The sequence below is a fragment of the Hordeum vulgare genome, chromosome 6H (genome assembly GCF_904849725.1).
Source record: "Hordeum vulgare subsp. vulgare chromosome 6H, MorexV3_pseudomolecules_assembly, whole genome shotgun sequence".
Classification (NCBI taxonomy): domain Eukaryota; kingdom Viridiplantae; phylum Streptophyta; class Magnoliopsida; order Poales; family Poaceae; genus Hordeum; species Hordeum vulgare.
This window is the reverse complement of record NC_058523.1, coordinates 405,222,190-405,294,278: the sequence shown is the minus strand read 5'-3', so window position 1 is coordinate 405,294,278 and position 72,089 is coordinate 405,222,190. Positions and strand designations below refer to the sequence as shown.

The 72,089-nt window shown below is 43.7% G+C and overlaps 3 protein-coding genes across 3 annotated transcripts; 2 read left to right on the top strand and 1 right to left on the bottom strand.

The window, feature by feature from the left end:
• Window positions 1-18,443: 18,443 nt before the first annotated feature.
• LOC123405537 (probable uridine nucleosidase 2) lies at window positions 18,444-20,906 on the bottom strand. Its single transcript, XM_045099191.1, has 7 exons — window positions 20,846-20,906; window positions 20,617-20,732; window positions 20,455-20,514; window positions 20,010-20,300; window positions 19,743-19,876; window positions 18,903-18,972; window positions 18,444-18,560 (listed from the first exon to the last, which is right to left on the bottom strand). Exons 1-7 carry the CDS (start codon window positions 20,904-20,906, stop codon window positions 18,444-18,446), a joined length of 849 nt encoding a protein of 282 aa, XP_044955126.1.
• A 23,032-nt stretch (window positions 20,907-43,938) lies between these two features.
• On the top strand, window positions 43,939-46,499 carry LOC123403248 (50S ribosomal protein L19-2, chloroplastic-like). The gene is made up of 4 exons (XM_045097189.1): window positions 43,939-44,414; window positions 44,967-45,053; window positions 45,138-45,268; window positions 46,248-46,499. Exons 1-4 carry the CDS (start codon window positions 44,073-44,075, stop codon window positions 46,354-46,356), a joined length of 669 nt encoding a protein of 222 aa, XP_044953124.1. The 5' UTR covers window positions 43,939-44,072; the 3' UTR covers window positions 46,357-46,499.
• Window positions 46,500-47,788: 1,289 nt separating this feature from the next.
• On the top strand, window positions 47,789-51,116 carry LOC123403578 (vesicle-associated protein 2-1). Its single transcript, XM_045097502.1, has 9 exons — window positions 47,789-47,968; window positions 48,082-48,147; window positions 48,263-48,333; window positions 48,445-48,526; window positions 48,623-48,738; window positions 48,856-48,993; window positions 49,104-49,130; window positions 49,884-49,958; window positions 50,684-51,116. The coding sequence occupies exons 2-9, from the start codon at window positions 48,096-48,098 to the stop codon at window positions 50,819-50,821; spliced, it is 699 nt and encodes a 232-aa protein (XP_044953437.1). The 5' UTR covers window positions 47,789-47,968; window positions 48,082-48,095; the 3' UTR covers window positions 50,822-51,116.
• Window positions 51,117-72,089: the final 20,973 nt, after the last annotated feature.

Sequence of the window (72,089 nt, the reverse complement as noted above, 5' to 3'; positions counted from 1 at the left end):
GACCGAGGCAGTCCTTGGAGAAGGTTAAGTAGAAATTTGCATATCACCGTTGTGGCTTTGCATAAGTAAGATGCGATCATACTAGATACCCATAGCTGCCACGTAAAATTTGCAACAACAAATTATAGGACGTCTAACTTGTTTCTGTAGGGTATGGATGTGATGTGATATGGCCAAAGACATGATATGATATATTGGATGTATGAGACGATCATGTTGTAATATTTAAATATCGACTTGCACGGCGATGCTACGGCAACCAGTAGGAGCCATAGGGTTGTCTTTAAACTAACGTTTGTGCTTGCAGATGCTTTTACTATATCACTAGGTTGTAGCTTTAGTAGTGATAGCATAGATAGTGCGACAACTTCAATGGCGGCACGATGATGGAGATCATGATGATGCAGATCATGGTGCGACGCTAGTGACGATGGAGATTATGCCGGTGCTTTGGTGATGGAGATCAAGAAGCACAAGTTCATGGCCATATCATGTCACTTATGATTTGCATGTGATGTTAATCCTTTTATGCACCTTATTTTGCTTAGGACGACGGTAGCATTATCAGGTGATCCCTCACTAAAATTTCAAGATGAAATTGTGTTATCCCCGACTATGCAACGTTGTGACGGTTCTTCATTTCGAGACACCACGTGATGATCGGGTGTGATAGACTCAACGTTCACATACAACGGGTTGCACACGCGGAACACTCGGGTTAAACTTGACGAACCTAGCATGTACAGACATGGACTCGGAACACAAGAGACAGAAAGGTCGAGCATGAATCATATAGTTGATATGATCAACATGGAGATGTTCACCATTGAAACTAATATCAACTCACGTGATGATCGAACTTGAGTTAGTAGATTTGGATCATGTGCCACTCGAATGACTAGAGGAATGTCTATTTGAGTGGGAGTTCTTAAGTAATATGATTAATTGAACTCATTATCATGAACATAGTCAAAATGTCTTTGCAAATTATGTTGTAGCTTGCGCTGTAGCTCTACTGTTTTGATATGTTCCTAGAGAAAATTTAGTTGAAAGATGATAGTAGCAATTATGTGGACTGGGTCCGTAAACTGAGGATTGTCCTCATTGCTGCATAGAAGGCTTATGTCCTTAATCCACCGCTCAGTGTGCTAAATTCCGAGCGTCGTCTATAGATGTTGCGAACATCTGACATACACGTTTTTGATGACTAAATGATAGTTCAGTGCGTAATGCTTAAACGACTTAGAAGTAAGGTGCCAAAGACGTTATGAACGTCACGGGACATAAGAGATGTCCCAAGATATGAAATTAAGATTTCAGGCTCTTGCCCGTGTTGAGAGGTATGAGACCTTTGACATGATTCTTTGCCTACAAAAGTAAGGGAGAAAAGCTCAATCGTTGAGCATGTGTTCAGATTGTCTGGGTGCTACAATCGCTTGAATCGAGTGGGAGTTGATCTTCTAGATAAGATAGTGATTGACATAGTTCTCCAAAGTCACTACCACCAAGCTATAGAGCTTCGTGATGAACTATAACATATCAGCGATAAAGTTGATGATCCTTGAGCTATTTGCGATGTTTGACACCGCAAAGGTAGAAATCAAGTAGGAGCATCAAGTGATGATGGTTAGTAGAACCACTAGTTTCGAGAAGGGTAAGGGTTAAAAGGGATGCTTTATGAAATGGCAAAACAGTTGCCACTCTAGTAAAGAAACCCATGGTTGAACCCAAACCCGAGACTAAGTGCTTCTATTATGAGGGGAACGGTCACTCAAGCGGAACTACCCTAGTTACTTGGTAGATGAGAAGGCTGGCAAAGTCAACAAAATTATATTGGATATACATGATTTTGATGTGTACTTTACTAGTACTCCTAGTAGCACCGGGGTATTAGATATCAGTTCAGGTTGCTAAGTGTTAGTAACTTGAAATAAAAGCTATGGAATAAACGGATACTAGCTAAAGGCGAGGTGACGATGTGTTGGAAGTGTTTCCAAGGTTGATGTGATCAACATCGCACGCTCCCTCTACCATCGGGGTTAGTGTTGAACCTAAATAAATGTTATTTGGTGTTTTCGTTAAGCATGAACATGATTGGATCATGTTTATTTCAATATGGTTATTCATTGAAGTCGGAGAATAAAAGGTTGTTCTGTTTACATGAATAATACCTTCAATGGTCATGCACCAAAGTGAATGGTTCATTGAATCTCGATCGTAGTAATACACATGTTCATAATATTGATGCCAAAATATGCAAAAGTAGTAATGATAGTACCACTTACTTGTGGCACTGACACTTGAGTCATATTGGTGTAAAACGCATGAATAAGCTCCATACTGATGGATGTTTGGACTCACTCGTTTTTGAATCATTTGAGACATGCGAACCATGCCTATTGGTGTAAACGCATGAAGAAACTCCATGCAGATGGATCGTTTGGAATCACTTGATTTTGAATCACTTGAGAAATGCAAATCATGCCACATGGGCAAGATGACTGAAGGCCTCGTTTTCCATTGAGACGGAATAAGAAAGTAACTTGTTGGAAGTAATACATTTTGATGTATGCGGTCCAATGAGTGTTGAGGCACGCAGTGGATATTGTTATGTTCTTACTTCACAAATGATTCAAGTAGATATTAGTATATTTACTTGATGAAACACAAGTCTGAATTATTGAAAGGTTCAAGTAATTTCATAGTGAAGTTGAAGATCGTCGTGACAAGAGGATGAAATGTCTACGATATGATCTTAGAGATGATTATCTGCGTTGCGAGTTTGGTACACAATTTAAGACAATATGGAAATTGTTTCACAACTAATGCCACTTGGAACACCATAGTGTGATGGTGTGTTCGAATATCATAGTTGCGCCCTATTAGATATGGTGCATATTATGATGTCTCTTACCGAATTACCACTATAGTTTTGGGGTTACGCATTAGAGACAACCGCATTCACTTTAAATAGGGCACCATGTAATTCCGTTGAGATGACATCGTATGAACTATGGTTTGGAGAAACCTAAGCTGTCGTTTCTTAAAAGTTTGGGGCTGCAACGCTTATGTGAAAATTTTCAGTCTGATAAGCTCGAACCCAAAGCGGATAAATGCATCTTCATAGGATACTCAAAACAGTTGGGTATATCTCCTATCTCAGATCCGGAAGCAAAATGTTTGGTTCTAGAAATGGGTCCTTTCTCGAGGAAAAGTTTCTCTCGAAAGAATTGAGTGAGAGGATGGTGGAAACTTGATAAGGTTACTGAACCGACGCTTCAACCAGTGCGTAGAAGGGCGGAGGAAGTTGTTCCTGTGGCGCCTACACCAACTGAAGTGGAAGCCGATGATAGTGATCATGAAGCTTCAGATCAATTTAGTACAAACCTAGTAGGTCAACAAGGTCACGTACTGCTCTAGGGTGGTAAGGTAACCCTGTCTTGGAGGTCATGTTCTTAGACAACAATGAACGTACGAACTATGGAGAAGCGATGGTGGGCCCGGATTCCGACAAATGGCTGGAGGCCATGAAATCCGAGAGAGGATCCATGTATGAAAACAAAGTGTAGACTTTGGAAGAAACTACTTGATGTTCATAAGACTGTTAAGTACAAATGGATTTTTAAAAGGAAGACAGACGATGATGGTGAAAAGTCACCATTAAGAAAGCTCGACTTGTCGCAAAGATGTTTCCGACAAGTTCAAAGACTTGACTATGATGAGACTTTCTCACTCGTAGCGATGCTAAAAGTCTGTTGGAATTATGTTAGCAGTTGTTGCATTATTTATGAAATCTTGCAAATAGGATGTCAAAACATTGTTTCCTCGATGGTTTCCTTGAGGAAAGGTTGCATGTGATACAACCAGAAGGTTTTGTCGATCCCAAGGATGCTAACAAGTATGCAAGCTCCAGCGATCCTTCTATGGACTGGATCAAGCATCTCGGAGTTGGAATATACACTTTGATGAGATGATCAAAGTTTTTGGTTTTATACAAAGTTTATGAGAAGCTTGTATTACCAAAGAAGTGAGTGGGAGCACTATAGAATTTCTGATTAGAATATATGATTGACATATTGTTGATCGGAAATAATGTAGAATTCATGGAAAGAATAAAAGGTTGTTTGAAAGGAGTTTTTTAAAGGAAAACTTGGATAGAGCTGCTTGAACATTGAGCATCAAGATCTATAAAGATAGATCGAAACGCTTAATAGAACTTCCAATAAAATGCATGCCTTGACAAGTTTATGAAGGAGTTCAAAATAGATCAGCAAAGAAGGAGTTCTTAGTTGTGTTGTAAGGTGTGAATTTGAGTAAGTCTCAAAGCCCGACCACGGCAGAAGAAAGAGAAAGGACGAAGGTCGTCCCTATGCTTTAGTCGTATGCTCTATAGTATGCTATGATGTGTACCACACCTGATGTGTGCCTTGCCATGAATCTGTCAAGGGGTACGAAAGTGATCCAGGAGTGGATTGTTGGACATCAGTCAAAAGTTATCCTTAGTAACTAGTGGACTAGGGATTTTTTTTCTCGATTATGGATGTGATAAAAGAGTTCGTCGTAAAGGGTTACGCCAACACAAACTTTTCACTAATCCGAATGACTTTGCATAGCAAACCAGATTCATATAGTGGAGTAGTCATTTAGAATAGTTCCAAATGGCACGTTCTACACGATAACATAACAATTTGTAAAGCACACACATGTCTGAAAGGTTCAGACCCGTTGACTAAAAACCTCTTTCACATGCAAAGGCGGTTGAGTATCATAAGCAAAAGTCAATTCTTAACTTCCCCCATTGTCGTGAGTACGCGCGGTTCCTCACGCCGGAGAACATAAGGATATGCACTAGGGCTGAGGAGAAGGAGAACCTCCAGACTGAGCAAGATTTGTTCGAACCATTAGTGACAGAGCTTGCCAGAGATGGGAAACTCTTAGATTCCAACAAGATGATGCTTCTTCAGTATGCGGCGCGGAAGTAGTGATGGGGTTGCAAGAGATTAGAAACTCTTAGCTACCAACAAAATGACACGCCTTCAGTATGCTGCGAGGAAGAGCACAAGGGAGGATCCCGTAGATTGGGATAACCTGGGGCACGAGAGGAGGAAGAAAGGAGGAGGAGGTGCAGCTGCTCCAGCGTCGTCATAGGGACGACCACGAGACCGACCCCTTTGGCCAGTTGCTTACTAGATGATGGACGTAGCACTATATTGTTGGAAATATTGCCCTAGAGGCAATAATAAATTGGTTATTATTATATTTCCTTGTTCATGATAATCGTTTATTATCCATGCTATAATTGTATTGATTGGAAACTCAAATACATGTGTGGATACATAGACAAAATACTGTCCCTAGTGAGCCTCTAGTTGACTAGCTTGTTGATCAAAGATGGTTAAGGTTTCCTAGCCATAGACAAGTGTTGTCGCTTGATAACAGGATCAGATCATTAGGAGAATGGTGTGATGGACAAGACCAAACTATAAACGTAGCATGTGACCGTGTCAGTTTATTCCTACTGTTTTCTGCATGTCAATGTATCTGTTCCTATGACCATGAGATCATGCAAACTCCTGGACACCGGAGGAATACCTTGTGTGTATCAAACGTCGCAAAATTATTGGGTGACTATAAAGGTTCTCTACAGGTATCTCCGAAGGTGTCTGTTGGGTTAGCATGGATCAAGACTGGGACTTGTCATTCCGTGTGACGGAGAGGTACCTCGGGGCCCACTCGGTAATACAACATCACAACAAGCCTTGCAAGCAATATGACTAAGGAGTTAGTCACAAGATCTTGTATTATGGAACGAGTAAAGAGACTTGCCGGTAACGGGATTGAACTAGGTATGGAGATATAGATGATTGAATCTCGGGCAAGTAACTTACCAAAGGACAAAGGGAACAACATACAGGCTTAACTGAATCCTTGACATAAAGGTTCAACCGATAGAGATCTTCGTAAAATATGCAGGAGCCAATATGGGCATCCAGGTCCCGCTATTGGTCATTGACCAGATTGAAAGGACGTGGATGTTGCCTAGAGGGGGGGTGAATAGGCGCTTTAAAATAATTACGGTTTAGGCTTGAACAAATGCGGAATAAAACTAACGTTTAATTTGTCAAGCACAAAACCTAAAACAACTAGGCTCAACTATGTGCACCAACAACTTATGCTAAGCAAGATAAACAACTAAGTGATAGCAAGATATATGACAAGAAACAATATGGTATCACAAAGTAAAGTGCATAAGTAAAGGGTTCGGGTAAGAGATAACCGAGGCACGTGGAGACGATGATGTATCCCGAAGTTCACACCCTTGCGGATGCTAATCTCCGTTGGAGCGGTGTGGAGGCACAATGCTCCCCAAGATGCCACTAAGGACACCGTAATCTCCTCGCGCCCTCGCACAATGCAAGATGCCGTGATTCCACTAAGGGACCCTTGAGGGCGGTCACCGAAACAGTACAAACAAGGTTGGGGCAATCTCCACAACTTAATTGGAGGCTCCCAACAACACCACGAAGCTTCACCAGAATGGCATATGGCTTCGAGGTGACCACAAATGCTCGAGGCATTCTCCACAACTTAATTGGAGACCCCGCCTCTCGCCCGGAGCTTTACACCACAATGATTGAGCTCCGAGGCACCACTAAGCTTCTAGGGGTACCAAGTACCCAAAGGTAATAAGCTTCTCAACTTCTCACTTCCACGTATCACCGTGGAGAACTCAAACCGATGCACCAAATGAAATGGCAAGGGCACACGGAGAGCCCAAATCCTTCTCTCCCAAATCCCACCAAAGCAACTAATGCTAGGGAGGAAAACGAGAGGAATAACGAAGAAGAACATGAAGAACTCCAAGATCTAGACCCAATGGGTTCCCCTCACTTAGAGGAGAAAGTGATTGGTGGAAATGTGGATCTAGATCTCCTCTCTCTTTTACCTCAAGAACTAGCAAGAATCATTGGAGGGATTGAGAGTTAGCAAGCTCGAAGAAGGTCAACAATGGGGAAAGAACACGAGCTAAAGAGATGAGGTTCAATGGGGAAGAAGACCCCCTTTTATAGGTGGGGAAAAATCCAACCGTTATGCTTCACAACCTGCACAAAGCGGTACTATCGCTCATGGGAGCAGTACTACCGCTCGGTAGGTTCACCAACCATGCAAGGATGTGAAAAACAGTCCGACGGAGCGGTACTACCGCTAGGGAGCGGTAGTAAAAAATTACCACCGCTCCGGGGCGGTACTACTCGATAGTGAAACATCTCTAACTTTCGCATACGGACTCCGAATTCAACGAAACCAAGTTTGTTGGAAAGATAACGACATGGACTAACAGAATCTTGATAGAAATATCAATAAGAAGCAAGTGAGAAAAGTCCCATAAGAAAATGGTGAGAACCCTTCTTCGAATAAGACCGGTAAAAACTCCCAACATCAAAAACATCATAGAAGATGCATATGGACTCCGTTTTCGATGAACTCGAGCTTGTCCTGAAGATGAACACAAGCTCTAAAACTCAGAAAGAAACACCAAACAAGAACCAAGAAGTATGATGCAAGGATGCAAATGGTTTGAGCTCTCAACGAACGATACGATCAAGCTACTCACTTGAGAGCCCCCCTTGACAGTACGACAATCTATCCTAATAGAGAAAACCTATCAAGGGAAAACCTATACCTTGCACCTCGTCCTCTTGAGATAGATGAAGATGATCTTGCCTTCCTCAAGATGGACCACCTTTCTTGATTATGTTTGCTTGATGAAGACTAGTTGATTGCTCCCCCATACACACTATGGGTGAGCCGCTCTTCAGCATATCTTCACAAGTCCATTGCCACCATCCTCCACCACTTGACGTCATCCTCCATGGGTTGTATGAGGTCTTCCTCTTGACGCAATCCCATGGAAACACACCTAACCACACATAGAACTCTCACGAAGACCATGGGTTACTACACAAATACATAATGGACAATGCTTACCATACCATGGGACTACTTGATCCCTCTCGGTACATCTTGTACGCTTTGTGTGTTTATCATCTTGATTTACTCTTTGTGTGACGATCTTGATCAACCTTGTGTCTCTATGACCATTCTTTGGATAATACCTTGAATACCACCTTGGTCATAATATAAACTCCTTGAACCCTACAGATGGACTTCAAGAAGTGCCTATGGACAGATCCTATAAATATAACTTAAGGCAACCATTAGTCCATAGGAATTTTCATCAATTACCAAAACCACGTATGGAGATATATGCTTTAACAATCTCCCCCATTTTGGTAATTGATGACAACCACTTCAAGGAAGTTTATATAAGGAAATAAGCATAACCAAGCGCATACATACAAAGCAATAATGCATGTGTGCAAGATGTAAATGCTTACGCAATAAAAGCAAAACCCTCTAAACATATCCAAAGTAAACTCTCTAAACTTCTCCCCCATTGGCATCGATTGCCAAAATGGACGAAAAGTTTAGAAAACCAATATAGTAGGTGGTTCTCCAAAAAGTGTGTACTTCTCAGCAAATGAGTGCAAAGAAATACACAAATACAATGATAAGTAGTTGGAGGAAAACAAACTATATTGAGGACCCAAAGATTGCAAAAAGAAGGACCGTATGTCACAAAGACATACAAAATAGAAGCAAGCAATCAAAAGATACCATATGGAACAAACAATCACATGGTCCTTCAAACCACATGAATAAAAGATACCATGATAAAGGCACAGGAGTGTTTTATCAAAACTAGAGAAGCTCCCCATGATTTGTGCACTAATAAGAGATTTTTGTATTTGATACAAGTGCACAAAATAGGATCGTTGCTCCCCAAAAATTAATAAAACACACAACAAGTGCAAGAAGATAGATGAGACAATAATCATATCACTTGCGCAAAACAAATGGTTGAGCAACATGTAAAAGAAGCAACTTAAGATAGGCTCAACCAAAATAATGTGTGTGAGTCATGGCAAAGAACTTGAGAAGACTAAGATAAGGATGAGCATTACTCATCAACATAGTCTTGATGAAATGAGAAACAAAGTGCAAGACATATGCTTCCCACACACACACTATTAGAAAATGGGTTCACAAGCTTACTAAAAAACAAATTGAGAACCAACGCTTGTGACAACCCATGGTGAAGATAGGAAATAATAACCTTGTCAAGAGGAGGGATACCAATCGAAATCGCAAAACCCTCATCAAGACAAGCATGAGGAAAAATAATCTTCACCACCAAAGAGTGCATCAAGATGCAAGAATATAAGATACGCACTCAAGACAAATCCTTTCGCGAAACCACCAAAAACAGAAAAAGGAAATGCAACGGTGGACGTGAAAGAAAAGAGGATATCAATTAGAGATGTAACTTTTCTCATGTGTAAAAGATTCTAGGTAGAAGACAACCATGATGATATATATCCACAAAGAAGGATGTGCATACGAAATGGTTACAAAGAAGATATCAAAAAGGAAGTCATAAATATATCAATAAGGTCTTTGCTTGGAAGCATAGCACATGGCCTAATATTTTCTTATTGTACAATATGAACTTCCAACATACGAATATCAAAGACATCCGAACTAGCAATAAGACATCATTGTTTGGATGATTTGAGAAAGGAATCAAGTACCACAACAACGAATCAAGAGATTCATGCCAAGATGCAACCTGGAGAGAGAGACAGAACCACGAGAAGAGGGTATAACCCCTCGCGGTCCCGACGGCGCGGTAGTACCGCACATCATCACGGTAGTACCACCTGGCCATCAGTTGTAAAATTTTACTACCGCTCGCTGGGCGGTAGTACCGTTCGTCCAGTGGCAACAGAAATACTGACATGCTGGATGCGATAGTACCGTGTCGGTGCTGCTACTACATGAGTGCGGCAGTAACACATCTCCAGCGGTAGTATCGTGGCTACCCATGGTAGTACCGCTCAGCCAAGAGAAGACATGTTCGAGCCTTGCAAGGAATGTATGCATGAAGTAGATACTTGTTACTGAGACATCATTGGATTGATGTAGTAGATGGTTGTTCGTTGATCATCCTAACTTGGCTTCATTAAGAACACGGTGTCAACACCTTCCTTGTAGGTGAGCCGAGCATCCAATGCATCTCCAATTGTTCCTAGAACAACAAACAAACAAAATGATGGCCAAACTCATTGGGACCAAAGAGTTAGAAAACAACAATACATAGGACAAACTCCACATAAATATGTGCATATAGATATGAAATTGAATTCCATGCACGGTTTAGCCAATTTATGACAAGGTGGAGTTTCTCCTATATATCGGGTCAAGGAAAGAAAGCAAGCAAAAGAAGCTATGAATAGTAAATATGCATGCTCAAGGCTCTCAAGAATCAACTCAACACAAAGTTGATAAGTCACCAAAAGACAAGGTATCAAGTGATAATAAGATCCCAAACGAAAAACTATCACTTGAAGGATATCAATTAAAAGATACCTCAAGGAATGAGATATCCATTGACACATGCCAAATAAAAGGAAATAAGATACCAATTGAAGGAAAACAAACATGACGTATCTAGTTTCCAAGAGAGAGCTAGGTTCCAAACAAACCAAACCCTCGACAAATTTTCATGATGGCACAAAGCATCATAAAGATCAAGACTTGCCTCACATCAACACACTTGATGGGGATCAAAAGATTTTATGATGGACGAATAAAGAGAGTGTTCTAAAGAAAATAGGATAACTCCCCAAGGGATGTTCATTATATAGAATTCACATTTAAATACAAAATGCACAATATGGGATCATCACTTTCTCTATATCTATAAAACACTAGACATGTTAAAATATATCCACAAGAGGCAAGGAAGACAAACGAAACACAAAATCCAATGTAAAGACGATTAGCAATTCCTACCACATGATGGGAATACCAATTGTCAAGGACACGAAGTTTTTTGGAAATAATACTCGTTGGTAGATCGCAAATATATCCAACATCATCTTTACCCATAAAAAGCAAGCAAATGACACTTGTAGAGCTAACATGCCACCTAGGAACAAGATAGTTCACAATATCAACACTAAGTGGCAATACCTCAAATGTACACATTTTCTAGGCTTGTAATATGCACATAGCATATTACTCCCCCATAATGTGATAACCCAACAATATTAACAAGTGGCAAATTAACACCAAAAAGAGATAATTAATGGACGATATAGAATTTGAATTTATCATGAGTAAGACATACCACATAGAAACTAGATAATCTTGAAATATCAATACTAAGTGGTATTCCCCATGTATACACATTTATAGTATTGTTAGGTGTGCAAAGCACATCACTCCCCCACAATGGGATAATCCATTAATCTCTCACAAGAGCCAACAAAGATACAAACAATATGCAAAAAGGCTCAATACAAGACTCACATGTACATGATGTGCAAACCAACATACACATACTATATTACTCAAGATAAGCAAGTTGGAAGCACAACATATACAAACACATGCAAGGTACAAAACCACAACATGCAAAGGGGCAAGTAACTAACAATGTAAACAGTTTAAGTACAAGTTACCGTAAGGAGGCACATTGGATATAAGATAAAACTCGATAATCCAAATGACTTGGCTTGAGATAATATGAATGACGAAGACCCCTTAATTCTTCATTATGTATCAAAGTCTCCAATGTCCTCCACATTCACCTATTGACCAAGTTTGAGCTTGTTGGTTCCCAACCACGTTGGGTCCTAAGAGGTTAGTCACAATAGGCTTGACAACCCAAATGGTACTTTTCTTGACACCACTTTGAGTACCAACAAACTTGGCAAACACATTGCCAACCTTATCCTTCCCAAGAGAATAGATATCATCAATAGTGATTGGGTTGGATAAATTACCTCTCGTGCAAGAATAAGTGAAGTGACCCTTCTCACGACATAAGTAGCAACATCTACCCTTTAATTTCTTCCCTATTGATTTCTCAACATGAGGAGTGTTGGATTGGGTCTTCTTGGGAAGGGGCCTTTCTTCAACTTGGAGTTGAGTATGTGATTGAACTTGTGGCTGCTTCCCTTGTTGCTTGTGACTTTGGGGCTTCTTCTTTAGTGGGCAAGATCTAACATGGTGCCCTTCAATTTTGCACTTGAAGAAAATAATCTTGGCCGAATTCTTGACTTGTTCTCGACCCTTCTTCTTGAAGCTTTTGGACTTATTCTTCTTGTTGGAGTTGAATCCAAGTCCATCTTTGTCATTTGGGGATTTTTGCCCACACAAGACATTGTTGAGTGTGGACATTCCTTCATGACTCTTTTCCAAGTCTTTCTTCAAGGAAGTGACTTGGGCCTTGAGCTTTTTGATTTCCTCTACATGGTTAGTATCAACACAAGTACTAGAGGAAGTATAAGCTTCATTGTTAGAGCAACAAGGCATGGAAAGTAATTCATCACAAGATGTAGCAACATTATGAGTAGATGAATTACGAGGACTAGCACATGGCAATATAGCTTTTCGAATAGAAGTAGTGCTAATGTCCACGTGAGGCTCACTCGATGTTACCTTGGTAGTAATAGCCCCATGAGCTAAGTTTAGCACATTATGGGATACTAGAAGATCATCATGAGAGCTTGTGAGCATTACATGACTTTCTTCCAATTTCCCATAATTGCTAGATAGCAACTCAAGTTGAGCCCTTAGCTCAACATTCTCCTTTAAAATGGATGCTTCACAAGAAGTAGAGTTAGTAGCACAAGCATCATTATTAACAATAAGAGGAGAAGGCAACTTGGCAAGCTCTTTAGCATATGAATCTTCAAGTTGAGCATGAGACTCGGTGGGTTCGATGAGCGAACTCTTAATAGTCCTTGAGCCATTTTCGAGGTGCTCATAGTCCTCAACGAGTTTAGCATGTGCAACTTCAAGATTATCGTTTTTAGTTCTAAAATCATTAGCCACCTCGAGAGCTCTATCATGGGATTCCTTTAATCTAGATAATTCTATAGCAAAGGTTTCCTCAAGAGATTCCTTGGTGGTTTGTTCATTTTCAAGAGCTTGAGATAGCTCGGCTATATCGTTAGCGTAATCACGCTCATGACCTTCCATTGTCTCAATGGTGGCCTCATGCTCCTCGAGATGAGCTTCCAACTCCTCAATGTATTTCTTGCCCTCGGTGGCAATAGACATGATTTCCAAGAAGTTGGAACAAGCAAGTTTATTCTTATAAAGAGATTTAAAAATCATCTCACCCTTAATTTTTATGGATGCAATAATATCACTCTCTTCATCATTATTATCATCCTCATTATCATCAATATCATCATCATGAGATACATTGGGATTCAAAGTAGGAGATACCTTTGAAGCCTTAGCCATAAGGCAAAAGTGAGTAACAATAGATGATGATGTAGGATCCCTTGAAGCATCATTAAAGGTCACATCTTGTTCCATGGAGTGATGAATTTCCTCTACATTGTTAGCACAACAACTCGAGGAAATATATACATTTTTATCATGGCAACAAGATATAGGAAGCATATCATCATGAGATTTAGTCAAGCAGTTTTTACATGATATGCAAGGACTATCAACACCAGCATGTAAAACATTTCGAGTGCTCGAAGTGTTAATGCCCAAAGATGAAGCATTACAATAATATAGTGATGAAGGATGATCAACAATAAACCCACTATCATCATTGCAATGATCACCACTACTCAACATATCATTACCTTGTGGCAATCCACATGTAGGTGAAGTAGATGAAGTTGAGAAGACCGCACTACCGGAGGTGGAGGGAGAACAATCATTCCCACAAATCTTGGACGTACCGTATTTATCTTGAAGCTTTGTCCACAACTCATGAGCATCCCAGAATGGCATGAGTTGAAATATAACTACATTGCTCAAAGCATCAAAAAGCACATTAGAAGCTTGAGCATCGAGATAAGAGTTTTTCTCATCCTCTAAGGATATATTTTGAGAATCCTTTGGAGGAGAAAAACCCATATCTACAATTTGCTCTAAATTTGGGTCCAAGACCCGAAAGTGATTAAGCATGCGAATTACCCAAACATCAAATTTTTTGCCATCGAAACTAAGAGTGTCAGTGAACCCTAAACCCCTAGTCGACATCCTTACTATCTAGGTGGTTAAACCTAATAAAGAGAGACCTAGCTCTGATACCAATTGAAAGGACGTAGATGTCGCCTAGAGGGGGGGTGAACATGCGCTTTAAAATAATTACGGTTTAGGCTTGAACAAATGCGGAATAAAACTGACATTTAATTTGTCAAGCACAAAACCTAAAACAACTAGGCTCAACTATGTGCACCAACAACTTATGCTAAGCAAGATAAACAACTAAGTGATAGCAAGATATATGACAAGAAACAATATGGCTATCACAAAGTAAAGTGCATAAGTAAAGGGTTCGGGTAAGAGATAACCGAGGCACGTGGAGACGATGATGTATCCTGAAGTTCACACCCTTGCGGATGCTAATCTCCGTTGGAGAGGTGTGGTGGTACAATGCTCCCCAAGATGCCACTAAGGCCACCGTAATCTCCTCACGCCCTCGCACAATGCAAGATGTCGTGATTCCACTAAGGGACCCTTGAGGGCGGTCACCGAACCAGTACAAACAAGGTTGGGGCAATCTCCACAACTTAATTGGAGGCTCCCAACAACACCACGAAGCTTCACCACAATGGCATATGGCTTCGAGGTGACCACAAAAGGCTCGGGGCAATCTCCACAACTTAATTGGAGACCCCGACGCTTTCCCGGAGCTTTACACCACAATGATTGAGCTCCGAGGCACCCCAAGCTTCTAGGGGTATCAAGTACCCAAAGGTAATAAGCTTCTCAAATTCTCACTTCCATGTATCACCGTGGAGAACTCAAACCGATGCACCAAATGCAATGGCAAGGGCAGACGGAGTGCCCAAATCCTTCTCTCCCAAATCCCACCAAAGCAACTAATGCTAGGGAGGAAAATAAGAGGAAGAACAAAGAAGAACACGAAGAACTCCAAGATCTAGACCCAATGGGTTCCCCTCACTTAGAGGAGAAAGTAATTGGTGGAAATGTGGATCTAGATCTCCTCTCTCTTTTCCCTCAAGAACTACCAATAATCATTGGAGGGATTGAGAGTTAGCAAGCTCGAAGAAGGTCAACAATGGGGGAAGAACACGAGCTAAAGAGATGAGGTTCAATGGGGAAGAAGACCCCTTTTATAGGTCGGGAAAAATCCAACCGTTATGCTTCACAGCCTGCATAGAGCGGTACTACCGCTCATGGGAGCGGTACTACCGCTCGGTAGGTTCACCAACCATGCAAGGATGTGAAAAACAGTCCGACGGAGCGGTAGTAAAAAATTACTACCGCTCCGGGGCGGTACTACTCGATAGTGAAACATCTCTAACTTTCGCATACGGACTCCGAATTCAACGAAACCAAGTTTGTTGGAAAGATAACGACATGGACTAACACAATCTTGATATAAATATAAATAAGAAGCAAGTGAGAAAAGTCCCATAAGAAAATGGTGAGAACCCTTCTTCGAATAAGACCGGTAAAAACTCCCAACATCAAAAACATCATAGAAGATGCATATGGACTCCGTTTTCGATGAAATCGAGCTTGTCCTGAAGATGAACACAAGCTCTAAAGCTCAGAAAGAAACACCAAACAAGAACCAAGAAGTATGATGCAAGTATGCAAATGGTTTGAGCTCTCAACGAACGATACGATCAAGCTACTCACTTGAGAGCCCCCCTTGACAGTACGACAATCTATACTAATAGAGAAAACCTATCAAGGGAAAACCTATACCTTGCACCTCGTCCTCTTGAGATAGATGAAGCTGATCTTGGCTTCCTCAAGATGGACCACATTTCTTGATTACGTTGGCTTGATGAAGACTAGTTGATTGCTCCCCCATACACACTATGGGTGAGCCGCTCTTCAGCATATCTTCACAAGTCCATTGCCACCATCCTCCACCACTTGACGTCATCCTCCATGGGTTGTATAAGATCTTCCTCTTGACGCAAGCCCATGGAAACACACCTAACCCCACATAGAACTCTCACGAAGACCATGGGTTAGTACACAAATACGTAATGGACAATGCTTACCATACCATGGGACTACTTGATCCCTCTCGGTACATCTTGTACGCTTTGTGTATTTATCATCTTGATTTACTCTTTGTCTGACGATCTTGATCAACCTTGTGTCTCTATGACCATTCTTTGGATAATACCTTGAATACCACCTTGGTCATCATATAAACTCCTTGAACCCAACAGATGGACTTCAAGAAGTGCCTATGGACAAATCCTATAAATATAACTTAAGGAAACCATTAGTCCATAGGAATTGTCATCAATTACCAAAACCACATATGGAGATAAATGCTCTAACACGAATAATGTCTCAGGTCATGTCTGCATAGTTCTCGAACCCGCAGGGTCTGCACACTTAAGGTTCGGTGACGTTTTCGGTATAGTTGAGTTATAGGTGTTCGTGACCGAAGGTTGTTTGGAGTACCGGATGAGATCTAGGATGTCACGAGGAGATCCAGAATGGTCCAGAGGTAAAGGTTGATATATAGGAAGTCATGTTTTGGTCACCGGAAAAGTTTCGGGCTCATCGGTAGTGTACCGAGAGTGTCGTGAGGGTACCGAGGGACCACCGGGAGGCATGTGACGACCCAAAAGACCTCACGGGCTGTGGGAGGAGTCAAACCAGCCCCTAGTGGGCAGGCCGAACCAACCACTAAGGCCCATGCGGTTAGGGGTGGGAAAACCCAAAGGTGGGAAAGGTTTCCAAAGGGAGAGGGGGAATATTCCAAGTGGGAGGAGTCCTACTTGGAGTAGGATTGGAGTAGGACTCCTCCACCTCCAATTTCGGCCAAACCTTGAGGGTTTGAGGATGCCTCCTCCCCTCCCTCCCTCCTATATATACTAGAGTATTTAGAGGGGAGAGCTAACCCTAATTGCCACGTGCTCCCTCTACTTCTCTCTAGATCTGTTTCTCTAGTCTATTTCAGCGGTGCTTAGGCCAAGCCCTGCTGAAATAGTTCCACCACCATCACCACCACGCCGTCGTGCTGGAGAACTCATCTATCTCTCCGCCCCTCTTGCTGGATCAAGAAGGCGGTGATCGTCATCGAGTTGTACGTGTGCTTAACGCGGAGGTGTCGTCTGTTTGGCACTAGATCGGGATGGATCGTGATGGGAACGCGGGACGGATCGTGATGATATTGCGGGACGGGCTGCGATTTGGATCGCGAAGATGTTCCACTACATCAACTGCATTATATACTCTTCCGCTTAGCGATCTACAATGGTATGTAGATTCACTCTCCCCACTCGTACACGATCATCACCATGGATAGGTATTGCGTGTGCCTAGGATTTTTTTTGTTTCCCATGCTATGTTCTCCAACATATACGACTAGCTATTTCATATATGAATGATTGTTTAACTTTATGCATGTTATTACATATTTGAACCATGCACCATTTGTAGAATTGCTTAATTACTAGTACTAGCTAAATACCCGTGTGTTGCCATGGAACAACATAACAGTGTTGAAAATTCTCGACACACATCTTATTTATCTTACCCGACAAAACCAATTTGCTCTTCCTCCGCTTTTATCTTAGTATATATTCCTTGCTCTAGCTTCAGTGTCATTACACTATTTTTATTCCATGTAGTTTCATTATGACATGATAAGGTCGCTCTTATTTGTCATTTGTTATTTTTATGGATCGGTAAGGTTCATATGTAGGTGCATGTTTTTCAAGTATCTGTCTTTTGGACTACCACACCATTCAAAAAATGCTTCCTATGATTTTCTTGAGCTGAACATATTGTCATTGTCTGGTCAAAGCAAGCGTTGCATAAAGTCATAAACATACTGGTTTTGGAAGATGAAAACAAAAAATGCATGAATTCTTACAGGAATCTTGTAAGGATATATAGAAACTTTAGAGAGTTTCATTGGTACATGCTTGCCCATCAGATGGAACCAGAGACATGTGAGAAATAATCTAAGTGCGTATTGAATGCCATATCATTTATTTTCAAAGTCACTGAGTGAAATTTTAGGACCATGTATTGATTTAATTGGTCTTCTTTCAAAAACCGTTCACAAACTGGAATATTTTTCTTCCACTTCCCTCCATTATTGGCGATGATCATGTCTCTTAATCCACATGTAAGTCCATCCAAAACACAAATAGGTAAAGTTTGATGATGGTCTTCATGTTCCTTCATTGCTTCTCTGTGCGGTCTTCATATGTGCCTCTGGCTTGCATTACCTTCTTTCATATGTGTGCACTTCTTCCAACTCCAAAGAATTCTAATAAAGAATTCAGAAACTTTAATCTAACCTTGCTCAATATGGTATATTTCCTCGATCAGCCCGCACGAGTGCCTCCTCCCTTCTTTTTGGACTCCTCGATTGTGCGAACAGGCTCTCCATGGGAGAACATGAGCTCCCACCCATAACCAGCTACAAGCTCTCTCCTCCTCAACTAAAAAAATGTACAGAATGACTTACATTCCAAGAACTGAATTTTACCCAAGAACTGAAATCATGTCACAGGAACCATCAAAGTGTATGCATGAGGTTTATACCAAAGAGTACGGTTTAAAATGCCACTGTCCAGCTTGTCGGCCAACCAGTCATCCACGGGCTTGGGCGCCACGCCACGCCGTCGTAGCCATCATTGTCCCCCGACACCAGTTCCTTATGTAGCCACATTTGTATGCCAGTGGAAGCTGCACAAGTTGTCATCGGAACTCATATTTTTTGCCGACTCCATGTGATTTCTAAGCGTGCACGGTAAGAATCCAAGTTGGAGTTGGTTGGTTACCCTGTGCAGGTTGAAGCTGCTCTCCCCAAATTGGATGGTAATATCACTTGGGAATTCTTGTAAAGGGATCCTGCACCAACCAGTTCAAAAAGCTATAAATACCATTATATAATATAACACACTCCATTGGTAATCAAACTAAGCTTCACCGTGTAGGAGCAAATTAATAGCAGAGAATTAGAAATGATCAAATGAAGCTAGTAATTAGAAGTACTAAAGTTTATAGTACCTTTGCCTTCTTTAAATCAAATTGTTCCATTCTTATGCAACTTGTATCTGCGTTAGCCGAGCAACCCCCTGACTGGAATCTGTCACTAGCCTCGTCGCTCGGTCCCCAACCCACAGTGTTGCAAAAGCATTCTACACCGGCAACATCCGTCTAGGGGGTCCAAGTCGATGGATGGCTGGGCGGCGCGGCCGCGGGAGGGAAAGCTCCAATAATTAGGCGCCCGCCACAAAGGATCATGGTTGGCGCCAGCGACTCCCTATCTCATCCCTTCGGACAGGGACTTAGTCCCAATCGATGTGATTTGGTTTGAGCGCTTGCCTTGCATGCTCCACCGTCGACCATGACGTACACATAGTAGCGAGGGCTAAGGGGGGTCTAGGCCATGGGGGATTGGTGGAGGCAACAAGGTGAGGGCTCTGGCGTTTGTTGCTGTTAATCAAGTGTACGCACTATTGCTGTTAAGCACTGTATGATTAACTGTAGCAAAATGCAGGCATGTCAATACATGTAATCACGAGGAAAGAAGAATATATACTGCTATGTGTGAAAACCACAAATAGCATCATGTTGTTGTTTTCAGCTCTGATACATAACAAGGTTTCAAAAGTAACAAGGTATAATAACAGCTCTGGACAGCAAGAGAGTTACCAGAAAGGATTACTTGATGCGTAATGTTAATTCCGATGGCCAAAATATCAGCGCCGCATGTAAAAACTACATCAGCCGCATCAGGATCGCCAAATATCTATTAATAAAGAAAGCCAATTAACCAGTGAAGTCAATGTGATGAATTATCGGAGTTGCAACTTTGAATATGTAAACCGATGCTCTAAAACACGAAGCTGCACTCTTCTCCAAATTCAACAGGACTGACTCACATTTTCCTCAGCTGCAGGGTTGACATTTCCATTAACTGAATAAGCACCACCCAGGATAATGATCTGCCCAATCTTCTTGGGGAAAGAAGGGTCAAGCTCGACGGCCGGCGCGAGGTTGGTGAGGGGGCCGAGGGCGACGACGGTTACTTGTCCGGGGTAGAGGTTCGCCTGCTCGACAAGGAAGGCGGCGGCAGACTGCTCCACCGCCTTGCCGGCCGGCGGATGGAAGTTCTGGTTGTTGAGGCCATCCAAACCATGGACGAAGCTGGCAATCCGTAGCTTGGTGGCTTTATGAATTTTATTCACGGAGAAGCGCACAGACATTCAGTCTAAGTCAGCAAACACTTGATCGATCGAGATGTCACAAATTTTGACTAAATGAGATGCCATACAGACAAACACACACATACATTGATACATACATGATGTAATGGATTGAGGGTACCTTGATTGTTACATGGGAACCCTCCGCGACGGGGATGTCGGTCCTCCCAGCGGTCTCCAGCTGAAATCAAGCTAGAGATCTGTTCGATTATCATCGGAAAGACCCATTCGTGAGAACGGAGAGTCGAGCACGGGGGAGGGGAGTGGAGTGGAGTGGACCGACGAGGTGCAGCACGTCACGGGTGGCAAGGGCAGTGTAGACGTTGCCGAAGATGGTGGTGAGGCCAACCACCTCCAGCTCCGGCGACCTCAGCGCCACGAAGATGGCCATGGCATCATCTGCGGTTCATCCACCCCACCGCAAGTTTGCGAACAATGCGAGATTGGTTAGGGGGTGGGATAGGATAGATCGATAAGACAGGGGGAGGAACGAGGGACAGGTGGATACGGACCGATCCGTGGGTCGGTGTCGATGATGACCTTGTTCTTCTTGGTGACGACGACCATGGACATGGATCCCGGGATCGATCACGGCGGCGTCGGTTGCGCTGGCGGATCGAGTGAGGTGGAGAAGAAGATGTGTACACGTCTCAACTTAACTACTTGAGAGAGACAGAGAGAGGGGGGGGCATCCAGGATGCTCAGTTGGGAGCATCGCAGGAGGGGATCGTGCGTTCGTGGGTGCGTTATTTTTTTTATGTGCAGGGTCGTACAAGGAGGTGGATCGTGCGAGGAGGAGGTCGAACTATCGAGGAAAGTCGAACCATCACGACGTTCGATCCTCCTTTAATAGTAGAGATATGTTCTATTTTGATGTGTTAGTTATTTAGTTTAAGGATCTATGTTTACTTTGATCAACGATATTGACAGCAGTATGGATGCCACGTGTAAGAACTATGGTGCTTTGTTATGCCAGAAGGATAGGAAGTTCTTCATCGATCTTTTGAAAGACTTCACCACTAAGACGGTATATATATGATTTAGTTCAACATGTTCTAATTGAGTTTCATATGGTACGGTTGTGGCCAAAATTGTCGAACTAGTTATTTTTCCAATTTTACTCACGTCATCCCTTGCGAGGCAAGGCGTGACTTCTTAGATAAGTTTCAGTTCCGCTTGATGCAACCATCATATTTCAATGCACCCTCATGAAGATGTTGACGACCCAACGATTCAATTGTCTTGTCACCAATGAGCCAACTCACACCTATTTCGGTTGCCCTGGTTCGACAACTCTTGCAACTGCTTACAAGATCGAAGCTAGGGTGAGAGCCACATTCTACTTTGACTACGATCGTGACAATATCATGGTCTACTACAGGCCTGCTGGCAGGGATGATGATGGTCCACTTACTCCAGACTATGATCGTGACTCCGCCCGCCGTAATGTCGAGTTAGCTAGATAGTAGGCTTACAGTTGCCATGTCCCGTTTCATTGAACTTGTGTACTTGTGTTATTTTCCTACTTTTGATACTTTTTGAATAATGTCAAATAAATGGGTACTGTTGAACTTAGATTCTAGTATTTGAATTGTACTATTTAATTACTATTCTAAACTTTGATTATGTTGTCATTCTCGTTTGATCGTGCTGTTGTACAGATTTAGTTTAAATCTGAAAATGAAATTGCTTGCATCACACTAACATGCAATGCCACTACTAACATATATTAGTGCTGGCGTTGGCCACGTGGCATGTCATAAACATGTCAAATGTTGCTCACCAATGCCAACACTATTTTTTAATAGTGGCTCGATATTGTGGCGTCGGGTGCCTATGCCACCAAGGCCATTTTTGCCACGCCATAGCTAGGCTTTTATACACTAGTGCGCTATTGGTTATTGATAGGGGAGGTTATTGGGTTATGTATGTTGGTGACTGGATGTTGTTCGGAGTCCGGGATGAGATCCTAAACATGACGAGGAGCACCGGAATGGTCCATATGTAAAGATTCATATATAGAAAGTTGGTATTCGGGTTCCAGAAAGGTTCCGAGTTTTGCGGTTTTTGACGAGGATGATGTAAAGGGTTTCATGGGTCCACTGGGGAGGTCCACCTGCCCTGGAGGGGCTTATGGGGTGCGAGAGGGGGCGCACCAGCCCCTGGTGGGCTTGGAGTCACCCCCTTCCAAGGCCCATGCGGCCAGGGTTTGGGGAAACCCTAGGGGTGGCCGCCACCCCTTGCCTTGGGGGCCAATGCAGCCTCTAGGGTGCCACCCACTTCGGGAAACCCTAAGGGGGCTGGCCAACCTCCCTTTGGCTCTATATAGAGAGGATAGGAGGAAGATCTTCCCTCGCACCTTTCCCATGCCCTGATGGCAGCCCTCCCTCTCTCCCGTTGCTCCTCCGTCCTTGTTCTCATAGCACTTGGCCAAGCCCCGCTGGAGTAGCTCCACCACCACCTCCATCACGCCGTCGTGCTGCCGGAGAACCCGTCTTCTACTCCACCCTCGCTCGCTAATTTGTGGAGTAACCAGACGTCCTCGAGCTGCACGTGTGCTGAACGCAGATGTGTCGTCCGTTTGACGCTTGATCAAGACGGACCGTGATTGGATCATGAAGATGTACGACTACATCAACGGTGTTTTAATGCTTTCGTTTAGCGGTCTACAAGGGTACGTAGACACACTCTCCCTCTCTTAGCTATGCATCTCCATGTATAGATCTTGCGTGTGCATAGGAATTTTTTTGTTTCCCATGCAACGTTCCCCAACACTCTCAACATCATTTCTAACTGCTTCTTGTTTTGGGGCAAAGTGAGACTTTTTATGGACAACGGGGTTAATTATAATCTTCAAAAGCTGGCCCACAAAGGATATATGCCATCAACTAGATAATAGCCCATTGGCAGTATAGTGGCAAGGAGGAGCTTTCCCTTCAGTCAGCCAGGCAAACCATGGTGATCGCTCTAGCACATTCATGTCATTGTGAGATCCAAGCATGACAAAGAGAGTATGCCAAATCCAAAGATCATGTGATGCAACTACTTCAAGAATGATGGTGGGCTTTTTACCATGACTCTGATATTGCCCTTGTAGAGGCATGGGAAGCTTTTCCATCTCCAATGCAAGCAGTTAACATATTGGGGCAAACATGGCCGCCCTCTTACCTCACACATTGGCAAGATCCTCTATTTGTATGTGACAGTTGGTTCTCTCAGGTACTGAGGTCCAAACATCGAGAGCACGATAGTAGCAAGTCTTAACAAGGCATATTCACATGTGCTCTCAAACAACCGTAGGTATTCGTCCCATGAATTAGGGATCGTGTACTTGTGGTAACCAGAGAACACCGTCCTTCCCACGACATCCTTCTTCAAGATGAAGTAGTCATCAAAGCACCGAACACCATGGTAAATATGACCGAAGACATTTTATGCATGCGAAAGCGGCGGTGAAAATTGCCAGCAAATAGGGCATCCAGGGCAAAGTAGTCGTCCATCAATGTCAAATGATTGCACGCACTATTGCGGTGAGCACTCAATGACCCTTGATCCAATCCTTGAAATTTAGAACATGCCCTTCCACAGGCTTTGCTTCTGCAAGGACCGCCTACATCATCATCATCTCATGTGTGTAGTCCTCCTTGTCAGAGGATCCGTCCGACTACTCAACATAGTGATCGTATATATAGTTCATACCTGAATCCATTGCTTCAAAGAAGAAGGGCCAAACTCACAAAAAATTTAACATGAGCAATTCATCAAACACTTGCCAGTACCGTAGGGGAGGATGGTACCTGAGCGGCAAATAGAGGAAATGTCTGGAATGGCGGTGGAGGAGAAGTGACATCGAGCCCGGGTGTAGCTTCAGAGGAGGTGGAGTCGTCGAGTTCCGGTAACAATGTGGCTAGGTGGCCGGTGTGGTGGACTAGCTACGGAGGCAAGAGAGAAAACGAATGATAGAAAGATGGGAGGATGGACGCGCGGGGTTCACGAGAAGTTTTGGGTGGGGCTTTTGGGCGGCCAGGGTGTCAAAGTTCTACGTGGCTGTTGTCCGGACTCCCACAAAGCCCCCCAAGTTTGTTTTGAATTTACGAAAAAGTGCGTCTGGACCAGTTGGTAGACCGACACATGCATGCATTAGATGGCAAAACACGTTGACCACGTGGTCCGGACGGTTGTGAGTGGTTTCATGGTCCGCTTTGGAGATGCCCTAAGTTCCTATCCCGACCATACATGGCACCTAATTCAACCAGCTTGTCAACTTCATCCATTTACAATCTACTTCTACTTTTCGTCTCTATGCTCACTAACCACATTTTTGCTCTTCCCACCTTTCTCCTTAAAGTTTCTAGTATGTAGTTCCATTCATCCATGACATTTCTATTGCCATATAAGAGTTCTAATCAGACTAAAAATGTCAATAGGTTCATGTTGGGGAACGTCGCATGGGAAACAAAAATTTTCCTACGCGCACGAAGACCTATCATGGTGATGTCCATCTACGAGAGGGGATGAGTGATCTACGTACCCTTGTAGATCGTACAGCAGAAGCGATAAGAGATCGCGGTTGATGTAGTGGAACGTCCTCACGTCCCTCGATCCGCCCCGCGAACAATCCCGCGATCAGTCCCACGATCTAGCACCGAACGGACGGCACCTCCGCGTTCAGCACACGTACAGCTCGACGATGATCTCGGCCTTCTTGATCCAGCAAGAGAGACGGAGAGGTAGAAGAGTTCTCCGGCAGCGTGACGGCGCTCCGGAGGTTGGTGATGATCTTGTCTCAGCAGGGCTCCGCCCGAGCTCCGCAGAAACACGATCTGGAGGAAAAACTATGGAGGTATGTGGTCGGGCAGCCGTGAGAAAGTCGTCTCAAATCTGCCCTAAAAGCCCCATATATATAGGAGGAGGGAGGGGGACCTTGCCTTGGGGTCCAAGGGATCCCCAAGGGGTCGGCCGAGCCAGGGGGGAGGACTCTCCCCCCCCCCCCAAACCGAGTCCTACTTGGTTTGGTGGGAGGGAGTCCTTCCCCCTTCCCACCTCTCCCCCTTTTTTTTCTTTCCTTTGATATTTTCTTTCTTGGCGCATAGGGGATTGGTGGGCTGTCCCACCAGCCCACTAAGGGCTGGTGTGACCCCCCCCCAAATACCTATGGGCTTCCCCGGAGTGGGTTGCCCCCCTCCGGTGAACTCCCGGAACCCATTCGTCATTCCCGGTACATTCCCGGTAACTCCGAAAACCTTCCGGTAATCAAATGAGGTCATCCTATATATCAATCTTCGTTTCCGCACCATTCCGGAAACCCTCGTGACGTCCGTGATCTCATCCGGGACTCCGAACAACATTCGGTAACCAACCATATAACTCAAATACGCATAAAACAACGTCGAACCTTAAGTGTGCAGACCCTGCGGGTTCGAGAACTATGTAGACATGACCCGAGAGACTCCTCGGTCAATATCCAATAGCGGGACCTGGATGCCCATATTGGATCCTACATATTCTACGAAGATCTTATCGTTTGAACCTCAGTGCCAAGGATTCGTATAATCCCGTATGTCATTCCCATTGTCCTTCGGTATGTTACTTGCCCGAGATACGATCGTCAATATCCGCATACCTATTTCAATCTCGTTTACCGGCAAGTCTCTTTACTCGTTCCGTAATACAAGATCCCGCAACTTACACTAAGTTACATTGCTTGCAAGGCTTGTGTGTGATGTTGTATTACCGAGTGGGCCCCGAGATACCTCTCCGTCACACGGAGTGACAAATCCCAGTCTTGATCCATACTAACTCAACTAACACCTTCGGAGATACCTGTAGAGCATCTTTATAGTCACCCAGTTACGTTGTGACGTTTGATACACACAAAGCATTCCTCCGGTGTCAGTGAGTTATATGAGCTCATGGTCATAGGAATAAATACTTGACACGCAGAAAACAGTAGCAACAAAATGACACGATCAACATGCTACGTCTATTAGTTTGGGTCTAGTCCATCACGTGATTCTCCCAATGACGTGATCCAGTTATCAAGCAACAACACCTTGTTCATAATCAGAAGACACTGACTATCATTGATCAACTGGCTAGCCAACTAGAGGCATGCTAGGGACGGTGTTTTGTCTATGTATCCACACATGTAAATGAGTCTTCATTCAATACAGTTATAGCATGGACAATAAACTATTATCTTGATACAGGAATTATAATAATAACTATACATTTATTATTGCCTCTAGGGCATAATTCCAACAGTCTCCCACTTGCACTAGAGTCAATAATCTAGCCCTCACATCACCATGTGAATTACATTGTAATAAATCTAACACCCATACAGTTCTGGTGTCGATCATGTTTTGGCCGTGGAAGAGGTTTAGTCAGCGGGTCTGCTACATTCAGATCCGTGTGCACTTTGCATATATTTACGTCCTCCTCCTCGACGTAGTCGCGGATGAGGTTGAAGCGTCGTTTGATGTGTCTGGTCTTCTTGTGAAACCTTGGTTCCTTTGCTAAGGCAATGGCACCAGTGTTGTCACAGAACAAGGTTATTGGATCCAGTGCACTTGGCACCACTCCAAGATCCGTCATGAACTGCTTCATCCAGACACCCTCCTTAGCCGCCTCCGAGGCATCCATGTACTCCGCTTCACATGTAGAATCTGCTACGACGCTTTGCTTGGAACTGCACCAGCTTACTGCACCCCCATTAAGAATAAATACGTATCCGGTTTGTGACTTAGAGTCGTCCGGATCTGTGTCAAAGCTTGCATCAACGTAACCTTTTACGGCGAGCTCTTCGTCACCTCCATACACGAGAAACATCTCCTTAGTCCTTTTCAGGTACTTCAGGATATCCTTGACCGCCGTCCAGTGATCCACTCCTGGATTACTCTGGAACCTGCCTGCCATACTTATGGCCAGGCTAACATCCGGTCTAGTGCACAGCATCGCATACATGATAGAGCCTATGGCTGAAGCATTGGGGACGGAGCGCATATGCTCTCTATCTTCATCAGTTGCTGGGCACTGAGTCTTACTCAATCTCGTACCTTGTAACACTGGCAAGAACCCTTTCTTGGACTGTTCCATTTTGAACCTCTTCAAAACTTTATCAAGGTATGTGCTTTGTGAAAGTCCTATCAGGCGTTTTGATCTATCCCTATAGATCTTAATGCCTAGAATGTAAGCAGCTTCTCCTAGGTCCTTCATAGAGAAAATTTTATTCAAGTAACCTTTTATGCTCTCCAAAAGCTCTACGTTGTTTCCAATCAGCAATATGTCATCCACATATAATATTAGAAACGCCACAGAGCTCCCACTCACTTTCTTGTAAATACAAGATTCTCCAACCACTTGTATAAACCCAAATGCTTTGATCACCTCATCAAAGCGTTTGTTCCAACTCCGAGATGCTTGCACCAGTCCATAAATGGATCGCTGGAGCTTGCACACCTTGTCAGCATTTTTAGGATCGACAAAACCTTCGGGTTGCATCATATACAACTCTTCCTTAAGGAAACCGTTAAGGAACGCCGTTTTGACATCCATCTGCCAGATTTCATAATTGAAAAATGCAGCTATTGCTAACATGATTCTGACGGACTTAAGCATCGCTACGGGAGAGAAAGTCTCATCGTAGTCAATTCCTGAAACTTGTGAAAAACCCTTTGCCACAAGTCGAGCTTTATAAACGGTCACATTACCGTCAGCGTCCGTCTTCTTCTTAAAGATCCATTTGTTCTGAATAGCCTTGCGGCCCTCAGGCAGTATCTCCAAAGTCCACACTTTGTTCTCATACATGGATCCTATCTCGGATTTCATGGCTTCTAGCCATTTGTTGGAATCTGGGCCCACCATTGCTTCTTCATAATTTGCAGGTTCATTGTTGTCTAACAACATGATTGATAAGACGGGATTACCGTACCACTCTGGAGCAGCGCGTGATCTCGTCGACCTGCGTGGTTCAACAGAAACTTGAAATGGAGTTTCATGATCATCATCATTAACTTCCTCCTCAACCGGCGTCGCAATGACAGAGGTTTCCCCTTGCCCTGCGCCACCATCCAGAGGGATGAGAGGTTCGACAACCTCGTCAAGTTCTATCTTCCTCCCACTCAATTCTCTCGAGAGAAACTCCTTCTCGAGAAAAGTTCCGTTCTTAGCAACAAACACTTTGCCCTCGGATTTGAGATAGAAGGTGTACCCAACTGTCTCTTTTGGGTAACCTATGAAGACGCATTTTTCCGCTTTGGGTTCCAGCTTTTCAGGCTAAAGCTTTTTGACATAAGCATCACATCCCCAAACTTTAAGAAACGACAATTTTGGTCTTTTTCCATACCACAGTTCGTATGGTGTCGTCTCAACGGTTTTTGATGGTGCCCTATTTAAAGTGAATGCGGCTGTTTCTAATGCATAGCCCCAAAATGATAACGGCAAATCAGTAAGAGACATCATAGATCGCACCATCTCTAACAAAGTACGATTACGACGTTCGGACACACCATTACGCTGTGGTGTTCCAGGCGGTGTTAACTGCGAAACAATTCCACATTGTCTTAAGTGAGTACCAAACTCGAAACTCAGATATTCACCCCCACGATCAGACCGTAGGAACTTGATCTTCTTGTTACGATGATTTTCCACTTCACTCTGAAATTGCTTGAACTTTTCAAATGTTTCAGACTTGTGCTTCATCAAGTAGACATAACCATATCTGCTTAAATCGTCAGTGAAGGTGAGAAAATAACGATATCCGTCGCGTGCCTCCACGCTCATCGGACCACAGACATCGGTATGTATGATTTCCAACAAGTCACTTGCACGCTCCATTGTTCCGGAGAACGGAGTTTTAGTCATCTTGCCCATGAGGCATGGTTCGCACGTGTCAAGTGAATCAAAGTCAAGTGACTCCAAAAGTCCATCGGCATGGAGTTTTTTCATGCGCTTTACACCAATATGACCTAAGCGGCAGTGCCACAAAAATATGGCGCTATCATTGTTTACTCTAACTCTTTTGGTCTCAATGTTATGTATATGCGTATCGCTATCGAGATTCAATATGAACAATCCTCTCACATTTGGTGCATGACCATAAAAGATGTTACTCATAGAAATAGAACAACCATTATTCTCAGACTTAAAGGAGTAACCGTCTCGCAATAAACAAGATCCAGATATAATGTTCATGCTCAACGCAGGCACTAAATAACAATGATTTAAGTTCATCACTAATCCCGATGGTAGTTGAAGTGACACGGTGCCGACGGCGATTGCATCAACCTTGGAACCGTTTCCTACGCGCATCGTCACTTCGTCTTTCGCCAGCCTTCGTCTATTCCGCAGTTCCTGTTTCGAGTTGCAAATGTGAGCAACAGAACCGGTATCGAATACCCAGGCACTACTACGAGAGCTGGTTAAGTACACATCAATAACATGTATATCAAATATACCTGATTTTTCTTTGCCCGCCTTCTTATCTGCCAGATACTTGGGGCAATTGCGCTTCCAGTGACCCATACCCTTGCAATAGAAGCACTCTGTTTCAGGCTTAGGTCCAGCCTTGGGTTTCTTCGGCGGATTGGCAACAGGCTTGCCGCTCTTCTTCGAATTGCCCTTCTTGCCTTTGCCGTTTCTCTTGAAACTAGTGGTCTTGCTCACCATCAACACTTGATGCTCTTTACGGAGTTCAGACTCTGCGACTTTCAGCATTGCAAACAACTCGTCGGGAGACTTGTTCATCCCTTGCATGTTGTAGTTCAACACAAAGCCTTTATAGCTTGGTGGCAGTGATTGGAGGATTCTGTCAGTGATAGCTTCTTGCGGGAGTTCAATCCCCAGTTCAGCTAGACGGTTTGAGTACCCAGACATTTTGAGCACATGTTCACTGACAGACGAGTTTTCCTCCATCTTGCAAGCATAGAATTTATCGGAGGTCTCGTACCTCTCGATCCGGGCGTTCTTCTGAAAAATAAACTTCAACTCCTGGAACATCTCAAATGCTCCATGACGCTCAAAGCGACGTTGAAGTCCCGGTTCTAAGCCATACAAGACTGCACATTGAACTATTGAGTAGTCCTCCTTACGTGCTAACCAAGCGTTCTTAACATCCTGATCAGCCGTAGCGGGTGGTTCATCTCCTAGCGCAGCATCAAGGACATAATCCTTCTTTCCAGCTTGTAAGATTAGCTTAAGATTACGAGCCCAGTCTACAAAGTTGCTTCCATCATCTTTCAACTTAGCTTTCTCTAGGAACGTATTAAAATTCAGGATGACACTTGCGTGAGCCATGATCTACAACACAAATATATTCAAAGTGGACTTAGACTATGTTCAAGATAATTAGAGTTCAACTTAATCAAATTATATGCCAAACTCCCACTCAAAAGGTACATCTCTCTAGTCATTTGAGTGGTTCATGATCCACTTACACTATCCCAAGTCCGATCATCACATGAGTTGAGAATAGTTTCAGTGGTAAGCATCCCTATGCTAATAATATCAACTATATGATTCATGATCGACCTTTCGGTCTCATGTGTTCCGACGCCATGTCTGCACATGCTAGGCTCATCAAGCTTAACCCGAGTGTTCCGCGTGCGCAACTGTTTTGCACCCGTTGTATGTGAACGTTGAGTCTATCACACCCGATCATCACGTGGTGTCTCGAAACGACGAACTGTAGCAACAGTGCACAGTCAGGGAGAACACAATTTCGTCTTGAAATTTTAGTGAGAGATCACCTCATAATGCTACCGTCGTTCTAAGCAAAATAAGGTGCATAAAAGGATTAACATCACATGCAATTCATAAGTGACATGATATGGCCATCATCACGTGCTTCTTGATCTCCATCACCAAAGCACCGGCACGATCTTCTTGTCACCGGCGCCACACCATGATCATCCATCAACGTGTTGCCATCGGGGTTGTCGTGCTACTTATGCTATTACTACTAAAACTACATCCTAGCAAAATAGTAAACGCATCTGCAAGCACAAAACGTTAGTATAAAGACAACCCTATGGCTCCTGCCGGTTGTCGTACCTGTTGGAATTATGCCCTAGAGGCAATAATAAATGTATAGTTATTATTATAATTCCTGTATCAAGATAATAGTTTATTATCCATGCTATAATTGTATTGAATGAAGACTCATTTACATGTGTGGATACATAGACAAAACACCGTCCCTAGCATGCCTCTAGTTGGCTAGCCAGTTGATCAATGATAGTCAGTGTCTTCTGATTATGAACAAGGTGTTGTTGCTTGATAACTGGATCACGTCATTGGGAGAATCACGTGATGGACTAGACCCAAACTAATAGACGTAGCATGTTGATCGTGTCATTTTGTTGCTACTGTTTTCTGCGTGTCAAGTATTTATTCCTATGACCATGAGCTCATATAACTCACTGACACCGGAGGAATGCTTTGTGTGTATCAAACGTCGCAACGTAACTAGGTGACTATAAAGATGCTCTACAGGTATCTCCGAAGGTGTTAGTTGAGTTAGTATGGATCAAGACTGGGATTTGTCACTCCGTGTGACGGAGAGGTATCTCGGGGCCCACTCGGTAATACAACATCACACACAAGCCTTGCAAGCAATGTAACTTAGTGTAAGTTGCGGGATCTTGTATTACGGAACGAGTAAAGAGACTTGCCGGTAAACGAGATTGAAATAGGTATGCGGATACTGACGATCGAATCTCGGGCAAGTAACATACCGAAGGACAAAGGGAATGACATACGGGATTATACGAATCCTTGGCACTGAGGTTCAAACGATAAGATCTTCGTAGAATATGTAGGATCCAATATGGGCATCCAGGTCCCGCTATTGGATATTGACCGAGGAGTCTCTCGGGTCATGTCTACATAGTTCTCGAACCCGCAGGGTCTGCACACTTAAGGTTCGACGTTGTTTTATGCGTATTTGAGTTATATGGTTGGTTACCGAATGTTGTTCGGAGTCCCGGATGAGATCACGGACGTCACGAGGGTTTCCGGAATGGTGCGGAAACGAAGATTGATATATAGGATGACCTCATTTGATTACCGGAAGGTTTTCGGAGTTACCGGGAATGGACCGGGAATGACGAATGGGTTCCGGGAGTTCACCGGAGGGGGGCAACCCACTCCGGGGAAGCCCATAGGTATTTGGGGGGGTCACACCAGCCCTTAGTGGGCTGGTGGGACAGCCCACCAATCCCCTATGCGCCAAGAGAGAAAAAATCAAAGGAAAGAAAAAAAAAGGAAGAAGTGGGAAGGGGGAAGGACTCCCTCCCACCAAACCAAGTAGGACTCGGTTTGGGGGGGGGAGAGTCCTCCCCCCTGGCTCGGCCGACCCCTTGGGGATCCCTTGGACCCCAAGGCAAGGTCCCCCTCCCTCCTCCTATATATATGGGGCTTTTAGGGCAGATTTGAGACGACTTTCTCACGGCTGCCCGACCACATACCTCCATAGTTTTTCCTCTAGATCGTGTTTCTGCTGAGCTCGGGCGGAGCCCTGCTGAGACAAGATCATCACCAACCTCCGGAGCGCTGTCACGCTGCCGGAGAACTCTTCTACCTCTCCGTCTCTCTTGCTGTATCAAGAAGGCCGAGATCATCGTCGAGCTGTACGTGTGCTGAACGCGGAGGTGCCGTCCGTTCGGTACTAGATCGTGGGACTGATCGCGGGATTGTTCGCGGGGCGGATCGAGGGACGTGAGGACGTTCCACTACATCAACCGCGTTCTCTAACGCTTCTGTTGTACGATCTACAAGGGTACGTAGATCACTCATCCCCTCTCGTAGATGGACATCACCATGATAGGTCTTCGTGCGCGTAGGAAAATTTTTGTTTCCCATGCGACGTTCCCCTACAGTGGTATCAGAGCTAGGTTATGCGTAGATGTCTTCTCGAGTAGAACACAAAAGTTTTTGTGGGCGGTGATGTGCGTTTTGCTGCCCTCCTTAGTCTTTTCTTGATTCCGCGGTATTGTTGGATTGAAGCGGCTTGGACCGACATTACTCGTACGCTTACGAGAGACTGGTTTCATCGCTACGAGTAACCCCGTTGCTCAAAGATGACTGGCAAGTGTCGGTTTCTCCAACTTTAGTTGAATCGGATTTGACCGAGGAGGTCCTTGGATGAGGTTAAATAGCAACTCATATATCTCCGTTGTGGTGTTTGCGTAAGTAAGATGCGATCCTACTAGATACCCTTGGTCACCACGTAAAACTTGCAACAACAAAATTAGAGGACGTCTAACTTGTTTTTGCAGGGTATGATTGTGATGTGATATGGCCAACAATGTGATGTGATATATTGGATGTATGAGATGATCATGTTGTAATAGAAATATCGACTTGCATGTCGATGGTACGACAACCGGCAGGAGCCATAGGGTTGTCTTTATACTAACGTTTTGTGCTTGCAGATGCGTTTACTTTTTTGCTAGGATGTAGCTTTAGTAGTAATAGCATAAGTAGCACGACAACCCCGATGGCAACACGTTGATGGATGATCATGGTGTGGCGCCGGTGACAAGAAGATCGTGCCGGTGCTTTGGTGATGGAGATCAAGAAGCACGTGATGATGGCCATATCATGTCACTTATGAATTGCATGTGATGTTAATCCTTTTATGCACCTTATTTTGCTTAGAACGACGGTAGCATTATGAGGTGATCTCTCACTAAAATTTCAAGACGAAATTGTGTTCTCCCCGACTGTGCACCGTTGCTACAGTTCGTCGTTTCGAGACACCACGTGATGATCGGGTGTGATAGACTCAACGTTCACATACAACGGGTGCAAAACAGTTGCGCACGCGGAACACTCGGGTTAAGCTTGACGAGCCTAGCATGTGCAGACATGGCCTCGGAACACATGAGACCGAAAGGTCGATCATGAATCATATAGTTGATATGATTAGCATAGGGATGCTTACCACTGAAACTACTCTCGACTCACGTGATGATCGGACTTGGGATAGTGTAAGTGGATCATGAACCACTCAAATGACTAGAGAGATGTACTTTTTGAGTGGGAGTTTAGCATATAATTTGATTAAGTTGAACTCTAATTATCTTGAACATAGTCTAAGTCCACTTTGAATATATTTGTGTTGTAGATCATGGCTCACGCAAGTGTCATCCTGAATTTTAATACGTTCCTAGAGAAAGCTAAGTTGAAAGATGATGGAAGCAACTTTGTATACTGGGCTCGTAATATTAAGCTAATCTTACAAGCTGGAAAGAAGGATTATGTCCTTCATGCTGCGCTAGGAGATGAACCACCCGCTACGGCTGATCAGGATGTTAAGAACGCTTGGTTAGCACGTAAGGAGGACTACTCAATAGTTCAATGTGCAGTCTTGTATGGCTTAGAGCCGGGACTTCAACGTCGCTTTGAGCGTCATGGAGCATTTGAGATGTTCCAGGAGTTGAAGTTTATCTTTCAGAAGAACGCCCGGATCGAGAGGTATGAGACCTCCGATAAATTCTATGCCTGCAAGATGGAGGAAAACTCATCTGTCAGTGAACATGTGCTCAAAATGTCTGGGTACTCAAACCGTCTAGCTGAACTGGGGATTGATCTCCCGCAAGAAGCTATCACTGACAGAATCCTCCAATCACTGCCGCCAAGCTATAAAGGCTTTGTGTTGAACTACAACATGCAAGGGATGAACAAGTCTCCCGGCGAGTTGTTTGCGATGCTGAAAGTCGCAGAGTCTGAACTCCGTAAAGAGCATCAAGTGTTGATGGTCAGCAAGACCACTAGTTTCAAGAGAAACGGCAAAGGCAAGAAGGGCAATTCAAAGAAGAGCGGAAAGCCTGTTGCCAATCCACCGAAGAAACCCAAAGCTGGACCTAAGCCTGAAACAGAGTGCTTCTATTGCAAGGGTATGGGTCACTGGAAGCGCAATTGCCCCAAGTATCTGGTAGATAAGAAGGCGGGCAAAGAAAAATCAGGTATATTTGATATACATGTTATTGATGTGTACTTAACCAGCTCTCGTAGTAGTGCCTGGGTATTCGATACCGGTTCTGTTGCTCACATTTGCAACTCGAAGCAGGAGCTGCGGAATAGACGAAGGCTGGCGAAAGACGAAGTGACGATGCGCGTAGGAAACGGTTCCAAGGTTGATGCAATCGCCGTCGGCACCGTGTCACTTCAAATACCATCGGGATTAGTGATGAACTTAAATCATTGTTATTTAGTGCCTGCGTTGAGCATGAACATTATATCTGGATCTTGTTTATTGCGAGACGGTTACTCTTTTAAGTCTGAGAATAATGGTTGTTCTATTTCTATGAGTAACATCTTTTATGGTCATGCACCAAATGTGAGAGGATTGTTCATATTGAATCTCGATAGCGATACGCATATACATAACATTGAGACCAAAAGAGTTAGAGTAAACAATGATAGCGCCATATTTTTGTGGCACTGCCGCTTAGGTCATATTGGTGTAAAGCGCATGAAGAAGCTCCATGCCGATGGACTTTTGGAGTCACTTGACTTTGATTCACTTGACACGTGCGAACCATGCCTCATGGGCAAGATGACTAAAACTCCGTTCTCCGGAACAATGGAGCGTGCAAGTGACTTGTTGGAAATCATACATACCGATGTATGTGGTCCGATGAGCGTGGAGGCACGCGGCGGATATCGTTATTTTCTCACCTTCACTGATGATTTAAGTAGATATGGTTATGTCTACTTGATGAAGCACAAGTCTGAAACATTTGAAAAGTTCAAGCAATTTCAGAGTGAAGTGGAAAATCATCGTAACAAGAAGATCAAGTTCCTACGGTCTGATCGTGGGGGTGAATATCTGAGTTTCGAGTTTGGTACTCACTTAAGACAATGTGGAATTGTTTCGCAGTTAACACCGCCTGGAACACCACAGCGTAATGGTGTGTCCGAACATCGTAATCGTACTTTGTTAGAGATGGTGCGATCTATGATGTCTCTTACTGATTTGCCGTTATCATTTTGGGGCTATGCATTAGAAACAGCTGCATTCACTTTAAATAGGGCACCATCAAAATCCGTTGAGACGACACCATATGAACTGTGGTATGGCAAAAGACCAAAATTGTCGTTTCTTAAAGTTTGGGGATGTGATGCTTATGTCAAAAAGCTTCAGCCTGAAAAGCTGGAACCCAAAGCGGAAAAATGCGTCTTCATAGGTTACCCAAAAGAGACAGTTGGGTACACCTTCTATCTCAAATCCGAGGGCAAAGTGTTTGTTGCTAAGAACGGAACTTTTCTCGAGAAGGAGTTTCTCTCGAGAGAATTGAGTGGGAGGAAGATAGAACTTGACGAGGTTGTCGAACCTCTCATCCCTCTGGATGGTGGCGCAGGGCAAGGGGAAACCTCTGTCATTGCGACGCCGGTTGAGGAGGAAGTTAATGATGATGATCATGAAACTCCAGTTCAAGTTTCTGTTGAACCACGAAGGTCGACGAGATCACGCGCTGCTCCAGAGTGGTACGGTAATCCCGTCTTATCAATCATGTTGTTAGACAACAATGAACCTGCAAATTATGAAGAAGCAATGGTGGGCCCAGATTCCAACAAATGGCTAGAAGCCATGAAATCCGAGATAGGATCCATGTATGAGAACAAAGTGTGGACTTTGGAGATACTGCCTGAGGGCCGCAAAGCTATTCAGAACAAATGGATCTTTAATAAGAAGACGGACGCTGACGGTAATGTGACCGTTTATAAAGCTCGACTTGTGGAAAAGGGTTTTTCACAAGTTCCAGGAATTGACTACGATGAGACTTTCTCTCCCGTAGCGATGCTTAAGTCCGTCAGAATCATGTTAGCAATAGCTGCATTTTTCGATTATGAAATCTGGCAGATGGATGTCAAAACAGCGTTCCTTAACGGTTTCCTTAAGGAAGAGTTGTATATGATGCAACCCGAAGGTTTTGTCGATCCTAAAAATGCTGACAAGGTGTGCAAGCTCCAGCGATCCATTTATGGACTGGTGCAAGCATCTCGGAGTTGGAACAAACGCTTTGATGAGGTGATCAAAGCATTTGGGTTTATACAAGTGGTTGGAGAATCTTGTATTTACAAGAAAGTGAGTGGGAGCTCTATGGCGTTTCTAATATTATATGTGGATGACATATTACTGATTGGAAACAACGTAGAGCTTTTGGAGAGCATAAAAGGTTACTTGAATAAAAGTTTCTCTATGAAGGACCTAGGAGAAGCTGCTTACATTCTAGGCATTAAGATCTATAGGGATAGATCAAAACGCCTGATAGGGCTTTCACAAAGCACATACCTTGATAAAGTTTTGAAGAGGTTCAAAATGGAACAGTCCAAGAAAGGGTTCTTGCCAGTGTTACAAGGTACGAGATTGAGTAAGACTCAGTGCCCAGCAACTGATGAAGATAAAGAGCATATGCGCTCCGTCCCCTATGCTTCAGCCATAGGCTCTATCATGTATGCGATGCTGTGCACTAGACCGGATGTTAGCCTGGCCATAAGTATGGCAGGCAGGTTCCAGAGTAATCCAGGAGTGGATCACTGGACGGCGGTCAAGAATATCCTGAAGTACCTGAAAAGGACTAAGGAGATGTTACTCGTGTATGGAGGTGACGAGGAGCTCACCGTAAAAGGTTACGTTGATGCAAGCTTTGACACAGATCCGGACGACTCTAAGTCATAAACCGGATACGTATTTATTCTTAATGGGGGTGCAGTAAGCTGGTGCAGTTCCAAGCAAAGCGTCGTAGCAGATTCTACATGTGAAGCGGAGTACATGGCTGCCTCGGAGGCGGCTAAGGAGGGTGTCTGGATGAAGCAGTTCATGACGGATCTTGGAGTGGTGCCAAGTGCACTGGATCCAATAACCTTGTTCTGTGACAACACTGGTGCCATTGCCTTGGCAAAGGAACCAAGGTTTCACAAGAAGACCAGACACATCAAACGACGCTTCAACCTCATCTGCGACTACGTCAAGGAGGAGGACGTAAATATATGCAAAGTACACACGGATCTGAATGTTGCAGACCCGCTGACTAAACCTCTTCCACGGCCAAAACATGATCGACACCAGAACTGTATGGGTGTTATATTTATCACAATGTAATTCACATGGTGATGTGAGGGCTAGATTATTGACTCTAGTGCAAGTGGGAGACTGTTGGAATTATGCCCTAGAGGCAATAATAAATGTATAGTTATTATTATAATTCCTGTATCAAGATAATAGTTTATTATCCATGCTATAATTGTATTGAATGAAGACTCATTTACATGTGTGGATACATAGACAAAACACCGTCCCTAGCATGCCTCTAGTTGGCTAGCCAGTTGATCAATGATAGTCAGTGTCTTCTGATTATGAACAAGGTGTTGTTGCTTGATAACTGGATCACGTCATTGGGAGAATCACGTGATGGACTAGACCCAAACTAATAGACGTAGCATGTTGATCGTGCCATTTTGTTGCTACTGTTTTCTGCGTGTCAAGTATTTATTCCTATGACCATGAGCTCATATAACTCACTGACACCGGAGGAATGCTTTGTGTGTATCAAACGTCGCAACGTAACTGGGTGACTATAAAGATGCTCTACAGGTATCTCCGAAGGTGTTAGTTGAGTTCGTATGGATCAAGACTGGGATTTGTCACTCCGTGTGACGGAGAGGTATCTCGGGGCCCACTCGGTAATACAACATCACACACAAGCCTTGCAAGCAATGTAACTTAGTGTAAGTTGAGGGATCTTGTATTACGGAACGAGTAAAGAGACTTGCCGGTAAACGAGATTGAAATAGGTATGCGGATACTGACGATCGAATCTCGGGCAAGTAACATACCGAAGGACAAAGGGAATGATATACAGGATTATACGAATCCTTGGCACTGAGGTTCAAACGATAAGATCTTCGTAGAATATGTAGGATCCAATATGGGCATCCAGGTCCCGCTATTGGATATTGACCGAGGAGTCTCTCGGGTCATGTCTACATAGTTCTCGAACCCGCAGGGTCTGCACACTTAAGGTTCGACGTTGTTTTATGCGTATTTGAGTTATATGGTTGGTTACCGAATGTTGTTCGGAGTCCCGGATGAGATCACGGACGTCACGAGGGTTTCCGGAATGGTCCGGAAACGAAGATTGATATATAGGATGACCTCATTTGATTACCGGAAGGTTTTCGGAGTTACCGGGAATGGACCGGGAATGACGAATGGGTTCCGGGAGTTCACCGGAGGGGGGCAACCCACTCCGGGGAAGCCCATAGGTATTTGGGGGGGTCACACCAGCCCTTAGTGGGCTGGTGGGACAGCCCACCAATCCCCTATGCGCCAAGAGAGAAAAAATCAAAGGAAAGAAAAAAAAAGGAAGAAGTGGGAAGGGGGAAGGACTCCCTCCCACCAAACCAAGTAGGACTCGGTTTGGGGGGGAGAGTCCTCCCCCCTGGCTCGGCCGACCCCTTGGGGATCCCTTGGACCCCAAGGCAAGGTCCCCCTCCCTCCTCCTATATATATGGGGCTTTTAGGGCAGATTTGAGACGACTTTCTCACGGCTGCCCGACCACATACCTCCATAGTTTTTCCTCTAGATCGTGTTTCTGCGGAGCTCGGGCGGAGCCCTGCTGAGACAAGATCATCACCAACCTCCGGAGCGCCTTCACGCTGCCGGAGAACTCTTCTACCTCTCCGTCTCTCTTGCTGGATCAAGAAGGCCGAGATCATCGTCGAGCTGTACGTGTGCTGAACGCGGAGGTGCCGTCCGTTCGGTACTAGATCGTGGGACTGATCGCGGGATTGTTCGCGGGGCGGATTGAGGGACGTGAGGACGTTCCACTACATCAACCGCGTTCTCTAACGCTTCTGCTGTACGATCTACAAGGGTACGTAGATCACTCATCCCCTCTCGTAGATGGACATCACCATGATAGGTCTTCGTGCGCGTAGGAATTTTTTTGTTTCCCATGCGACGTTCCCCTACAGTACCATCGACATGCAAGTCGATATTTCTATTACAACATGATCATCTCATACATCCAATATATCACATCACATTGTTGGCCATATCACATCACAATCATACCGTGCAAAAACAAGTTAGACGTCCTCTAATTTTGTTGTTGCATGTTTTACGTGGTGACCAAGGGTATCTAGTAGGATCGCATCTTACTTACGCAAACACCACAACGGAGATATATGAGTTGCTATTTAACCTCATCCAAGGACCTCCTCGGTCAAATCCGATTCAACTAAAGTTGGAGAAACCGTCACTTGCCAGTCATCTTTGAGCAAAGGGGGTTACTCGTAACGATGAAACCAGTCTCTCGTAAGCGTACGAGTAATGTCGGTCCAAGCCGCTTCAATCCAACAATAGCGCGGAATCAAGAAAAGACTAAGGAGGGCAGCAAAACGCACATCACCGCCCACAAAACCTTTTGTGTTCTACTCGAGAAGACATCTACGCATGAACCTAGCTCATGATGCCACTATTGGGGAACGTCGCATGGGAAACAAAAATTTTCCTACGCGCACGAAGACCTATCATGGTGATGTCCATCTACGAGAGGGGATGAGTGATCTACGTACCCTTGTAGATCGTACAGCAGAAGCGATAAGAGATCGCGGTTGATGTAGTTGAACGTCCTCACGTCCCTCGATCCGCCCCGCGAACAATCCCGCGATCAGTCCCACGATCTAGTACCGAACGGACGGCACCTCCGCGTTCAGCACACGTACAGCTCGACGATGATCTCGGCCTTCTTGATCCAGCAAGAGAGACGGAGAGGTAGAAGAGTTCTCCGGCAGCGTGACGGCGCTCCGGAGGTTGGTGATGATCTTGTCTCAGCAGGGCTCCGCCCGAGCTCCGCAGAAACACGATCTGGAGGAAAAACTATGGAGGTATGTGGTCGGGCAGCCGTGAGAAAGTCGTCTCAAATCTGCCCTAAAAGCCCCATATATATAGGAGGAGGGAGGGGGACCTTGCCTTGGGGTCCAAGGGATCCCCAAGGGGTCGGCCGAGCCAGGGGGGAGGACTCTCCCCCCCCAAACCGAGTCCTACTTGGTTCGGTGGGAGGGAGTCCTTCCCCCTTCCCACCTCTCCCCCTTTTTTTTCTTTCCTTTGATATTTTCTTTCTTGGCGCATAGGGGATTGGTGGGCTGTCCCACCAGCCCACTAAGGGCTGGTGTGACCCCCCCAAATACCTATGGGCTTCCCCGGAGTGGGTTGCCCCCCTCCGATGAACTCCCGGAACCCATTCGTCATTCCCGGTACATTCCCGGTAACTCCGAAAACCTTCCGGTAATCAAATGAGGTCATCCTATATATCAATCTTCGTTTCCGGACCATTCCGGAAACCCTCGTGACGTCCGTGATCTCATCCGGGACTCCGAACAACATTCGGTAACCAACCATATAACTCAAATACGCATAAAACAACATCGAACCTTAAGTGTGCAGACCCTGCGGGTTCGAGAACTATGTAGACATGACCCGAGAGACTCCTCGGTCAATATCCAATAGCGGGACCTGGATGCCCATATTGGATCCTACATATTCTACGAAGATCTTATCGTTTGAACCTCAGTGCCAAGGATTCGTATAATCCCGTATGTCATTCCCTTTGTCCTTCGGTATGTTACTTGCCCGAGATTCGATCGTCAGTATCCGCATACCTATTTCAATCTCGTTTACCGGCAAGTCTCTTTACTCGTTCCGTAATACAAGATCCCGCAACTTACACTAAGTTACATTGCTTGCAAGGCTTGTGTGTGATGTTGTATTACCGAGTGGGCCCCGAGATACCTCTCCGTCACACGGAGTGACAAATCCCAGTCTTGATCCATACTAACTCAACTAACACCTTCGGAGATACCTGTAGAGCATCTTTATAGTCACCCAGTTACGTTGCGACGTTTGATACACACAAAGCATTCCTCCGGTGTCAATGAGTTATATGAGCTCATGGTCATAGGAATAAATACTTGACACGCAGAAAACAGTAGCAACAAAATGACATGATCAACATGCTACGTCTATTAGTTTGGGTCTAGTCCATCACGTGATTCTCCCAATGACGTGATCCAGTTATCAAGCAACAACACCTTGTTCATAATCAGAAGACACTGACTATCATTGATCAACTGGCTAGCCAACTAGAGGCATGCTAGGGACGGTGTTTTGTCTATGTATCCACACATGTAAATGAGTCTTCATTCAATACAGTTATAGCATGGACAATAAACTATTATCTTGATACAGGAATTATAATAATAACTATACATTTATTATTGCCTCTAGGGCATAATTCCAACAGTTCAGTCCTAAGCAACAATCATTGCTCAAAGGGTCACCTCAAGTGTCAATTCATATAGGAGTATGATAGTCCCACAAGTCCCTAGGTTTTCTTCTTTCCGAAAAGCAAGATAGAACTCGGTCTCTACATCAAATAATGCACATAACCGTATAATATTGTGTATCCGGTTCATTTGAACATGCCTCACAAAAGTATGAAAAGTGTCTAATTAGTGAACCTTCTTGATACCAAGGTCATACACGCCTAATTAGTGAATTTTATTTTGTAGCAACCATTCTTGATACCAAGGTCATGCATGTCTAATTAGTGAATTTTGTTCTGTAGCTCATTTTTTTCTCCATGATATACAACAACCAAAATAACAAAGGGTGCACTTAAAAATAAGTAGTAGGTGTAACCGACTAGATTGAGTGGGATAATTGGATTAAGAGTTGAGACCATAGTTTCTTCCTAAAGTATATGCAGTGTAACCCATAACAACACATTGGTGTTCTACTAGTACTATAAATTTGCAATCTCAAGTGTTCCATATCTCTACAGAAGTTAATGGAATAACTCATAATCTAGCCCAATAGGTTCTTCGCTCAAATGTGGAACCTCAAGTTTGTTGTTTTCCTTCATCTCATAGGCATATCCCTTGCCCTGTGATGTCTCTTCTTTCTATTTTTTAGGTACAGGAGTTTGTAGTTCATGTTGTGCATTGCTACTGAGCTAACATGGAGGTTTGCATGGACAAAACTATGAATCGAATTTACATGCATGATCGCATAATGCAACACAAGTTTTCAAGACCTGCTAAGTGAAGCGATGACTCTTATCCTTCATGCTAAGATCGCAACAACTTCAGACAATACCAACCTTTTTTATGGTCTACCTCTTGCAAAAGTGCGTGAATTCAATAGTTGGATGCAAATGACTGCTTCTTCTTGGTCCCGTGTTATAGTCTTCTTTCTTTCATTTTTGTAGTTAGCTCAAGGATATGTTGAATGTTGCAGCTCTTCACGTTCTAAGTTGCTCTATGAAATCTCTCTTTGGTTGTCTTTTTTGAGTCATAGGCATATACTTTATTCTTTCCTTTCTTCAATCTCTCGGATGCAATTTCAGGTCTTTGTAATACTTGTTATACTACGCATTTGAGTTGAATGAACTTGGCGCCTTCTGGTGCCTTTTCTTGTTCAAAACATAAATATATACGCCTCAGAAACAAAATTACGCCAATTGCCATCATCTTGACAATGGACGGTTCGGATCGTTTACAACCTCTGGATAGAACGTGGGCCTACATGCAGCGGCACTGACCCTTCCAACAAAAAGGATAACGTTCATCCCCAATCCTCCCCCCGCCCCCGTCCGGCACCTCTCTCTCGCTTCTTCCTCCGGCCCATGCGACGGCAGTGACATCTTTGCCCGCCTGACCTTTCGATGGCCGCCGCCGCCACCGCCGCCGCCGCGACCGGCACACTTCTTCCCCACGCACTATTGAATCACCGCTCGCCTCCGCCGCCGCAGCTGCTCGCGCTGTCCTCCTCCTTCCGCCGCCTCTCCTTATCCGCCTCCCATCGCCGGACCACCCATTTAGTCGCCCACGCAGACGCCGGCACCGCAGAGCCGGAGCCCGTGGCCGAGCCTGCTCCTGAGGGCGAGTCTGTCGTTGCCTCTGCTGACTCCGAGGAGGGGGAGGCGGAGGGGGCCGTCGCATTGGCGGAGGACGAGGAGGAGCCGGCGCCGAGGCCCAAGCCTATTAAGTTCGGCGAGATCATCGGGGTAAGCATCTCTTCCGCATACATTGCCTCTTCCATTTGTAGAAATGCAAGCCGCCGGTCAAGTTCGACGAAATTGTTGGCGGTGGAGAAATGCAGGTAGCGAAGCAGCAGGTCAACGAGGGGTGTCATTTCTTTGCTTAATATGCAAAATTGTAATCTCGATATGAATAGTTTTGAGTTGTCTGTTGAGTTGCTAGCAGCATAGTCTCTCGAGCACCATCGCATTAAGTTGTACTAACGTACTCCCTCGGTCCCAAAATAAGTGTCGCAAATGTAGTACAGTACTAAGTTAGTAGAAGTTTTGTAGTAGACCAAGGGCACTGATTTGTGAATTTGGCAACGAAAAGGATAACTGTTTTTTCTCGTCGAGGGTTCAGATAGAGGAAGATGTGGCTTGCTAAAATAAGTTTCATGACTGCATTAGTATGCGTGAATGGAGTTTGGTGGTTCCTTGGATTTCTGTATACTTTTACTTGTTATATGCAAGACCATTTTGGTCCTTTGGAGCGCTTGACGTGTGACATACTATTCCTTGAATTGTTTGGTACCATAGATTCTGAACAAGCAGTTCATCGAGGAGGCTGAGAAGGTGAAAGTACTTCCGGATTTGAAGCCCGGTGACATCATCGAGCTTAGAATGGTGAGATTGTTCACTACTCTTGAATGTGTTTTTTTTTAATTCTAATTTGGGGGTTATTGATGTCCTAAGCAAATGTTGTTGCAGCAACGTCCCAACAAGAGGAGATTGTCTCTCTTTAAGGGTATAATCATTGCAAAGCACAAATCTGGTGTTCACACCACGATCCGCGTCAGGAGGATTATTGCCGGTGTTGGAGTTGAAATTACATTCCCCATGTAAGTTGGGTTTACTTAATTTACTGAGTTTTTAATTTAATATGAATACCATTACATGTATCAAATGGTGACAGTGAGTTTGTATTGAATCTATAATTGCAAAACATTTCTGTGTATCTTTTGTTCGCTTTAGCTACAAGAAATTTGGACTATGCACATGTCTTTATACCGGCGTACTAATCTTAGTTATATCAACACGTGTGTATGAAATTTTTGGGGTCGTTGGCTTTCACATACTTGATCGCGTACTTTAGGTTTTCTAGTGTCCACCTTAAAATTTGTTGAATTGCTATTTATATCAAATTTACAATGAAGTGAGCGCCCAAGATACTCCTTTCATGATTAATAACTCATGATCTGTTTGGTCTAAGATACTAGTGCGTAGGTTAATTTGGAATTTCCCTTTGAATGTTTCAAAGCTGTGAAGCATTACCGCTCAAAATGCATTACTTGTGTCCGTACGGAAGAGGCACATTTACAAAACCAGTTAATTGACGCAACTTGGAATTTCTCTCTGAGAGATTGGACAGCTATCAAGCAGGAGTTGAATCGTTCAATTAATCGCCCGATATAGTCCTTTCGTACTTAAACAGCTCATTGCTAAATTCTGTTTGGCATTGACATTGTTGCACTATCATGGGTGTGAAACTTTGGATTAAGCAAGTAGCTTTCCAGTTACTCTTCTTCTACTCACTACTCAGATAGGGTTATCCAACTTACAAATGCTCTCATTTCTGCAAATAAAATAGAAGACCCTATTTGCTATGATTCACTTTGCACATTGCTGCTGTTGAATGTTTTTATTTGCATGCATCTTCAGTAGTAACGAGAAAACGGCTGGCCCATCGTCTCATGTGTAATAATTGAAATCATATGAGCAGTGGCCCTTTATTTGTGTTAAATGTCACGTTTTGCTTTTTGTGCACCTGAAAATAGAAATGCTTGTAGATACTTACTCGGCCTATACATTCCACTGCAGATACTCACCAAGGATCAAGGAGATCAAAGTAATCAGACACAAGAAGGTGAGGAGGGCAAAGTTGTACTACCTGAAGTACAAGCTTCCCCGTTTCTCAACCTTCAAGTGAGATTAGACACGCTCCTCACACTAGCATATGTCGATTTCTCCTTGGCAAACGAGTTTCCACCATCTTGTTCAGATCTGTGCATCCACTGTAATGATCTCTGAACCTCGAGTCGCATAATTTTACATCTTTTTCCGATTTGCGTATATCACGTCTTGCGTTGTGGAGTGTGTTTCATTCTGAGTGTGTAAAATTCCTAGCAGCGCTCCGGTATGAACATGGTGATGTTTATGATTGTGCCCTTTCCTTGCTCCCAGCTACCTACCAGAGTCCCAACTCCCAACTGTTGGTTAACAGTACGTAACGCTGCTGTTAAGAAAGAAGAACAGTTGTTATGAATAGTAGGTCTGGGCTCTTATTGTTACGAACAGAGTAATGAATAAGGGTTGAAGTTTTCTGCAGTACCACTGGTTGGTTTGATGGCGGGTCATATCGTATCAATTTTCTCTCCGGCTAGGAAACTTGTGTCCAGGGGTTACACGACATTGGGTGTACATGTGCCCGTGGCATTGCTGCCCCTGGAAACTCATATTGCTTGCTCGGTCCAGAAACACAATGAAGGTTTCACTCAGTTGGCAAATCTGTATGGCATGGAGGTTTCATGCCATACTAGGTGTGGTTATTATTATTATTATTTTTTGCTGAAGATGCGAGTTATCTATAATTTTCTTACTGGAGCATCCACATCCAAGTTTGAGCCTAAGTTTATCTAGCTCTTAAGCTAGGAAGAAAGATCAGCTCTTGTGTTTCATTAAAGCAAGCAAATAACTGGGTCCTACGTCGTTGATTTTCTCGTGTCTTATTCGTAATGGCGAAAATGATTGAAAACCTCGTCAGCTACCGCTAGCAATTTGTGTTTTGTAGGGCACCTACTGACCGTGAGTACAATAAGAGCAACGAATACTGCAATTATTTGTTGAGAATAGTAGTAGTACCGAACGGAAGGGCAAATTATTATATAATCAGACAAGAATATCCTCCCTTCGGATCCCCTTTTTGTACTTCTTATATTAATTAATGCGCAATGTAGGAGTGTATTTAATCACTGTGGCCTTTTTACGTTTTCTCGGTGGGCAAAGGCAAGCATGGCAGCATGATCTCACTGTTGCTCTTACTATTACGCTCGAACTTTTCTGGTGATTTCTGCTACATTAAACATGTAAGAAAAATGTACTATACAGATTGTTTGAGAGAGCAAGCAATTCATCTCCAGTGCATTTTTGGTGGGGGGGGGGGGGGGTGGTCCGGAAAGGAAACATGATAAAAAAAAAATCACCGGCCAAGTGGGCTTGACAAGAACACACGGGAATAAAGTAGTGGTAGCATAAATCACCAACCGGCAATAAAATATGATATGATTAGATAAAGGAAGAGTGCTGTTCACTCGCGGAAAAAAAGGGGGAGAGGAAAACGCAAACTGCCAGCCACGGGCCCAAGAAGTGAGTGCTGCCCCGTCAATGTCGCCCGGGAGCCAAGAAAGGCAAAGCGAACCCATTCATTTCCCTCTTTCTTCCTCCCCGACCCTCCACCCTCCCTCCCCATTTCTGCTCCGAATCGCTGCTCGTCGTCGATTTTCGCTTCCGCCCGGTTCCTGCCTTCCTTCCTGAAGACAAAGGTTGGGATCATCCTCCTCCTCCTCCTCTAAACCAGCAGAAACCACCTCCTCCCACTCTCTACCTCTCTCCCAATGCATCGATTTATGAGCTTCTTCTCCGTTTCTCTGACCAGGTTCAGGTGTCGCAATGGTGGGAGGAACGCTGATCTCGGTTTACCCGGACGACCTCACCTTCCTCTGTAAGTTGTTCCTGAGATTTTCTCCGCATTCTGCAAGAAAAACAAAATGAAAAAAGGGGCTCTGGAACTTCCGTGCTTTTCTCTGAGGTTGGTTGAATTGAATTCCTGTGCCTAGTCGAGCTGGACAAGCCGTGCTACTGCAATCTCAAGGTGGTGAACAACAGCGAGCACCATGTCGCGTTCAAGGTCCGTGCCATTTCCGTTTCTCTGGATTTCCTCTTTGCATTTCTGTGAAACTCTCGGAGACGAGGTTCAGGTTTGATCAGAATTTGTTACTTTGCTCTTTCTTTTTCTCAGGTCAAGACGACGTCTCCGAGGAAGTATTTCGTCCGGCCGAACGCCAGCGTCGTCCAGCCGTGGGATTCTTGCACGATAACAAGTAAGCATGCATACATACATACATACCTTGGTTCTCTCTAGAATTCTTCATTTGGTTCTGATGTGTGTGCATCCGCCTTCTTGTTTTGGGTTATAGTTACCCTACAGGCACAGAAAGAGTACCCTCCAGACATGCAATCCAAGGATAAATTCTTGATTCAGAGCACCAGGGTGGCTGCCAGCACCGACATGGACGAAATCCCCCCTGACACAGTGAGCATAGTAAAACTCATAATGACTGGTTTCTGCTATGATCTAGCGTCGCAATGTCATCGGAATAAATGATTAGCATTCCACCAACTATATTCAACCTTTATATGTATTCCTCAGTTCAACAAGGATGGTGATAAGGTGATCGAGGAAATGAAGCTCAAGGTTGTCTACACATTGCCCAGTGGAAGCTCGGACGACTCTGGTGTCACATCTTCGGCAAATAGGAGCTTCAAGCAGGGCGGCGACGATCTCTCGGTGAGACTGACTAGCTCTATGATCTATGTAGGAAACATATGTTGGATCTGCTAATAAATATTTAGTGCAAAGGCTAACTGTAGTTCACATGTTTATACTTTACCTTGCAGATGCTGAAGAATGCAAGCATTGAAGAGGTAATGCGTTCTATCCAAGCAGAAATCTCGCAACGTTTACTTAGAAACCTGACCAAAACCTGCCACCAAAGACATTTCCCCTGATGAATTTTGAGAAAGAATTATTCTACCATTTTAGACATGTCAGGCTTAAAGCCTCTACGAACCCTGTAATTTTGCGTTGTGCATTTCCAAAAAATATACATTACTTTAATCTTGGGATTTTTATACTTTGCAGTACGTTTTTGCACTGATGCAAATACTGTTCCTCTTGTTATAAGCCATGCCAATACTATTTCTCTGTTAGGTTCTTAAATGTAGAAGCAAATACACACTGCCTTTGCTTATATAATATTGTTAAAAGAGAAAATATGTAGAAGCACCATCAAATCATTGTTGAAATCAGCATAAAGTTGAGCGTGAGAAAAAGGTACCTATACTTCCAGGCCGGCGTCATAATTGAGGTAGGAAGGGATGCTCAGAAGCCCACGAGCATGTTGCCCTATGTACTGTAGTTAATTGTGTAATGGGACCAGAATTTGGAAAAAAAATCCCACTTTTGTTCATCTGGACCAGAGTATCTTCCTTTATCCTGATAGACATATTCCAACTCAAACTTTTTTCGAGAAAACATGATTCTAAAGTGCGTCCTGGATGAGATATGCTCATTGTGCAGTAATTATGTACTTTTATGATCAAGCTGTTACTAATAAAAAAACATATTATGCCTTTTGTCCTTGTTACTCAGTAAATTGTGCTTTTCCTTTTATCCAGATCCAGACAATACAGCGTTTGAAGGACGAAAGGGATAACAATCTTCAGCAAAATCAGCAAATGCAACGTGAACTGGTGCCGTATATTCACCTTTTCACGCTACATGTCATTTCTACTCACCGTTTACTTTATTTCAGCTCCTAGTTTGCTTAATCATATTAACATTTGGATTTTGATGCTCTTGCTTGTTTCTCAATGTTTGAATCCATGACTAAATCTGTAGAAGGCAGATAATATCTAATATTATTTCATAAAAAGTATGACTTTGGAGCAAATGAAAAAGAATATGTTGGTCCTTGATGAGTCATTAATAACATTTTATTTTATAAATACAAATTGGGCCTGGTTACCCTTTTTTCCTTGTCATAAATTACTGTGTTGGATGTTCTTAGCAAAACAAGTCAAAGCATATATTATTTTGTCCTGCTAGATCATTTATTTATCGTGAGGACACATACTAAGAGTTGGACTTCGGAAATAGCAAAGCAGTTAAGTCAGACTTGATACTATATATGGATATGCTATGGTGTGTGCTGTTTCGGTCCTTTTTCTGCCAGCAGTTAATATGGTCGCTTTAGATGCTGATATAACCGAAAATGAACAGAAATGTGAGGTGCCACCTGCCAATCATGCGAAGTTCATTTCCATATTTCTATTACTTTTCACTCTAAAATGTAGATTGTCGGTTGATATCGAAGTACTAAACCTAGCTTAACTTCTCTGTGAAATACTGATTGCCTACATATACTTCCTCGCTTATATTGGATTTCTCCCTAAATGAAATAATAATAATATTTCAGGACATGCTGAGGAGGCGCAGAAGCCGCAAAGGTGATGCTGGTTTCTCTTTGACCTTTGCTGCTTTTGCTGGGATCATAGGTCTCCTGGTTGGGCTCTTGATGAGCCTCATCTTCTCTTCCCCACCAGCGACTGCTTAGATGCCAGGATTGAAGCCTAGAGTAACATTATTCAGCTCAGTTTCCTGATGCTTTGGGGAGAAAGATGGAAAAAATATATCACTCTAGTCTCAACTATCATTCTTTGTTCTTTGCATTGTAGGTATACATGCCTTATCACAGCGGGTTTGCAATGTTTAGCCCGTGTTTGCTTCGTCTTCCATTTGTATTTATATTCCTCTACTGTGTATTTTTTCTGTATAATTAGTTTGGCATATATCAGGAAGACAAGTGTATGCGTTCACCTATTAGGAATGTAAAGGCTGGAAAGGAAGTATGTGTTATGTGTCCTAGTGACTCTTCCAAAATGTAGGACGTATTTTGTTCGTAGACTTTGACCAACAGTATGTAATTTGTTTTATAAAAAACTGATACCGATTCGTATTCAAAAACATTATATTCCTTTTATTTGCCATGTCATAGCTATAACAGTATATCCTTCTCTAAAAAACTATAATATGCAAAATGAAGATTTTTTCTTTGATGGAGTTCATTAATCGGATCAAGGAGGAGATTAGGTTCTGGTTTATAAACATACAGTGATGTGGCTTTCCTTCTTTCCCTTTTATCCGTGCTTGTTTCTCTCTCTCTCTCTCTCTCTTTATCTGTGTGCCCAAACACCCAGTAGAGATTGGCGACGGTTCTTTTAGATCCTTTGGTTGTGTAATCCGTACTCATTCGGGTTTTATCCCTAGATCACCTTCTCCTTAAGGCCTTGTTTGGTACTAGGGTTTTTGAGGAAATTGGTAGGGATAAGGATCAGAGGGATTGGGCGAAACCTTCACCCAATCCCTTAAAATCCTCATGCATCCCCAATCCACTAGATAGAGTTAATGTATTTGGTATTGAGAAAAATACACTAAAGTTTAGGGATTTTTGGGGAAATATGAGGATGAAACATGTCAAATACATAAGAACCAAACGATGTTTTGGGATATGTGGGGATTTAGTGGTTTGACCGGGATAATTCCTACCAGTTCCTTAAAATACACTAGTATCAAACAAGGCCTAACAGATCACATGCAGTTCTCCTAACAGATCACATGCAGTTCTCCTGCATGGTTCAAAGGAAAAAAATGTCATGACATGTTGGGAAAAAACAAGAATATGTGACTAAAGTTGCTTGGTCCACAAGAACAATGCACGAATTACTTCGAAAAATTGGGTGTTTGCTATAGTTGTTATAGAAACAATTCCATAAGGTTGTACTCATTCAAATATTTCCTTCAAATGCGAGTTGAGCGTAGTTGTTCAAATCCTAGACTTGACATTGGTGGTCGCATTTCCCGGATTTAGTTCAGGCCTTCCGATGATATGCATTTAGTGAGAGGAGACGTTCTTATCAATTACGAAGGCGTCTGTGGCGACTTCATCAATCTCAAGATGATGTGTCGGTTCAGTCTTTTAACTTGGAGGTGCTCATAGGACTAGGGTGTGCATGCGTTCATAGGGATGAGTGTATGTGTGTATATATGAGCATCTGTGTTTGTACTGCTGCGTTCAAAAAATATATTTCATTTGAATTATGTGCAAACTAGTTTATAGGGAAAAACTTCAATGTTTTGCGAACAAATCAAACAACCCCTATGAAAAATAGAAAACTACAAGTAATGCATTCCTCTAAATATCCTATTCAACAAAAACACACTTACTTATTATTTCCCTCATGACGGGACTAGATTATAGTCAGCTCAGGAATCCTTCACTTATCACCCATCCTCTAAAATAAGGGATTGCAGAAAGGTCTTGATTGCAGTTCTCGAGTGAGAGTTTTTGCTTTTGAGAAGATTTCTTGCCTTTTATTATTTCAAGTTTTCTATTCCTAAGTCAAGTGAGAAAATAGTAATTGGTATGTTGGACAAAGTTGCGCACCATGAAATACATATGTGTTTATTTAGTATCCATTAGATAAAAAAGCAACATACATGATTGTTGTCCTAGAAATTAAATTTCCTGGATGACATATGATTTTTATTTTTTAGAATATATGAAGTGCATATACATGATGCCCCATTTTATTCCTTCTATTTGCCATGTCATAACTATACCGTCAACTTTCATGTGAGGTTGAAAATTGATGGATTCAGGTGGGCACTCGTGGCTGTGTATGGGGCGGCACAGTGAGAGTTCAAATCTGATTTCCTTGCAGACCTGGCCAGAGTCTTTGGGGAAGAGAGGTTACCATTTTAGTCAAAGGTGACTTCAACATCATTAGAAGGAGAGAAGAGGAAAATAATGATGACTTTGATGCGAGATGGTTATTCATGTTCAACGTTATCATTGAGAGCCTTGACTCGAGGGAGAATGAACTCTCAGGCATGCAATACACTTGGGCAAACACTTTGGATAACCCAACTTATGAGAAGTTCACCTAGTACTGACTAGTGTAGAATAGGAGCATACATTTTCCTTGGTAACGGTGCAAACTATTAGAGCATATTTCTCCATATGTGGTTTTGATAATTGTTGACAATCCCTATGGACTAATGGTTGCCTTGAGTTATATTCGAAGGATTTGTTCATAGGCACCTCTTGAAGTACATGTGTTGGTTTCAAGGAGTTCATATGGTGACCAAGGTGATATGTTAGGTTTTATCCAAAGATTGATCATGTCAGAGTTGAGCTAATTACAAGCATGTCTTGAAGAAGAAGATTGTGTGCACATTCATGTTTACCTGCAAGACATCATCTTTATGAAGAGAGAAGATAAGATACAAGGTCGATCAAGACTAAGTCAAAGAGTGTACAATTTGATCAACACACAAAGCGTACAAGATATACCAAGAGGGTCAGCGGTACAACCGTATCAAGAAACCCTAAAAACCCTAAACCCTAAACCCTAAACCGTACCGCTGACCCTAGTGCTTGTACCGCTCGCTCGTGTCATCCGGTCTAACCGCCACTCCAGGGTGATACCCTCGGGGTGCTACCACTGAGTGGTCCCCATCGGTTGTACCCCCCCCCCCGGGCGGTTCTACCGCCCACATTTGGGTGACCCAGGATGGAAGCCCTGGGCGGTTGAACCGGCCCAGCACCGGGCTTCAACCGGACACAGTTCTGTTGAGCTCCGGTTGTTGGGCGGACGTGGACCGGTTGTACCGCTATTTTATATAGCTCGATACTACCGGTGTTCCAGGCGGTTATACCACTTGGGACTTTGCCGTGTCCAGCGCTCGAGTTGAGCGGTTGCACCGAGGTGGAACCACCAGCCACGTTTCTGTTGTGGTCCGGTGGTTGGGCGGTTGTACCGGTCATGCCAGTTGTACCGCTCGCATCACCGGTTGTACCACCACTATGTAGTTTTGCACATAACGGGCAGATTTGTGGGGACCCATTTAAGGGGGTCTTCTTCCCCAATGGTTCACCAACTCTTGAGCTTGTGTTTACCCCCCATTATTGTCCTTCCAAGAGCTTGCTAACTCTCAATCCCTCCAATGATTTTTGCTAGTTATTGAGTGAAAAGAGAGAGGAGATCTAGATCCACATTTCCACCAATCACTTTCTCCTCTATGTGAGGGGAACCCCTTGGATCTAGATCTTGAAGTTCTTTGTGTTCTTCTTCGTTCTTCCTCTCATTCTCTTCCATAGCATTAGTTGTTGTGGAGGGATTTGGGAGAGAAGGACTTGGGCATTCCGTGTTCCCTTTACATTGCATTTGGTGCATAGGTTTAAGTTCTCCACGGTGATACGTGGAAGTGAAGTTTGATAAGATTATTACTCTTGGGTGTTTGGTACCCTAATACATGTTCTTCTTGGGTGCTTTGGCATCCTAGAAGCTTGGTAGTGCCTCGGAGATCAATCATTGTGGTGTAAAGCTTCGGGGTCTCCAATTAGGTTGTGGAGATTGCCCCGAGCATTTGAGGTTACCTCGAAGCCATATTTCATTGAGGTGAAGCTCTGTGGTGTTGTTGGGAGCCTCCAATTAAGTTGTGGAGATTGCCCCAACCTTGTTTGTACGGGTTCGATGACCGCCCTCAAGGGTCCCTTAGTGGAATCATGGCATCTTGCATTGTTGACGGCGTGAGGAGATTACGGTGGCCTTAGTGCCTTCTTGGGGAGCATTGTGCCTCCACACCACTCCAAACGGAGATTAGCATCCGCAAGGGTGTGAACTTCGGGATACATCGTCATCTCCGTGTGCCACGGTTATCTCTTACCCAAGCCTTTTACTTATGCACTTTACTTTGTGATAGCCATATTGTTTCTTGTTATATATCTTGCTATCACTTAGTTGTCTATCTTGCTTAGCATAAGTTGTTGGCGCACATAGGTGAGCCTAGTTGTTTTAGGTTTTGTGCTTGACTAATTAAATGTCAATTTTATTCCACATTTGTTCCAGCCTAAACCATAATGATTTTAAAGCGCCTATTCACCCCCCTCTAGGCGACATCCACGTCCTTTCACAAACGTTACAAAGAGGAATTTCTGATCATATACCCCTGCTTGTTGACTCCGGTGAAGCTGTTCATCGTGGCAACAAAGATATATTTTCTTTCAAAACTTCGTGGTTCGAGAGAGAGGACTTCATTGCTTTGATTGCGAGGGAATGGACAAAAGAGCGGAGAGGACACATGAACACTGACGGATGGCAATTTAAGATTTAACATCTATGATAGTTATTGAAGGGGTGGGCTAAGAATGATAGTGGAGTATATAAGCAACAGAAAGAGAGACTGCTTAATTTAATTAATGATCTCGATATAGAAGCTGAGAGATGTAACCTAAGTATAGATGAAAGGTTGACCAAACGAGAAGTTGAGGCTAGTTTAGCTAAGCTCCTTCGAGAGGAAGAGATAAAATGGGCACTTTTATAGCAAAAGTAGCACAAGTGGTTGAACGAGATAATAATACACAATTTTTCATATGATCGCCAACGGAAGACATAGGAAAAAGAGGGTCATGCAACTGGAACATGATGAGCGCACGATAGTAGGACACGAAAACCTCAAAATGTATATTTCCAATTTTGATCTGAAACTGTTTGGGCTCCCTATGGACAACTATGTTACTCTCAAAGAGGATTTGGTTGAGGACATAGATAAGCTGGGAGAGGATCAGAATGAAGTTCTCACCAGCCCGTTTATAGAAAAAGAAGTTTTTGAGGCGATTTCTCAAATGAAAAATAACAAAGCACCTGGTCCGATGGGTTTCCTACAAAATTTTATAAGAAATGCTGGGATGTTATTAAAGGAGACCTCAAGCCGATGTTCCATGATTTATTTAATGTCACTCACAATTATTTAAGCTGAACTTTGGGACAATTACACCGGTACCAAAGAAGGATGAGGTGGTTCGCATTGAGCAGTTCAGACCGATATGTATGCTTAATGTTAGTTTTAACATATACACAGAAGTCAGTATGAATCGCCTCACACAGATTACACATTATGTGGTTCAGCCGACTCAAACAACATTCATATCTGGATGACATATACTCGAAGGGGTGGTCATTCTACATGAGACCCTTCATGAAATCCACTCCAAAGGAACTTGATGGGGTAGTTTTCAAGGTGGATTTTGAGAAGGCTTATGATAAAGTGAAGTGGCTTTTTTTACAACAAGCATTGTGTATGAAAGGTTTTGATGCAGCTTGGAGGCAGAAGGTCGAATCTTTAGTACATGAAGGTAGTGTAGGAATAAAGGTTAATGACAACATAGGTCATTATTTCCAGATGCACAAAGGATTGAGACGGGGAGACCCTATGTCTCCCATACTTTTCTTGAAAAGATATCAGAAGATCTGCTACTATTCATTAAGAGGAAGTGGTAAAGAAACCAATGCTTGGTTAATTGAGGAAAACTGAGGTAAAACCTTTACAAGAGCACATGACACCTAGCAAGCTAGACTGAAGCACAATAGGACATACATGAGCGTCTAAGGGCCAACACAACACAAACTTAAAGACAAAAACAGCATCATTGTATATCACCCATCGCACACATGGCCCCGCGACTTCGTCTTCGCTTCAACCTCACCAAAGAGCATCATTTAGTTGTCTTGGACAAGGACACCACAAGCATGGTTGATGACATCACCATCACCGGAGAGAGACTACATGTCCGATGGAAGAGGAGCAAACATGTGCCACTCCGATCAGGAGAGGGTGCCCAACAAGACTCGCCTAATGCTGCAAGCATGTAACCGTGCTCCAAGTGCCCAACACTGCCGACAAACTACCACCTCAGATGGACACGCATCGCGTACACCACCTCACCTCGCCACCGCCAGTGTTGGAGATATGCCCTAGACGTAATCATGTATGATGATATTTCCTATGTGTTTATGAATAAAGATAGTCTTTGGACATTATCAATGATGTGTATTAACAAGTACGTGACTTGTTTGTGAGACTATACATTGTAAGATGACTGTCCTAAATGGTCCCTAGTCGAAAGAGTTGTGTGGACGCGCAACCAACTAAACTAGCATATGATACAGTGGATGGTTCGGTCTCACTAACCATGTAGCATTGTATGCTAACTAGATAATATGGACTCACAAAGATCTGGTCGGATTCGACATAGTTGGATCCGAGTCGAGATAAGGTCTAAGTTGGACAGACCCAACTATGAGATGCAGTGATATGTCATCTATGAGTGTCTAGCACAACATACGATCTATGTCCTAAGACCTAAGATGGCGCATGTACTCAGGATGGGGACATACTTGCTTTGGGCCGACCAAATGCTACTCCGTGACTGGGTAGTTACAAAGGTAGGTTTCGGGCTTGAACAGACCCATGCCACGAGACGTGGTTGAGCAAGATGGGATTTGCCCCTTCGATCAGGAGAGATATACTCTGGGCCCCTTTGGTGATCTGACCTGGATAAGCATTGCCATGCGTTCAGGATTATGAGGTAATCCGAATGTTGGTTAGATTAATCGGAACGAGAAAGAGGTCGTGCAACAACAAGGATGAACATGTCGCCTTGGGCACACCAATGTATATCGTGTGGCAAAGGGAACATAAGTATGAAGTACATGTTCGCCTAACCAGCTTCATCGGATACTTGGAGTCGGCATGTCTTGCTAGAGGCTGCTATCGACTAGCCGAGTCGGACGTGGTCTAACTCGTGACCAAGTGAACGAGAACCTAAGGGGTCACATGGTTAAGGGAAGGAACACGTGGGCTTTAGGGTCCATGCGAGGCCCAAGGGTTGAGCCTGCGCCAAACGCCTATATATACTGGAGGTGCGGCACACTTAATCAGGGGATCGCTTCGGCGCTGTCATTAGGGCTGTGCATGTGTTGCACCTAGCCACCTCCACTCGCCGCTGCCAACTATGTGATCCGGACCTAGCAGTCCACCGCACGGTGTTCCTCCTGCAGACGCGTGGATACTGTTAGAGGCAGTGCACCTGCGCCGCTTCGGCGAACCTGTACGTGGGATCCGATGACCGACTGTTCGCGGGAGAGGGATCCGAGGACCAGCTGTTCAAGGGAGATCAGACGAGGAGGAGACGGACCATGCAGACGTGCTGCCACATCTACTTCCGCTGCATGGCACTTCACGTCTAGTGGTAAAAAAAACTGTGATTCATCTCCGTACCATGTTCTTGGTTGTTCTTCGCGTAGGAAAATTTTAATTCGAATGCGATGCGCCTACGGTAGAACCCAACAGCCAGCACCCGACCAACTACTATGCTGTAAACCAGGTGCTCCTGCCGAGAGGTCAACTCTCCAACAATGATGCTTCCATCAAAGAAACAACGCCAAAGGCGACACCATTACCAATCTAACAAGGTAGATCTTGGTTTTCACCCAGAGAGTATAGCACAAGGACATGGTGATACGTCTCCGTCGTATCTACTTTTCCGAACTCTTTTGCCCTTGTTTTTGACTCTAATTTGCATGATTTGAATGGAACTAACCCGGACTGACGCTGTTTTCAGCAGAATTGCCATTGTGTTGTTTTTGTGCAGAAATAAAAGTTCTCGGAATGTCCTGAAAATTTACGGAGATCTTTTCTGGAATAAAAGAAAAATACCTCCGCAAAGATCCACCGGTGGGGGCGTGCCAGTGGGCCAGAAGCCCACAGGCCGCGGCCACCCCCTAGGCCGCGCCGTGCAAGCTTTCTCCATCGACATCATCAACCTTTCTCCATCGACAATTCCATGATGCTCTTCATCGTTCGTGAGTAATCTCATCGTAGGCTTGCTGGATGGTGATGAGTTGGATGAGATCTATCATGTAATCGAGTTAGTTCTTGACGGGGATTGATCCCCAGTATCCACTATGTTCTAGATTGATGTTGCTACTACTTGGCTATGCTTAATGCTTGTCACTAGGGCCCGAGTGCCATGATTTCAGATCTGAACCTATTATGTTGTCGCCAATATATGTGTGTTTTAGATCCTATCTTGCAAGTTGTAGTCACCTACTATGTGTTATGACCCGACAACCCCAGAGTGACAATAGCCGGAACCACTCCTGGAGATGACCATAGTATGAGGAGTTCATGTATTCACCGCGTGTTAATGCGTTGGTCCGGTTCTTTATTAAAAGGAGAACCTTAATATCTCGTAGTTTGCATTAGGACCCCGCTGCCACGGGAGGGATGGACAATAGATGTCATGCAAGTTCTTTTCCCTAAGCACGTATGACTACATACGGAATACATGCCTACATTAGATTGATGACAAAGAGCTAGTTACATATCTCTCTGTGTTATAGTTGTTACATGATGAATCACATCCGTCATACTCATCCATCACCGATCCACTGCCTACGAGTCTTTTACTACTGGTGCTCGCTACGTTACTTTGTCTAGGCTTGTCCCTTGCTACAAAAGGGATTGGGCCACTTTGCTGCTACTGTTGCTACTGCTGTCACTTTGTTGTTGCTGCTACTGCTGTTCCTTGCTACTCCGCTGCTACTTGTGCAAGACCTTTTCTGGCACCGTTGCCGGGGAAGAATATTTCCCGTCCACGGGCAACTTACTGGCGCCATTGATACAACAGTTAGGAATAGTCTTCCTTGTCACCAGATCGTTTCTGGCACCGTTGTTATCATACTACTTTGCTACTGATACTTTGCTTGCAGACACTAATGTTTCAGGTGTGGTTAAACCTGACACATTCAGCTGCTAATACTTGAGAATATTCTTTCGCTTCCCGTCGTGCAAATCAACAAATTTGGGTTGAATACTCTACCCTCGAAAACTGCTGCGATCCCATACGCTTGTGGGTTGTCAAGGCTTTTTCTGGCGCCGTTGCCGGGGAGGCACAACTATATTCTCTGAGTCACTTGGGATTGACATCTGCTGATCACTATGAGGAATCCAAAAGATCCAAGAACTAAAATCCTGCCTTCCACTACGAGGAGAGGTAAGGAACTGCGATCTAGCTCTGCACTTGATATACCTTCCGTTTTGAGTAAGTTTGCGACTTCACCTCCTGCTAGAAATCTAATATGTCGCGTGTGCTTGATGATGCTACTTCTGCTGTCCATGATGCTATGCTAGATACTATGCCTGATGATGCTATGCTAGATACTATGCCTGATGATGCTATGCTAGATACTATGCCTGATGATGCTATGCCTGATACTGATTTGCCACTTGGTGCATTCCTTGATGCACAACTTGCTAGAATTGCTGCTAGATGTGATGATACTTCTGAGACTGCTGATACTATTGAAGTAGAACCTGCTACTATGCGTGAATTGCCTGTTATGCCTGATACACGCTATGTTATGGAGGGTGAGATAGCTGAGGATTTTCTTGCGTGTAAGGATAGCTATGATGTTGAGAAACTTCTGCGCAAGTGGAAAGAAAAATCTCTGAACGCTAGGATGAAATATGACCCGAAGTTTGCCACTTCGCCTATCTTTGTGACCGATAAGGATTATGAATTCTCTGTCGACCCTGAGTTAATAACTCTGGTCGAATCTGATCCTTTTCACGGTTATGAGTCTGAAATGGTTGTAGCCCATCTTACCAAACTGCACGATATAGCCACCCTATTCACTAGTGAGGAAAAGATCCGCCACTACTATATGCTCAAGCTGTTTCCTTTCTCACTAAAGGATGATGCTAAGACCTGGTTCACTTCTCTTGCTCCTGGTTGTGTGCGTAGCCCCCAGGATATGGTCTAGTACTTCTCTGAAAAATATTTCCCTGCCCATAAGAAGCAAGCTGCCTTGCAGGAAATATACAACTTTGCTCAAGGTGAAGAAGAGAGTCTCCCACAAGCTTGGGGGAGGCTCATCCAGCTACTGAATGCTTTGCCTGATCACCCTCTTGAGAAGAATGAAATACTTGATACCTTCTATAATGGACTTACTAATGCTTCTAAAGACGATCTAGATAGTTGTGCCGGTAGTGTTTTTAGGGAACGAACCGTAGAACAAGGTGAGATTCTACTGAATAACATCTTGTGCAATGAGAATGCTTGGACTATTCCCGAACCACCTCCTAAGCCAACTCCGAAGAAAAGAGGTATTCTATCCCTCAGTCCTGAAGATATGCAAGAAGCCAAGAAATCTATGCGAGAGAAAGGCATTAAATTTGAAGATGTAAAAAAACTACCACCTATCGAAGAGATCCATGGTCTCGATAACCCGATACAGGTAGTAGAAGTAAATTCTCTGCGTAGGTTTGATGAGAGTGATATTCCTTTTGATAAACCTGCTAGCCTATGCATGGATGAATTTGATAACTTTGTTGCCAAACAACAAAGTTTCAACGATTATGTTAGCAGACAATTGGAAAAGAATGCTCGTATGCTTAGTCATTTGAGTGCTTGTGTGGAAAGAAATGTCAATGATCTTAAGCTTCTGAGTAAACATGCCTCTATGGTTACTACTCAGGTAGAACAAGTACTTAAAGCTCAGAATGACTTGCTCAATGAGTTGAATGACAATTCCGTTAGAGTCGTCACTGGAGGCGGTAGAATGACCCAGGAACCTTTGTATCTTGAGGGTCATCCGAAGAGAATTGAACAAGATTCTCAAGGAGTTAGCACTGATGCACCTAGTCATCCTAGAAAGAAGAAGAAAGATGACAGGAACCTGCACGCTAGCAACCCTGTTGCTGCTACACCTAAGAGTCCAAACGATGCCTCTGTCTCTGATGTTGAAACACAATCTGGTGATGAATATGAGCCTAATGATAATATCAATAGTGATGTTCATGAATATGCTCAACCTAGCAATGAAAAGGATGTGGAGATTGAACCTAGTGTTGATCTTGATAACCCACAGCCTAAGACTAGAAGATACGATAAGAATGACTTCGCTGCTAGGAAGCATGGTAAAGAAAGGGAGCCATGGGTTCAGAAACCTATGCCCTTTCCTCCCAAACCATCCAAGAAAAAGGATGATGAGGATTTTGAGCGCTTCGTTGAAATGATCAGACCTGTCTTTTTGTAGATGCATTTGACTGATATGCTCAAGTTGTCTCCATATGCTAAGGACATGAAAGATATTGTGACTAATAAGAGGAGGAAACCTGATCTTGAGATCTCCGCCATGCTTGCCAATTACAATTTCAAGGGTGGAACTCCGAAGAAACTAGGTGATCCCGGTGTGCCCATTATACCTTGCTCCATTAAAGGCAACTACGTTAGAACTGCTTTATGTGACCTTGGAGCCGGTGTTAGTGTTATGCCTCTCTCTCTTTATCGTAGACTTGAACTGGATAAGTTGACACCCATTGAAATCTCTCTGCAAATGGCCGACAAATCAACTGCTTTCCCTATCGGCATTTGCGAGGATGTGCCTGTTGTGGTTGCTAACACCACTATCTCAACAGACTTTGTTATCTTGGATATTCCCGAGGACGATACCATGGCTGTCATCCTCGGAAGACCCTTTTTAAACACTGCAGGGGCTATTATAGATTGCAACAAAGGCAATGTCACTTTCCATGTCAACGGTAATGAGCATACGGTGCACTTTCCGAAGGAACAATATCGAGTACATTGCATTAATGCTATCAAAAAGACTTCATCAATTCTTATTGGGAGCTTTGAATGCCCTATTCCTCGTGTCAAGATGAAGTATGATTTGCTTGTTGGGGAGATACACATCCCCATTGAGGTGACCTAGTGACCATTCGAAAATTCTCCGTCTTCTTTTGCGATTCGAAAAGTTTTGTCGAGGGGATTTGATCAACCCCATTGATAGATTTCTTTCGATGACCAAGAGATGGATGAATCAAGGAGTCACAAACCTCTGTTCCAAGCTTTCACTTTAGGTTGCTTAGAAGAAAAATGATAGATTTAGTTTAGTTTTCCCTGTTTTCTGTTTTAGCATCCGGTAGAAAAGTACCCCGAAAATCAAAGTTCTCCGAACGTTGTGAAAATCAAGTATGATTTTTCTGGATTTTTTGAAAAATACTGGGACAAAGAGTCTGTCTGGGGGCCACACGAGTGGGCCACAAGCTGTAGGGGCGCAGGCACCACCTGGCTGCGCCACCTAGGCTTGTGGGGCCCACATGCACCCCCTCCACTCATTCTTGCTCTCATCTGGTTCTCCTACCTCCAGAAAAAATCGTTTCGCAGCTCAAACCCGTGTTCTTGCTCCTCTTGCTGGGATTTTCGATCTCTTTGCTCAAATCACCGTTCTCTGAACCATTTTGGGGGAAATTACTCCTTGGTAAGTGACTCCTCCATTGGTCCAATTAGTTTTTGCTCTAGTGCCTTACACTCCGCGTATTTTTGCTGCCTTGGTGACCATGTTCTTGAGATTTGCATGCTGATTCTAGCTGGTCCCAAGTAGTTTTGATGCGTAATATGGTCTCTAGGAACTTGTTGGAGTGGTTTCTACTAGTTTAGTTGAATCTTGTTCACCTTTACTTTGGGTCATTGAAAATTTTAGAAAAGGAAGATGTTCAGGAGAAACTTTCATGGTGGTTCCTCAAGCAAGAGAGGTCCCCGTGTTGCGATTCGGGAGCCTGATCCTTACAAACCTAGGGACGTGCAGGTTCAACCATGTGAATGGTCTTCTGATGAATTTATGATTGAGGCAAGCTTCAAAGATGAGTTTGATGCACTTGTTCACAATGTCGGACTCGAAGAATTCAGCTCCGATAATGTGAACAATATGTTTCTCTCACTGCCTCTTTTGTTCGTAGATTCAAATTTTCAGCTGGCCGTGAGCCATCGGTACTGTTTGATCTCTATGATAAATCGTATACCACGGATTTAGAGGATTTCAATAGAATTTGCAAAATACCTACTTGGGGTAGCCTCAGTGATCCTCCTAAATCTTCGGTTAGAGATTTTTGCGCTGGTATTACGGTTGGAGAAACTAGAGACATTACGCAAGCTACCATGGGGAGTATTCATTTTCCTGCCTTGCATTACTTTGCCCTCTTCATAGGCAGATGCATTAATGGCAAGATTGAGCATTGTCACCTCTGCGCACCCGACCTTAGTATCCTTAAGAGCGCAATGACGGGTGACAAAAGCTTCAACATGGGAGCTATTATAGCAAGGAGGCTGAATAAGAATGCTATTGAAGGGGATTTCTTTGGTGGCATCTATGCCACTCGCATAGCAAATTTTTTGGGAGTACCCATCCGCGAAGGAGATCCCCCGCTCCATACAGCTTTCCTTGATCGCGTAGCTTTGACACGCTACCAGTTCCTTGAGAGGGATGATGAATCCCTCCTATACCATCTGATATTTAATCGGCAGCGTGTTTTCCATATTACCCTTCCTGCTCCCGCTCTCTTTGACTTTCAGGTAAAACGGAGATATTACAAAACCAGAGGAGAGGCAGAGGAGTATGAGAGGGAGGCAAAGGCTGCTCGTCTCCGTGAGGCAGCTATTCAGGCAGTGGCTGCAGCGCTCCCGTATAACCCCCATTATGATTTTGGGTTTCGCCAGGACCATCCTTGGGAGTAGACCAAGTTAGGCCAAAAGCCTAAGCTTGGGGGAGTACGTGTTCTCACCGACTTTACATTCTTGCTTATGCTTTCACTTTGTTAGCCGGTGTTCACACTTTGCCACTGTATCATCCATGCTAGTTTATTTTCTTTTTTCTCGTTTTCTTTTCGTGTGTCTGTCTAGTTTGAGAAAACCCAAAAAGATTTTCTTTTTCTTCTTTTGCTTGTTGGGAGCTTTCCCGTGTAGATAGTTTTCTTTTTCTTTGGGTCAAGGTAGAAGATATTGGTTACAATGTTTAGTGGCTCTTGCATGTATACCTGTTTAGCTTTCAAAGAGCCATATTACTTTGTCTTCTCCTTTGTGTTTGCCTGCAGATTCCAGCGTAGTCCAATGCACGAGCACGCTTATTATTGTTCACATCATTCGGTCGTGGAAGTGAAAGGCAATAATGACGATATATGATGAAGTGACTGAGCCTGGAAAAGCTGGTATGAACTCGATCTATTTTGTTTTTGTAAATATGACTAGCTCACTGTTCCTAGTTCAGCTTTGTTGTGAGAGAAACATGTTTGCAATGACAACTTAGAGATCATAGTTGCTTATGCCATGCTTACTTAGCTAGGAGCTTATAATGGTTTGTCTTGGTTGCCAAAATGAATGTTGAGATGACTATGATGTAGTATGATAGGATGGTACCCTCCTTTGAATGATTCAAGTGACTTGACTTGGCGCATGTTCACGCATGTAGTTGAAACAAAATCAACATAGCCTCTATGATGTTCATGTTCATGGTGATTTATGTCCTACTCATGCTTGCACTCAATGTTAGTTACTCTCAATGCATTTTGATGACTGTTGTCGCTCTCTAGTTGGTCGCTTCCCAGTCTTTTGCTAGCCTTCACTTGTACTAAGCAGGAATACTGCTTGTGCATCCACCTCCATAAACCCAAAGTTGTGCCATATGAGTCCACCATACCTACCTATCTGCGGTATATACCTGCCGTTCCAAGTAAATTTGCATGTGCCACTCTCTAAATCTTCAAGAAATAATCTGTTTTGCATGCCCGAACCGCTCATGTGGTGACAAGGGGCTATTGGTATCTTCCATGCTAGGCGTGTTATCCTCGATATGTGTTTATTCACTATCATTCACGAGAAAGGGGCCGGTAATTGGAACTCCCAGTTCCATGCTCAAATCGAAATAATAATTGCAAACAAAACTCCCCCAGGATTGATGTTGGTATGGAAGGTACCCGAGGATTCGGCTAGCCGTGGAATGTGATTGATTGGTGGTGGGGGAGTCAAAACTCTACTTTTTTTGTTTGGGAACTGCCTATAGCATGTGTAGCGTGGAAGATGTTGAGAACTCTTAGTCATTGCCTTGACAATGAAAGCATGCCACCCAAAATTATTATCTCTGTTTTCAAAGCTTGAGCTCTGGCACCTCTGCAAATCAATGCTTCCCTCTGCGAAGGGCCTGTCTATTTATGTTCATGTTGAGTCATCCTCCTCTTACAAAAGCACCAATTAGAGAGCACCTCTGTCATTTTTATTCTTTGCTTTTAACTGTGTTGAGTATGACTATGATTGAATCTTCATTGCCTTGAATTACAATGTTTAGTCAGCCCTTGGTCTTTGAAGGTGCTCTGCATTTATGTTTTGCGGTCTCAAAAAGAGCTAGCGAGATACCATCTATTCATACTGCTTCATGTTGTTTTGATTGAAGTGTTGACACTTGAGGCTTATTATTATTTGCTCGCTAGTTGATTATGCCATTGATATGAGTTTACCGTGAGACCTAGATGTCATTTGCTTATGTGGTTTGCTTGTGATCTTGCTGAAATTCTTGTTATGAGTTAGACATAGTTGCAACAACAAGATCAAACAGAGTTCGTCAAAGTTTTTCTTTTGGCTCTTTCAGTTTGTCAACTAAATTGCTTGAGGACAAGCAAGGCTTTAAGCTTGGGGGAGTTGATACGTCTCCGTCGTATCTACTTTTCCGAACTCTTTTGCCCTTGTTTTGGACTCTAATTCGCATGATTTGAATGGAACTAACCCGGACTAACGCTGTTTTCAGCAGAATTGCCATGGTGTTGTTTTTGTGCAGAAATAAAAGTTCTCGGAATGTCCTTAAAATTTACGGAGATTTTTTCTGGAATAAAAGAAAAATACCTGCGCAAAGATCCACCGGAGGGGGCGTGCTAGTGGGCCACAAGCCCACAAGCAGTGGCCACCCCCCTAGGCCGCGCCGTGCAGGCTTGTGGGGCCCACGTGGCACCACCGCCCCCAAACTCAGCTTTATATCTTCCGTCTCGCCCGGAAAAAAATCAGAGAGAAGGTTTCATCACGTTTTGCGATACAGAGGCGCCGCCACATCCTGTTCTTCATCTGGAGGGCATATCTGGAGTCCGTTTCGGGCTCCGGAGAGGGGAAATCATCGCCATCGTCATCATCAACCTTTCTCCATCAACAATTCCATGATGCTCTTCATCGTTCGTGAGTAATCTCATCGTAGGCTTGCTGGACGGTGATGAGTTGGATGAGATCTATCATGTAATAGAGTTAGTTCTTGACGGGGATTGATCCCTAGTATCCACTATGTTCTAGATTGATGTTGCTACTACTTGGCTATGCTTAATGCTTGTCACTAGGGCCCGAGTGACATGATTTCAGATCTGAACCTATTATGTTGTCGCCAATATATGTGTGTTTTAGATCCTATCTTGCAAGTTGTAGTCACCTACTATGTGTTATGACCCGGCAACCCCGGAGTGACAATAGCCGGAACCATTCCCGGAGATGACCATAGTATGAGGAGTTCATGTATTCACCGCGTGTTAATGCGTTGGTCTAGTTCTTTATTAAAAGGAGAACCTTAATATCCCGTAGTTTCCATTAGGACCCTGCTGCCACGGGAGGGATGGACAATAGATGTCATGCAAGTTCTTTTCCCTAAGCACGTATGATTACATACGGAATATATGCCTACATTGGATTGATGAATGGAAGCTAGTTACATATCTCTCCGTGTTATAGCTGTTACATGATGATTCACATCCGTCATACTCATCCATCACCGATCCACTGCCTACGAGTCTTTTACTACTGGTCCTTGCTACGTTACTTTGTCTAGGCTTGTCCCTTGCTACAAAAGGGATTGGGCCACTTTGCTGCTACTGTTGCTACTGTTGTCACTTTGCTGCTGCTGCTACTTCTGTTCCTTGCTACTCCGCCGCTACTTGTGAAAGACCTTTTCTGGCACCGTTGCCGGGGAAGAATATTTCCCGTCCACGGGCAACTTACTAGTGCCATTGATACAACAGTTAGGAATAGTCTGCCTTGTCACCAGATCGTTTCTGGCACCGTTGTTATCATACTACTTTGCTACTGATACTTTGCTTGCAGACACTAAGCTTTCAGGTGTGGTTGAATCTGACACATTCAGCTGCTAATACTTGAGAATATTCTTTCACTTCCCGTCCTGCGAACCAACAAATTTGGGTTGAATACTCTACCCTCGAAAACTGCCGCGATACCATACGCTTGTGGGTTGTCACATGGGAAGGGCCGAATCTCCTTGGTTACGCCTCCAATAAGGGAACAACATCGACAAGCATTGTTTTCACCGGCCAGGGGCAGGACTACCGTCTGGAGATATTGCACACCTATGCCGGGATGATGCCTTGTGCACACCCTACAGTCAGGTCTAGAGACGAACTCCTCACATCCAGGCCGGAGCATAGCCTGCGACACCACTGCCCTCCTCAAGAGCCGTACCAGAAAGCCACCACGAGGTGCACTGCGTCCAACCCACCATAGTGCTTGGACATGTCCAGATCGAGTGCCCGCATACCTGTAAACGCCCTTGAACACTCGCCGGAGTACTAGCATCAACCCCCGCCTGGGGCACCATTGAACAACCCGGACGAGGCAGATCCCGCCCAGCCACGTGAGCCCGCGGAAGGCCCGTGTAAGCCCAGATCGGGCCTGTCCCGCAGACAACTGAAGTTGTACGCCCACCAGAGGGATGCAGAGGGGTAACGACATGGAGCTCCATCGCGCACCTCGTCCAACCACCACCATCGCCGGCTTCGAAAGAAGCGACCTTCGGATCCACCTGCCTATCGACGAGCGAGGCTTCTGAAAGCACAATTGCTCCCTAAGATGGTTTTCGTAATTAATCACAACATATGTGTCATTGAATTAACGATCTTATCTAAGTATATTTCAGAAAAGTTCAAAGATGCATTGGCTAAGGATTGTGAGGAGAACCCCTTGATCCAAGGAAACGAATAGGATTGGCCAAGCATCAAGCTACAAGACTCTACATTTTATATTTGTGATAAATCACATTTGAGTCCATAGGAAAGCCAATACTACTAAAAGTGGGTGAGGTATCTATGATGAATTGGTTGCTCAAGTTCTTAGAGATAGCCACCAAAAATACTCAACCATTCTCCCACAAAATTATGTGTCCAAAGCCTAAACATTAAAATTGGTGCCACCAATATTTTCCACTTGGCCCTACCGATTTTTCCAAAGACAGAAGCTATGCCAGACTCTAGAATCTCGGTACCACCAACATTCCATTTGGTGCCACCAAAAATCAGTGACCAACTTTCTGGTTAGTCGTTTTCAAGAATCGGAAATTCTAAGTCTTGGAATCGGTCTCATCGAGATATGGAAACTGCCCTAGGTTACCATATCGGTACCATTAACATTCTTATATCGGTTTCGCCGAGAATTAGAAAGTTGCCATATTTTGTGCAAATCGATGCCACCGAGATTCACTTCGGTTTCACCGAGTTGGGCAATAATGTTGTAACAGTTGGATTTTGGGAGATGCCTATAAATACGCATCCACCACCTCTCATTCGCAAAGGAAGCACTCAGAACACACATACACTTCCCATATCCATTTTTCTGAGAGAGAGCCACCTACTCATGTGTTGAGATCAAGATATTCCAATCCTACCATTTGAATCTTGATTTCTAGCCTCCCTAAATTGCTTTCCACCCAATCAATTTCTTCTACCCATGTCAAATCTATGAGAGAGTGATTGAGTGTTGAGGAGACTATATTTTGAAGCACACGAGCAAGGAGTTCATCATTCTACCGCATCTATTACCTTTTGGAGGTTGGTGCCTCCTATGTTGGTGAGGTGTCGCTTGGGAGCCTCCTACTTCGTGTTGTGGAGTTGAACCAAGAAGTTTGTAAGGGCAAGGAGATTGCCTACTTCGTGAAGATCTACACCGAGTGAGGCTAGTCCTTTGTGTACGTAAGACATGGTGGAAGATACAAGCCCACTTCTTCGTGGACCCCTTATGGGTGGAGCCCTCCATGGACTCTCGCACCTGTTACCCTCATGGGTTGAATTCTCCACTGATGTGGTCGTATGATAGCACCACCTATCGGAACGACGCCAAAAATCACCATGTCAACCTTTGCGTTTGATCTTCATATCCCTACCCTCTACGTACATATGCATGTCATTACTTTCCACTGCAATACTATTTTACTTGAATGTGTAGGGTGTGCTTGACTAGTTACAATTGCTAAGACTTGCGCACAACTAAAATTCGGAAAAAGGCTAAGTTTTTGTTTGGTCAAGTAGTCTAATCTCCCCCACTAGACATACTTTGGATCCTACAAGTGGTACCAGAGCTTTGGTCTCCATTGCATTAGTTTCACAACCTAGGAGAGCATGGCATATAGTGAGGGAAATCATCATCGTAGAGGTCCATATTTTGATGGTACAAACTTTGCTAGTTGGAAGCATAAGATGAAAATGCATATTCTTGGTCATAACCCTGCCGTTTGGGCTGTTGTTCGTGTTGGTTTACAAGGTGAATTCTTTGGTGATGGAAAGGAACTGGATCATGAAGCGACCGCGGAATAATTGAAGATACTGCAATACAACGCTCAAGCATCCGACATTCTGTTCAACTACCTATGCCCCGAAGAGTTCAACAAGATCATCCGTATTGAGAATGGCAAGGAAATTTGAGACACTTTGATTGGTATGCACGAAGGTACCAAATCTATTAGGGTATCTAAGTTGGGTGTGCTACAAAGTCACCTTGACAAGTTCAAGATGAAGGATGGTGAAGGAGTCGTTGAGATGTACTCTAGGCTAGCTCTCATCACAAATGAGATTTCGGCTCAGGAAGCAAAGAGATGACCAACTAATTCACCATCAAGAAGATACTTAGATCCTTGGATGGAAAGTACGACACTGTGTGCACATTGATCCAAATGATGCCAAACTACAAAGATCTCAAGCCAATGGAAGTCATTGGAAGGATTGTTAACCATGAAATGTCACTCAAGGACAAAGAAGAGTTGCACAACAAGTCAAGCGGTGCTTACAAAGCTTCAAGTGATGCTCCCACTACTTCAAATGACAACCTTGTCACCAATGAAGAGATAAGCCTCATGGTCTAGAAATTCTACAAGTTCTGCAAGAGTAGGTGCAAAGAGAGAAGCTCCAACTCAAGATATGAAGAGAAGTATTCATCTAGTCGCGACCGAAACTACTATAATTGTGGAAGGCCCGTACACTACTCCAATGAGCGCTCGGCCCCACACAAAAGAAGAGATGTATCACCTAGAATACGAAGCTCAAGAGATGAGTCACCTCGAAGAGAGAGAAGGCATAGAGAAGATCATTCTGAACGAAGATCCTCCTGGAAAAGCAAGGAATTGGAGAAGAAGGACAAGTGCACCAAGATCCACTCAAGAAGAAGACATCAAGCTCATGTTGGTGAATGGGTATCCAGCTCTGAGTCCGACAACCAATCCGAGAGAAGCTACCAGTCCAACTCGGACTATAGTCAAGATGAAGGTGTTTCTGGTCTTGCACTCGTATCCGCCAACTCCTATGACATATTTGATTCACTAAATTAAGGGATTGGAAATTGCCATGGCTAAAGGCCCCAAGGTATCACACCTGAGTACTTTGACTTTAATAGTGATGAGGATGTCTTCCAAGGAGAAGATGACTTGCTCTTTGATGAAACTAGTGATAATAACGAAAATGAACTTGATGATAATCATACTAGTCAACATAAGTCTTGTGATGATGGTAAGAAGGAGATTGAGTGTCTAACTAAATAATTAAACACTCTTAAGTTACCTCATGAATCTACTATAGAAGATCATAGAGAGATTGCAAGAACTCATGAGAAGCTACGCTCCGAGAAGCTAAATTTAGAGCAAGAGCATGAGTTTCTGAAAGCAATCAATGATGATCTTCGAAAGAAGAGTTTTCCTTATATAGCCAAACAATTACTCTTGTCTACTTTTGTTCCACAAGTTAAACCCAAGCACACTAGTAACAAAGGCAAGAAAGTTTCTTCATCTAGTAACAACAATACTAGTGCTAAATCAAATGATGTTGTTGCTAGTAGCTCTCTT

Bases quoted from the DNA above. Each gene is read 5' to 3' on its own strand.
- LOC123405537 (XM_045099191.1), bottom strand. From the start codon at position 20,906: ATGTCCATGGTCGTCGTCACCAAGAAGAACAAGGTCATCATCGACACC. The intron at 20,515-20,616 runs GTCGGTCCACTC...GCTTGATTTCAG, and splicing joins CCCGTGACGTGCTGCACCTC to CTGGAGACCGCTGGGAGGAC. The intron at 20,301-20,454 runs GTACCCTCAATC...AATAAAATTCAT, and splicing joins GTTCCCATGTAACAATCAAG to AAAGCCACCAAGCTACGGAT.
- LOC123403248 (XM_045097189.1), top strand. From the start codon at position 44,073: ATGGCCGCCGCCGCCACCGCCGCCGCCGCGACCGGCACACTTCTTCCC. The intron at 45,054-45,137 runs GTGAGATTGTTC...ATGTTGTTGCAG, and splicing joins ACATCATCGAGCTTAGAATG to CAACGTCCCAACAAGAGGAG. The intron at 45,269-46,247 runs GTAAGTTGGGTT...ATTCCACTGCAG, and splicing joins GTTGAAATTACATTCCCCAT to ATACTCACCAAGGATCAAGG.
- LOC123403578 (XM_045097502.1), top strand. From the start codon at position 48,096: ATGGTGGGAGGAACGCTGATCTCGGTTTACCCGGACGACCTCACCTTC. The intron at 48,739-48,855 runs GTGAGCATAGTA...TGTATTCCTCAG, and splicing joins ACGAAATCCCCCCTGACACA to TTCAACAAGGATGGTGATAA. The intron at 49,131-49,883 runs GTAATGCGTTCT...CCTTTTATCCAG, and splicing joins AGAATGCAAGCATTGAAGAG to ATCCAGACAATACAGCGTTT.